Source organism: Cryptomeria japonica, unplaced genomic scaffold (assembly GCF_030272615.1).
Source record: "Cryptomeria japonica unplaced genomic scaffold, Sugi_1.0 HiC_scaffold_36, whole genome shotgun sequence".
NCBI lineage: Eukaryota > Viridiplantae > Streptophyta > Pinopsida > Cupressales > Cupressaceae > Cryptomeria > Cryptomeria japonica.
The window spans coordinates 742,394-814,482 of record NW_026728858.1 but is presented as its reverse complement, the minus strand read 5'-3'; the positions used below and the strand labels follow the sequence as shown (position 1 = coordinate 814,482).

Here is a 72,089-nt window from a genome sequence, read left to right as displayed (position 1 = left end):
ATTGCGGCTTTCTTGAATGATGTGTAGAGATTGTTATGTAATCCAACGGTCATACTTGAACCAAATTTTTTGTAATCTCTATGAGAATTAAGTTTTTGTTATGTTATCGACCTAGTTGATTTGTTTATAAGGTTGATGAGTTGTTTAGTTTGAGTGTGTTGGAAAAGTTGGATTGAATGTGTGGTTGCCAAACTAGATGATGTATCTGCAATTTGAGTAAAGGCAGATAGGAGCGTGAAAAGGATCTGAACAAGCAAATGAAGTGCTATTCAAACATATCAACAAACTCTTGTTGTTTTCTAACAATTACAGCAGTTAAATCCCCTAACCGGGTAAGCTCTAACAAGCTTGGTGTTATTCAAATCCTCTAACAAGGTGATTTATTAGTTTGGATTCTAAATCCTTTACAAAGTTTACTCCTCACAGGGTATTGCTTCTAACAAGGCATTATAGTCAATCTCTTGACCGGGTGGTTCCTAACAGGATCAGTTCTTAACAGGAGTTTTTGTAGAGCTTTAATAGGCTTGGCTCCTAACAGGGCGAACTTCAGAAGAGTTCAAAATTTCTTGTGAGTTCCATCTCACCGTGGTTTTTTCCATTTGGGTTTCCACGTCAAAAATATTGTGTCAAGTGGTGAATTTTTTTTGGGTTATGTTTCTATGGTTGATTTTCTTAACTACTTATTCCACTTTGATAAGTCATGATAACCGACAGCAATACAAAATGAAGTTTTACTTATGTCAACAAAAGTATTTGAATGGTTATAAGTTTCAAGCTTATTACTGTTATCTGTTGTAACAAACAACCGGTTTAGTTTGACAGTTTTTATCTTGACGGAGATATTGCATTGATAGTTCTAAGTTTACTTTGAGAGATTGATTTTGAGATTGGTGAAGTTTTATCAGTTTTTCTATCTAGTGATTCACCCCCCCCCCCCTCTCAGTAGTTGATCGGATCCTTGTTCTTTCATCATACCATCAGTCAACAATGTGAAGGTATTCCCATTAATCCAGGCAATTAATATAGCATATGCATAGAATAATTTGATATAATTAAAAAATTAACATCAAACAAATATAAAACTATTTATGTGTTTGTCTAAACATAGCCAACGGGGTTCTTGTGGACACTTTAGAGAGTTTTGTATTTCCTCTTGAGATGGGGTTTAAGGAGATAGGTGAAGTTTTCCATATCGTGTTCCATTGGCTAGATTTTGTAGTTTACTTGGAAGACCTTTGTTACAATAGTAATTGTGATACCCTCTCTAATACATCAATGTCTAAATTATGTTTTCCAGGAGAATATTATAGTAGTGATGAGAGATACATATATACTACTTTAAACTTGAAAATTATGTTGTCACTCGAACAAAGAAATTTATAAGATTGCAAAGGAAACAAACATCAAATAGAAACTTTATATGAAACCAAAGAAAAAATTCATTAGTTAAATCTTTTTTGTGATAATTACAATATTTTTAAGATATATCAAATGATTAAAATGATCATGATTACAATTTAGAGTCAAGTCACTTCACACTTGAAAATTATGTTGGACACTCTCAGTGACATTTGTTATGATTATAAGAGTAAGGAACATTAAATAGAATTTTTTTATGAACACAAATATAGAATTTATTAATGATGCCAAAGGAATATATCAAAAGAACAAAAAAAGGGTAAAAAAGAAAAAATAGTAGTAGACAATAATAATTTCATTCCTCCATATATGAAAACATGGAAGATTCCATGTTTATGCTCCAAAGAAAAATAATGAAGCAAATTTCACCAATCTCGATGCCACCTTATTTGAAGATGCTAATTTCAAATGGGTTCCAAAGAAAAATCAAAATATTAAGAAAGAATAAGTGGAGCCTAGTCCACAAGTAAAATACTAACATAAAAAAAGGTCAATCTACTATTTTGCATACATCAAGCACATTAAACAACAATATATCATGATTAAATTGAAAATATTAAAAATGTTTGTAAAAGTACAAGATGAGAATAATCTAAAATATGATGACCCATCTAACATTATTAATTGAGATTTGAATCTTTTATGCTCCTTTCTTTGGTAATTAAATTGCGGATAAGGACCTTCTCTTACTCTATTAATAATTAGATAGAATTTAAATAAAATATCACATTGATTATAGGCATGATTGAGACAATACATATTTTCTATAACCAAAAAGGATGTAGGACAAGTTAGTGAGAAAACCCAAGATAAAAAGATAAAAAACAAAACAAAACAAAAAGATAAAATGATTGAGAAAGCAAGTCACACTAGAGTCATTAGAAAATAGAAGCACTAAAAACTGTGGTTGAGGGAGATATAAAAAGAATCTTATATGTTCCATAGGGGACTATCTATATATAAGATTTCATTAGGAGTGAGTGTATGAAAATGGGGGGCCAAATGGGGCTCTTAAGTGGCCACTTTTTTCTTTTAAAAAAAGAAAGACTTATAAAATTGAAAATGTATGAAAATAAGAGTTATAATGCACCAAATTTATTTTCTAAACTACAATTTTTTTTTTAAATGGTGAGAAAAAGGGGGGCCACAAAAAGTGGTCATGTTTTTTCAAACCATAAAATACATTTCCGTAAGGATCGTGATGGGCCAAACTAGGCCTCTAAGTGACAATGAAAAAAAAAAGTTCAACAACTTCACATAAAAAATTGAACAAGTTATTGTACTATCGTAAATTGTATACCTTTACAATTTGACACTAGGTTTGGAACCACTTTGGTATTTTTTCAAGTAATTTATGCCTAATTCAACTTAGTTTTACGATTGTTTCTTTAAAACTGATGCATTACCCTATTCACAACCTTTTTCATGGCTCATTTTTCTAGGAATAGAGTGGGGTGCCCTTGTTCAAACAAATTAGACTCAAAATTCAAAAGATGAATGTTGACTTTGCAAATTGTGGGAATTTACTTACCTTTATTAACCTTACCTGAAAATTAATTTTGAAAAGGTTTAAAAGCTACATATAAACACAACTCTCTCTCTCTCTCTCTCTCTCTCTCTCTCTCTCTCTCTCTCTCTCTCTCTCTCTCTCTCTCTCTCTCTCTCTCTCTCTCTCTCTCTCTCTCTCTCTCTCTCTCTCTCTCTCTCTCTCTCTCTCTCATTTCAAACTCTAAGTCTCTAAAACCAAGTTCAACCAAGCATAATCAAGCAATTCAAGTTCAAGTATGCATTCAAGGAGAAAAGCATTCAAGCATACAACTTTGTTACAAAAATCATGTTCGACTACATTGTGTTTCTCCCTAATGAAATCATGCACTAACATGTTGTGTGAATTCACCCAATCTACAACAAGGCTTGTGTGATATTTCATGCCAAGGGTTTCATATTTGGGGTAACATTTGTCAATTCAACATTTTCATTATTATTTTGCCTCTATCCCCCTAGGACATGCACTCTTCTTAGGATGTTATGCCCCTATGATGATATTTATCTTATATAAGTTCCTTTTTGTTATTTTATAATATAAATTTAGCAAAGAGAATGGTGGCCATTGATCTTGCTTTGATCTAATGGCTTGCATATTTGTATTCATTATCAAATCACATGAATTAGTCATCTAATCTTCACTTGATGATATAGTTCATGCAACTCCTAATCAAGACCATGAAATGTCTCAAGGCCCTCAAGCACCATTGGATGACCCCCATTTTTATTCTCCCAATTATTCTTATGGTAGCCATTATTACATAAAATTGCCAAATTGCATTAACTTGCAACCTATAAGGATTGTTCAGAAATTTCCCTCCAAGTGATGTGCCAAAAAATTACTCCAAGGATTGTTTTAGATCTTGTGCTCATGTGTTTGTTGTGCTTTGTGCTTTCATGATTTATTATTGCGGTAATTTTATATAGTTGCGACTTGAACTTTAATTTAAGATTAGAAATTATGTAAATTTTTAGGTCCAGACTAATCCCCCCCCCCCCACTTCTACCCTTCCCCCCCTCCCCTCTCATTCTTGTGGTGTGTTCAACAAGGAGATGGTATGAGAACAATGCTTTTCAATAACTTAAATAACAATGAATAGACATTTATAGATAAAATATATACATATCCAATCTTGACTATATGAATATTTAGGTTCAACTCCTATTGTAAGGACAATGACAAGACCTTGACTATATACACAAAATTAATACTTATTAAATTTTATAATGAGATATTGCATAGTTTCTTAGGCTCAAAAAGGTATTATAAAATAATTCAGTGGCTAAAACCCGAATTTTATTACCAATGTAGTAAGCTCCAACATTAAAAGTTATAAACTTTATCTAATGCCCTAAGTCCACAACATACATTGCTAATCTTAAAAATGTTATAGTTAATATTGGTTAGATGATCTAATGACATCCAAAATTAATTATTGATCTTGTTTGATTGTCATCTATCACTCATGCACAACTATCATGTGGACATTACATTGACTATAATCATTTGTGCTCTATCTTTTTGCTATTATGTGCAAACAATGTGGTTTTACCAATCATGAAGAACTCGTGGCACTATTTATGCCATTGCATGATCTTACCTCTTCCACACACAATCTAAAGCTTACTTACAAAACTTCATAAATTGTAGAATTTTACTTTCCAAAAGCATGCCCTTACACCAATAGGAAAATGAACATCACTATATCAAGTGCCTAATATTGCAAATGTAAGCCAATTGAAGTTTTGTACTAGAATGTACCTTTAAGTGTTAGCTTGATAATGGATGATAATTGATAGAAGAAAGTTAACTTTAGATTGATTTATGATGTGATTGAATGACATGCATATGCAAATAAAGAGAAGAATTTTTTCAATGTTCTATCAAAACATTCTTGAATAATGTGAAAATGTCTTAGGATGAAATTTTAAAATATGTACACACTCAATATATGAAATTAAAATTTGGCATTCATATAAGTGAGTAATGGTTGGATCTGAGAATTATTAGATTTGAAATATGAAAATTTGTATTTTTTATTTTTTTTTATCGATAAAAGGTCGAGGCCAAAGAATTTTATTAATTTTTAAAAAATAGATAGAATTACATTTACACCTCCATTCGGTGTGGGCACCGGTAGGAAAGAATGGAGGGAAGAAAACCTCTGGTCTAGCCCAGATCCTCAAGGATCAGAAAAAATTAAGAATGCGATACAAAATGGAGATACAAGATCACAAAGGGAACTTGTCCAAAATAATGAAGATTGTCTGTAGAAATCCTCTGTATAATTTTATTGACGATGAATAAGCTATTCAAGTAAGAAATAACATGATTCTAAACAAGAAAATAAAATATACTATTTTAATCAACTAAATTTTAAATTAATAAATACATCAAAATAATCAAATCGTATGCTAAAATGATACAAACAAAGCATTGAAATAAAATACTATAAAACTATATAAATATCACTCTACACATATATAAAACAAGATAACCTGTATAGTAATATCCCACAATTATAATGTTGAATGAACTTAGTATAATTGTGAATACAAAACCACACATTTATTGTAAAGGTCAACAATATTCCTACTTTGACAAAACAAGTAATTGTCTATTGAAATATCTTACCTGAATGATAAAAGTTATAGTCTATGGAAATTTCTTATCTGAATAATGAAAGTATGATCTAATTTGGGTTCGATTTTTTTTTTCATTTAAATTTCTGGCTTTACTTTTACGAATGCATGTTTAATAATATCCCTATTTTTACACCAAGGGTGTTGATCACCTTGAAGATTTATCTATGATAAAAAGAGAATACATGATCTAGTGATGGCACTATTAAGGTATATTCTTGGGTAGTACCCCATAATCAAGAAGTTATATGGTCAAATCCAATAGTTGTAATCATTAGTTGCTTATAATTTTGATTTTAGTAGTTTTTATACTTTGTGTGTTGTGCTAAATCACATTAGACAATAAGAAGGGTATATTTTTATTAGTACCCTAGGTATTTCATGGTAGAAAGAAGAACTAAGAAATAATTAACCATGATGCCTCATTATGTTTTAAAGCCACTCATTAATGGAGACTGGACATACATGGTCACTCTTGTGGTCACTATTGATATCATAATAAATTTATAAATACCAAATAATGGCTATTATACGAGTGGAGAATGATAGCTATTGACTTTTTAGGTGTTTCAACTATCAACTTGTGCTTGGCCCCATTAGAGATGTTGTAGGTCTCTATATACGTAAACAAAAGTCTAATTAATTCAATAGATAAGGTCATGTAGAAGGAATTTGATTAGCATGTATAGAACATACTATTTATAATAGCCAACTCTCTATAATGTATGAAAAATACAAGGCATAAAACGAATTCAATAGTTGATAAGAATTTGATCTAGAGTAGATTTATTGGCCACATCTATGCAAAAATGGTATTAAGATTTGAGACTAATACTAATAGGCCCTAGAGATTGTTACGTGGTCATTTGGTAGAGAATTTAAAAATGCGTGATCTTTATAATCTTGTATAAAATTTCATATTATTTGGTTTACAAGCTATCAATGTTATGTTTAATAGCTAGATAATACGGACCTTCTGTTGAGTTTGGATCTATAGTGGTCACATGTAATTAAGTTATATTTTATCTTCAAAGAAATTCCTAGTATTTTAATATTCACTCATGAACATTAATGTGTATAGTATGTAATGCATCAAAGTCAAACAATTGACTTGGATATGAACATATTGTTTCATAATTTAGGACTAAGGTAAGATATTAATCATTGATGCATAGAAATTAAAATTTTAAGGAACACATCAAAACTTCATTATTAAGAGACAAAGCTTAATTCATGTTTAGGTTTAAAGACCTTCATCATAAGCTTAGTTTTAAGAATATATTAGACCCTTTTAATATTTATCCGCATTGGCCTCATGTTTGAAGATGTTACGCCCCTATAATGACATTTTATCTATTTTTTATATTATAGACTCTGACTTCACACCTGCCATTTAATTTGGGTTGCAAGTTTCTAAAGCCTTTTCAACAAATCCATTTTGTTAATCCCCTACAATCAAGGGGTTGAGAAATTATTTCTTTGAGGCAATCTATCAAATAATTCATATTCCTTTTCTACGCTTACAATTTTTTGTATACACGGACCTGCAAGGGCATTTTCAACTACATGTAACAAAATTAATCCTATGTAGTTTGTCTTGTGATGGATGTTAATACCTTTCTCCAATGCTCCCACTTGCCTTTTGAAATATGGAATTGTCACACTGATATCTAGTGAATGGACATTTTTTTATAATTTTTTGTTACATAATTTTTTTTAGTTAATTTTTGAAGATAGAGTAATTGTAATTTGGACAGATGCATATTTTGTAATGCATAACTCTTTTTTTATGCATTTAAATTAGCTTCTTCTTTTTGTGTTGAAATGAGGATATCAATACCTAGGGAAAATATATTTTTGTACAATTTTTATTTTCTATTTTTCAAATTCTCCACATGTGTGAAACATGTCCTTAATTTTTGATGAAAAACCTAAATTCATAAGAAATAAAACATAAATATATTAAGGAAATTAAATATATTTAAAATTATACTATTTGGAAAGCTTATAATAAGGACTAAATACTTTAAAACTCAAAAATTTTAAATGAATTCATTTGACCCCCAAAACCTAATGTAAAGGTGGGTTTTAATCAACATTTTGATAGTTGCGAAGGAGACTCCATTGCGGGTATGATTTAGAAGTAGAGAGACTCTATCCAAGAAATTTTGATCTAAGAGCCTTTGATCTAACTCTCCTCAATTAATTACTTCAAATGGGACCTCTTCTAGCTTAAATCACTATATTTTCTTAAAAAATGTATGATTTCAACAAAAATCAAGATGTACCAAAAAGTGTAACCAAGTATTGTGGGGTCACCCCATTGTGAATTTATGTGTGTGCGACACTTTCCTTTGTGTACACGTCACTATTTTATGTGAATGTGGCATAGCAACCTGCAATTGCATTACCAATTAAAGCAAATGTAGTGAAGATTCCATGAATGCAGCACATAAAACTTGCAACTTGTAAGATTTAAAAACCCACAAAATAGATTTAATTAATGCATGATTTCACATCAGGTTCATCAAATGTAACGAATATAAAATGTGAAACATGTAATAGATCAAACGAGAAACCACAAACTCAAATCAACTACTAAATTCTCAATCGCGATCAATGTAAGAGTAAAAAATAAAAATCAATAACAAAGTAAACCCAATGTCAAATTCATGAAAGAGACTTCCATTGCTCTCCTTCTTTTTGTGTTGTATGTGATGGCTCTCAAAATCGTCAAACTTTTCCTACAACATGATAACAAAAAAATTTGAAGACTATGATTATTGATGAATGATAATTAGGTTTTCTTTTATAGATTTCATGATATTGATCAACAATTCACATTAAAATAGAAACGGAATTATCAATGGCTGAGGATTGTTGAGACAATTTGATTGAGAGTTGATTTCTCATGTGAGTCAGACTGACTGATTAGCCAATTGGCTTGATTGATGTATTGGGATAGATGACTAGGCTATTATCTGAATTGATTGGGAGTGAGGTAGATTAATTGGCTCGATCAAAAAAAGGTGATTATGAGTTGAAGTGGAAGTCGGTGGTAGTTAATGGGAGGGAATAATTAGCCATTTTAAACATATGTTGTAGGAGAAATAATTAAAATAAATATTTTATCTATTTTGGAAGAAATTGATTTTTGAAAAGGGATGGACAATTAAATAAACCGGTAAATTAAATAATTTGGAATAATTGTTTAATTGTGAGAAATTGATAGGAAGAGATATTTAATTATAGATTATTTAATTAAATGGGATGAGGGGGTTAATTAAATAATAAAAATATCCAATTAATATTACAATAAAATAAGATGATTAAATAATTAAAAAATATTTAATTATGAGAAGAGAGGGAATTTTAATTTTTAAATTTAGAATAGGAAAATAAAGTTGGATGAATTAAATATTTTTTAAATTATTTAATTAGTTAAGAGGAAAAATTAGTAAAAGTGGCATTCACGGGCGTTAAGGCAATTCTAGATGTCTACACATATATGTGAAAACATGAATTGTAAAAATTAGGTTGACATGAGTAAGATATTCTTGAATTGATTCAAGTACAATACAATGTTCACTGTCATTGATTAGGATGCATGCTACTTAATTAGAAAAATAATGTACACCGTGTAACTTCTATGAATACAAAGGAAACCTTTGACAATATTGAAAATACCATGGGATGACCATCTTGCCTCTTTCAATTTTTTATATATCACCAATCTCTTCCACAAAACTTATATATGCGTCATTTATTAATTGAGACTAGCAAAACCTCATGCCTTTAAAAACATTTCAAGATAATGAGATAATTGTCAAATTCTTGGAACTCTGCAATGGTATTAAAATGAGAGATCATATAAAATGATTTGAAATCAATCTTGATACCACTATCTATTTTGGGGAAGAGGAAGAGTTCCTTAGTCGTACTTTTTTTTTTTTAAATCCCCTAGAGAAACCCTCTCTAATGTGCTATCAAACATAGAAAAGATGAAAATAAAGATTTGTTTAGTGATAAAAAATTCTTAGAGGCCTTATTACATGAGGAATCCAATCTTCCCCTAGCACTTCCACAATGAAAATATCACTTAGCAATCTTGATTGAAAATAAAAAAGACATAAATTTGTTGGTATTTTGATGATGTTTAGTTGTGATTGTCATTTATGGACACACACTTATTTTATGTATGAGTTAATCTCCACCGGTAATATGTGTTGTATTGTTCACACCGGTATTATATGCCATTGAATGAATAGTCTTTGTTTGTAGAAGACTATCGATGTTTTGCATAAAATGCTTTCCGGTCAAAGCATGACTGAAGACCTCAAGCGGTATGAAGCCCTCAAGCGGAACAAGGACCCCTAGCGGCAGTCAATATTTTTTATCAGAACACTATGTTCCAGTTTACCAGTCTTTGTTTATCGGTATATTGTGCTTAAGAAGTAAAATGGTAGAGTGTGATGAGTTATCATCCACTGACACTTTGGCAGTGCTTCTGTGTCGTGTTACCAAATGTGTCTAGATGCTTTGAACCTAGGAAATTGTAATCCAATCTCATTGGACCGACATGAAATCAGCTTCCTATTTAAGGACATCATGTCTAGGGTTTTTATAGGAATGAATGTATGTGTGTATGTATGTTGAAGAAGTGGAGTTGTTATAGAAGCATCGTGCGATAAAGATTGAACATGAAAAGGATAGAAGACTAAAGTAATGTTGCAATGCATTAACAAAGAGTTGTCAAGGATCTAATCAAGCATTCTATGTTATTGTCTAGATCATTCACTTGTTGATTACTAATCTCTTCGACAAGTCTAAAATCCTTAACCGGGTAGGCTCAGTCAAACCTTTTGTAAATTCTCTAACAAGGTGGTTCACAGTTGTGAATCTGAAATCCTTTAACAAGGTAGTCTTTAACAGGATTTATCTCCTAACAGAGATCTGGATTCCTAACAAGATCTGCTCTGATGAAGAAAATTGTAAGGCCTTAACCAGGCTGACCTTAACTGATCTGACCTTAACCGGTCTGGTTACTATTCTGCAAATAGTTGACTTGTGAGTTTTACTCACCGTGGTTTTTCCCATTTGGGTTTCCATGTCAAAATATCTTGTGTTATGGTGATTGTGCTTATGTGGGTGAATTCTCTATTTTCTATTTGGCTTGTTTGTGTTTTAATCGGTTTATTGTTTAAACTACTATACTAGTCTGTAGTAAAATTGTTTAAGAGTTTTGTTAAAAGTTTGGGCATAGTAATTCACCCCCCCCCCCCCCCCCACCTCTTAGTATTCATAAAAATTTGGGGATAAAAAATAATCTATATATTTGCATCTTAAAATCCTCCAAAAGAACACAGAGTGTCATCAATTTTGCAAAGCACAGTTCATATATTTTTATTGGTCCTATGCTAACATGTTTGGATTGGACCCTTCTATTTTGGTTCACCTCCATGCATGGTTTTTTTAATGCTAAGTTTCAATTAAGGGAAACTACATTAGATGCATCCTAAAATTGCCCTACTAGTCAAAGAAGAACTACAAAAACTTTTAAATGTTAACTTCATACTCCCAATTGACTATCTTGAATGGATATCCATTATAATTCATGTCAAAAAAGATAAAAGGAATATGCATATGTATAGCCTTCAAATATGTTATTGCATCTTGCCCAAAAGATGATTTTCATCCTTCCAACATTGGCATAATTATTGATCTCGAAGCTAGTTATAAAATGCTATCACTTGTGGATAGTTTTTTGAGTTGTAATCATATTTGAATTGTTATTATAGACCAACACAAAATTTCTTTCATAATTCCCCTGAGGTATCTTTTTCTATCAAGTGACACCTTTAGATGGATAAATGTGGGACCTACTTATCAGAGGGCAATGATAGTTACATTTCATGACATGCTCCATAGAAATTGTGGAAGTTTATTTAGACGATATTTCAAATGGGAAAATAGAAAATAAGAGAATACCACTCATGTCCTTGAATTTATATTTGAATCCTTATATATATATATATATATATATATATATATATATATATATATATTAGTTCCAAGAAATTTATTTTTGGTATAACATCAAAAAAATCTTGATCTTTATTATATCTCAATGATATATAGATGTTTATATTTCTAAGTTTGCAACTATCATGGATATGCCACCCCTTTAAAATTTTAAAATAATATAATTGACTTCAAGGAAAGCTACTAGCCATATGAAGATTAATAGCACAACTTTTTACAAATGTCAACCATTTCCCCACCTTCTCAAGAAAAATGGTGGGTTTCAATGGAATGAATCCTACTGAGAATATTTTGATCATATCAAAGACTATATTGCATCACCAACGGTTCTTATGTCTCCTATTAAAATAATCACATACTTCTACATATCAACTATATTAGTCTCCTTGGGCGCACTCTTAGCACAAAATGATAAACAAGATTGTGAGAAAACAATCTATTATCAATCAAACACTCATGAAAAATGAGCTTTCCTATATTTCTATGGAACGGTAATGTTTAGTAGTCTTTTTTGTATACAAAAATTGTGACATTACATGCTTAGTCACCAAGCAAATCTCATTTATTAATTGGATCCATTCAAATGCCTCTTATTCAAAAATTCTCTTACAATTAATATGGCTAAGAGGGTAACGTTGTTAGGTGAATTTGACAGTAAGTTTTAAGATAAAAAAGAAATTAAAGCATAGGTTTCTATGGATCAATCATTTAAGGCACCTCTTATAGATAATCATCCATTCGCTATAGATAATCTTGATGAATCTATCTTTACTATTGAAGAGCCCTCTATATAGAAGTTATGTCTCGATTGTTCTTGTACTAGTCATGGAGCAAGCGTTTGAATCTTGTTTATACTCAAGGAAATTCGATGTTGAAAGCATTTAGATTTAGCTTTCCATGTGCAAACCATGTTGTTGAATATGAAGCTTTTCTTGTTGGTCTTAATATAACAATTCAATGGAATATCCAACACATCCTTGTTCATGGTTATTCTAAACTAATAGTGAAAAAGGTTAATAATGAATATCAAACAAAATATGATGAATTGATCACCTACAAATACATGGCAAATAGTTTCAAGAATAATTTCTTGCAGATCTAGTTGGAAAAACAATCTAGTTGATGATACTATAGCCATAATTGAATGTGTCTTGGATATGCCATAGAATAGTCGACATTCTAAGTTCTTGTTGAGAAATTATTAATACCCACACAATGTCCCTAATTTTGAACTTATATGATAGCTTATTGGTCCTTATTCGCCCTAGTATCATGATATTTACGCTTACCACCATGGTCAAACTTCACCACTTAACCTTTCACATAAATAACACAAAACTTTCCTCCAATGTACACCATACTTCACTATCCTTGGTGATATTTTATATCAAAGAGGCTTTGATAGTTTATTACTAAGGTACTTAAATATGGCATAGGCCAATTTCTTTGATAGATTGTTACTAAGACTACAACTTGTTTACACCATATGAAATAGTTTATGGGATAAAATATTTCCTTCCAATTGAGTTTGAACACAATACATTAAGGTAAAAACTTTAATTCATTATGGACTTATTAGCAGCCCAAAAAAAGAGAATGATGCAACTTAATGCTCTTGATTTTATCTTAAGAGAAACCTTCCATCATATTGAGATAGTGAGAAAATATTAAATTAAGTGGAAAGACCTCTTTATCAAGACAAAAATGTTGCAAAAAGGTGAATGGACTCTCCTTTATGACTCACAATATAAGGATCATAAGATCAAGATGCAAATAAGGTGGTTAGGACCATATTAGGTTGATGAAGTATATCTAAATGGTGCGATTCATTTATCCACTATTGAACCAATCTATTTTTTTTGGCTGGTCAATGTTCACTAATTAAAGATGTACTAAAGGCATTAAACAGAGATTTTTTAATCGAGCAGTTCAAATCACAAACCACAAACATCAAACATGCAGCATTTCAAAAAGATCTTAAATTTTTCACAGCTGTGATTTTTAATATTATTACTCTCATCTTAATAAAATTCTTTCAATATTACATTGTAATTTGTTTGGAACATTTTTGGTCATACTAATTCCAATAGTAGTAGAATGCCTAGTTGCGCTTACACAACCATTAGTCTTGTGTAGTCACAAGTCGAGTGTGCTGACGTTTTTTTTCCAAAATTGCACCCATTAAAACCTAAAGCTTTGCGATTACTTATTCTTGATTTTAAATGTTAGTTTGGCCAATGAACAAAACTCAACCCAAAGGTTGACACCTTTTGCTCTTTAGGCTCTGCTAGACCTAAAGGTATCCCTTATCAAAAATGATATATTATTCAGCAACAAGAAGCAGATATAAAATAATATGCAAGATTTTCTCAAACTGACAGTGTTCTTGACTATCTCACTTCTTAAATCAAAGAACATGGAGAATCCTAAGCTAACAAAGCAAAGAACATAACTGAAAATAAAGTGTTCAAATGATTCATCTTTGAATTCCGATGAATGCTTAGACCTTTGAACAAATAACTACTCAGATCAGTGCTTCATCCGGGCAACAAAGTCAAATACCAAACCATGCAGAGACTCATCATGACACTACAAATTCACATCCAAGGGGCGCCTTTGTATTATTACATTATAGAAACACTCCCACCAATAGACACTTTCTGCAATTCTTCCGAGAAATCCAAAGATGAACATACATTACTCCATATTCCATTTAGACCAGATTAATCCATTCCTTGAATGAAGACAGTAAATGGAAAATGCAACTCAGAAAGACTAAGAAGACCAATATCAATGTCCTTGACATATCAATTTGAAAGCAATGCACACTCATCCATGGAGACAACAACAAAAAATCAATTTATTCAACCTGAAAGAGAACAATATCATGAAGAAATCTGTCTACAAAGTGAGCATATTCTCACTGAAACCTATGTATTACCAAGATTTCCTGTGCATATGTCACAATATTAATGATATCTTTTCTTATTTCCCCTGTAGCAGGATTAAGGTCTTCACTGCAAAATTCACTCCTTTAAATTTCTCTGACTGTGAGACAGCAGTTTGGAAACCGCCGTTCGCGACGGGGAAAACGCGAAACGAAGTTCTCCCGTCACGTTTCTGGTAACATAGCAGTTCATAGGACATTCCGTTACAAAACTCTCTTTAAAAATTTCTTTCATCGGATGAGAAGTCCTTCAAAAATTTAAAAATCATAGTTTTGTCCACATCTTTCAATGATATCACCCCTCGACAAATTAGAGCCCCAAAAACACTTCATAGGACATTCGGTTACAAAACTATCTATGAAAATTGCTTTCATCAGATGAGAAGTCCTTCAAGAATTTAATAATTGTAGGTTTGTTTGCATCTGCTAAGGATATCACCCTTCGACAAATTAGAGCATAAAGTCTTTCAAGTTCTGAGATTCCATAACCTTCGGTACATTTCACAAAATTATCTTCTATTGATTCAATCTGTACTGCCAAGTGATTGCTTATTGGCACTTTGGAAGAGGATTTGTGTTCCGGTTGATTCATTATTTCTTCTTGATTATTTGCCTCACATTGCTGCACACCTTTAAATGCCTCATTTGTCACACTACCATGAAGGCATTTTGTTTTTAGAGTATTCTGCCCAGGTGTATCAATCTCCATGGGTTGTGATCTGTCCTCAGCAAATGGATCAGAGTCCCCAGCCACAACTTTACCTGTAGAAAAAACACATTCTGAGAATTTCAATACAATTGTGCTTCTAATTCTAAATATCCAAAATAAAAAAGGATTACAGGTGGCATGGTGCAAAGCATAATTCCACCTTGATCAGGATCACTATTCTGCTTTGAGCGCTTCAAGACCTCGTAACTTTGAGATACATTCATATCAGGCTGAACGTTGCGTAAGCATTCACTTGCTCTTGTAATATGAACTGGTTGAGCAACAGGATTCGAAGGAAAATTTGTAGTTGAATCCTCTGACAAACGAGTTGGCCCACCCTGAGCAGCAATTTTATCACAAAAGGCAACTAGTGCAGGATCCATTTGGGAAAGCATGCCAAGAATCTGATTATGCGTAAGACAAGGATTAGCAAAGTGAACAATAAATGCTTACTACTTGACATAAAACATTTGAACTTCGATTACTGTATGTCTCTATTATTAGCATATTTAACCATACCGCATCCCTTAGTGCATATGCTCTGCTGACAATTCGAGCTCCATTGTAGTCATCACCATTATATGCCTGTTATGCAAAACTAATGATAGTTATTATCAGGAATGAATGGAAAACAAATTTTTGTTCAACCCCATAAAGCTGATAGGATCATAGGCATGTCCAATCATGCTTACTTTTGCATTGGCTGGAATTAGTTCCACATCTTGCAGGAATGCTGAGCATGTCAAGTAACGTCGATTATCTACTCGCTGCAGTAAAGTAGTGATATCCATTGGATTTTGAACTATTGCATAATAGTCAGGAGCGTCTTCATCCATGACAGGGTAATGGAAGACACTGAACCGTTTTTCATACAGAAGTCTGCACATTGTATGTGGATACATATAAGCACTCAAAATTAATTTTCACTTGGTAAACACATCCTCAACAAATGAATCAAATAATGATTGATGCATCACTACAAAACCTGCTGCAGACATCCCGAAGACACATTCGGAGTCGTCGAATAGCATGCTCCTCTGCTTCTACCTTGGCACGTAGCTCAGTTTCACTTGGTCCTCTTGCTGCTTTTGGTACCTTTGGAAGTTCAGGATTAGAAACATTCTTTTTAGGAGTAACTACTACTTGTTGATCAGGGATAGTAAGAACAGCATCAACCAGTTGCGAGATGAATCTACACCTGTCATCTGAACTTGGTTTTTCTACTTGGTAACTGCACATAAAGCAAAAGAATGTAATCCATTCAGGATTTTACTTCTATTATACTAAACCAAAATAAAATTTGCAATGCATTCAAGGTGTACCAGATACCATCGAATTCATGTACACTCAATTCAATGACAAATTCAATTTATACAGAGCCGGAAGCTAACGAGGTACCTGGTACTCAATGCTATACAGAATGGATTCACATGCCTTAGCATAATCTTGAACAAACTAAGCAGAAAAAATACAAAAACTAAGACAATGATGTCCTTGATACATACATATAGCGACGACCAAACAAGGATGCAGCTTCTCCATCCAATTCATCAGAGGGTACAGAGGAGGTTGCAAGAAGTAATAAAGGAAGGTCTGATGGCAATTCTTCCAGTATAGATAGTAGAACAGCTCTTAGCTGATCATGGGCCTATGAAGCTCAGTGAAACAAACAAAATCAGATATATAGTCATTTTAGGAAGCTCTAGCAATAAAAACAAAGCGATTTCAAATATATCACAGGAAATCCCAAAGGCGTAGAGCTTTAAAAGTATAAGTGTACTAATGTAATGATATACACACCGTCTCCCACCAAAGTTGAAGTTGAGGCAGATACAAGATAGAAGGAGTAGTCCTCCTTGCTTCTCCCACAATGTGTACTAGTGCTTCCTCAGGGGTCCGTGCACTTGGGTCGGACAAAAGTGATGGAAGCCCAAGACAATGCACAGGGAACCTCTCTAATTCGTGTAAAACTGCAGGGCCAATGTGATCCTGGCAAGAAAAGTAGAAATATAGCATCATTCAGAAATGTAGCTAGATTAGAAGCCAGCCAATTCAAAAGTTTTAAAAAACAGACTCATGTTATAGATGTGTAAACATCTATGAAAGCAATTTCTAACCGTACCAAGCCAGCACCCTCCTTCCCACAAAGTAGAAGTCTTGGTCTGTAAACAAATGGAATGGAAGAACCATAGGGAAATCCAAGTAACTTGGCAAGATGGCGAGAACTGTCATTCAGCGAATCTTTTTTATCACCCTTGGCCACTACGTAGAAGATGTCAGAAATATAATCACTGATTATTTTTAGTTGTCCTTGTAAGCATGGAGCTATTACTGGGGACAATGGCCTTGACTGTACTGTTGCACCTCTATGGGCAGCAGGAGTAATAGTAGACATAGCTTCCAAGAAATCATGCTTCTCTACTTTCACAGAATCCAAATCTATGACAAACTTATCATCACTAGTGTATATTTGAGGATATTTCTCACGGAAAGCATTAATTGCAGCTTCTGTGCACAAAGCTTTTAAATCAGCACCACAATACCCCATACAAGCTGCTGCTAATTCCATTCTTATTTCCTCTGATAAAGGATTCTTCCACTTTCTTGTGTGGATCTTTAATATCTCAGCTCGTGCTTTACAATCAGGTAAGGAAAATACAAATTCACGATCAAACCGACCAGGCCGACGAAGAGCTCCATCAATAGCATCAATCCTGTTTGTCGCTCCAATAAGCACTACTTGACCTCTAGAGTCTAGACCATCCATTAGAGCAAGAAGCGTAGATACAATAGAATTGTGAATTTGTTCTTGTTTACTAGACCTCACTGGGGCAAGACCATCTATTTCATCAAAAAATATTATGGATGGTTGGTTCCTTTGTGCTTCCAAAAAAAGTAATTTCAGCTGCCGCTCAGCTTCCCCAACCCACTTGCTGAGCACATCAGCTCCCTTTCGCATGTAAAAGTTTACTTTCTGTCCTGCCTTGGAAGCTGCACATGCTAAAGCCCTTGCAATCAACGTTTTTCCAGTTCCCGGAGGACCACACAATAAGACTCCCCTTGGAGGAGAGATGTGATAATTTGCAAAGAAATCAGGATAGAGAAGAGGGAAAAAAACCATTTCTTTCAATGCATCAATGTGGTCAGAAAGCCCTCCAATATCATCAAAACTCACTGTTTCATCAACTTGCAAGGGTTGAATGTCAGCTCCACCTTTTGAACTAGGCTCAGCAGGTTGTGCACCTACACCTCCATAACCAAACGTATCACCTTGGTGTCCCCATCCAGATGCTGCAACTTTCAAACCCCATGCAGTTGCGTTATGCATGTCAAGTCCGCCACAAACCCATTGCTGACCAAAGTTTGTATTTCCCACATGCATCCATGATGACGAACCAACAGGACCCTGATCCATCTCATCCACAAGAAGAGAATCATCTGAATCATCAACTCTTTGTGCACAACGATGTTTTTCCGCCCTTGAGCCACCTCGTCTCGCATCACGTGCATTTTTTATTCCCATTCCTTTATGCAGTACTTTTCGTGGTGGAGACTGCAGTCGTTGGTTTTCTTCTTTTTCAAGAGAAAACCTCCTCGCCTCAGTGCGATTTCGGAGAGCATACCGTCTCCTTCCTTCTTGTTCTTTACCCTCCTCACCCTCTTCCTCAACTTCATCAACTTCATCTTCCTCTCCTTCATCCCCAGCCTCCCCTTTATTTCTATCATCTTCCTCCTCTGTGCATTCCTGGTCTTCAGAATCTTGAGAAGAATGTCGGATGGTTGACTTTCGAGGCCGAAGTCCTTCTCGCCGTGGCAAAGATATAGTATCTCTTGTCCTCTTCTCTTGCATTGGACTGGACTGCTCATCCAGGCTAGGGTTATTCTCAACTTTAATAGTAGCTGGCCGATATGTTCGTCTCTGCAGCCATTGATACCCAAACTTAAAAAATTATGCAACAAAGTATTAGGCAAGAGAAGTTATATCTTCACAAAAACCAGAAACAATGGAGATTGGAGAAAATCCTACCATCAGATCTGCATCCTCTGTGTCTATGTTATCTGTTTCATAATCCTCTAAATTGACAGAATTTGTCCTGTTTCTTGTAGAACGAGGTAGAGTGGACATATGTGACTGCCAGTATAAGCAACTTCAGCATACAAATTTAATCATGAAAGATGCCTACATATTTGACAACGTAACGAGTACAAATTTCTTGGAAAGAGCAGCTGAGAACTCTATCGGTTACCTGCACGTTCATGCTCTCTGTCTGATTCGAAGGACCAGCAGTTTTATGCACCTGAGAAAAGAAATCAAAATAATTTAGAGGCTTTTACCAGATAAATGAGAAATCCACAATGATCTACATAAAAAAGCATAGAATGACGGATGTATTGTAATAAATAAAAGTCTCAAGTATCCATGACCCAAAAAGCACAGATCAATGAGAAGCGAAGAAAATTTTCAAAGTAAAAATGATTTATTATTTAAATCAGCATAAATATTCATCTCTGCCAAGTAAAATACTGAAGAACACTAGCATACTGAAACAAAGAAGAAAATAGACTCAATTTAAAACTTACATAAACAAATTATAGAGCTTTAGTATGGTAGTTGTAGCCTAACACCTTAATTGTGAGATTATCATGCTGACTATGCCTTATAGAATGGGGCCCTTAGAAATTTGTTCACTGAACATTGTTGTTTTGTATGGTAGTTGTAGCCTAACACCTTGGCTCGAGAGATGATAAAACGCTATAACATTTGTAAAGGGGTTTGATATCGTGGCAGATGATTATGTTCAGTCACGCTTGGTACAAATTTTGAACATAACAATTTGTGATAAGCAGTTTGTGAAATGATAAATACTGTTTTTGAGTATCACTTCTGATTGCAGGAGTTATTGTAAGGAAACCACAAATGATGATTTTACTCCATCATTACATACTGTTCATGAGAGGAATACATATATGAGATATGTCTAAATTTATTGATTTATAATTTGTTGGATGAATATGTCTGAATCCCCAATTAGAGGGATAAATTTCCCAAAATGTAGAGGTTGTATTAATTAGAGAATGTGCAAGATGTTTGATCTAGATGACAACATGAGAAGTTAATAATAATAACTTGGCTTAATCTTAACATCCATAAAGAGTATGTATTAATATTGGAAAATGTTTAGTCAATGAGAAATTTCAGTGGGCGGCGTGAATGTCACTGACATCATAGTTACCAAATAGAGGTGGGTAATGAATAAGATCTCAATTAATTAAGTCTGGTATCACTCCTTCGTGTCGTACAGTCTGTAACCATATAGATTGTTATGATTGGATATTGACGTATTGGTAAACTTAGGTGGTAGATTGGTATTAAATATATCACGAATAAATTGAACATGGCTAATATTATCTGTCTGACTGCATTCTCAACATGTTTCCTTTCTCCTCTTATGACGATTTATGGGCAAAATCTCTATACTCATCAAGTTCTTATATTATCACCTCATGGTTTGAGCAATTGTACTCTTACACATTCTTCCTTCCTATATTACTCTTACACATTCTTCCATCCTATAGATTTTCATAGCATCGTCATGTTTCAGTAATCCCTATGTTGTCCTTCCCATGTTATTAGGAGTATGAAACCCATGTTTGCAAAAAGAAGGGCCCAGGTGATTTAAAATAATCACCCCATTTATAAGTACTCATAAAGCATACTCATGGAATAACTAAGCATATTCAATAACATTGAAACATGTAAGATAAGGGGCATTCGTTCAAAACAAAAAGAATTCATGCTGAAAGTTGTCATGCCCCCCGATCTGACATCCCTTATCAGCAAATCTGAATATAAAATTGTCTTACAAAGTAAGACTTAACAATTTTATAAAATCAAACAATGTGCTTTGATCGCCTATAACATACAGTAGGGTTTGTTAATTATCATCAGCCTTAAGGGATCCACCTTTCCTTTCCTATGGTGCAACGATCCTATTCACAAACTATTAGTTAATTAAGAGAAACAGTTCAATCAAACAAGGCATCTCTTAGCAAAAGTCAAATATGAATAGGCAGCGGTCAAAGAGCATGACTCTCTAGCATGGAAAGAGGATATAAAAAGATCGTCTTAGCAATTCAAAAGGGGGGATGAAAGAAATCAGACTCAGATCATCATCGGAAAAAGCCAGACAAATTCAGCTATCGAGAGCCAACATATATTAATAATCTATCTGCGATCTGGTATGAAAAGAATATCAGTTAACGATATGATAATGACTACTTGAATTACTCTTTGAACAGCATATGGGTTGGTTAAGAAATCATATGTTCATATAATTTTGAGCGTATTAATAGGGGCAACTATGCATAATCTTTATATGTGATCATACAATCTCTTATACTGAATTAAGGCAATAATGCATAATCTGTATATGTTGTTTAATACTGTCAACCATAATTAAGAAATAAAGATACAAGGAGGGGAAACGGTGGTGAGGTCCTCTCCGAAGTACGCCGCCTCATGGTGGTGACTGAATGGTTCCATGAGGCCAAGGGGGCACAAGGAGTGTTGCCCTTGGGCTTCGGAGGGAAGGATCCTCAGGACACCCTACTGCGGTCATCCGAACTTCCCTATCATGATTGGCTATGGGAGTTAAAGAATTCATATTATAGGGCAGAAGATAAAGGTAGCATGGTGAGGGGAATGGCTACGGGATTCCTCACTAGGTACACCACCCCATGGTAGTGACTGAATGGTCTCATGGGGCCAAGAGGGACAGAGATCTGCTCTTGGGCCTAGGGTAGAGGAACATTCAGGCACCCTAACCTACCCCTTTGTCTTAGTCTCCCTATGGTTGAGATCCATCATTAAGTTTTGCTTATCTTATAATCAGGTTAATGTTCCTAAATCCTAGTAATGAGATCTATGTTTTACTTAGTATATCTAACAATGTTTTGTTTAATTATATTTCAATGATTATCTAACATGTTTGCAGGACCTCAATTGAGGTGATCTAAGTTGGTACATAACCCTACTCCATCTCCTACTTCCTTGGAAATTTGACTTTTAGGCAAACTAGGGCATTTGATAAAAAGGGGACATTACAAGTGGTATCAGAGCATGTTCCTGCCAGCCTGAGGGAATTAATCGATGCAATTAAGCCAACGAACCTTAAGGGCTCTAGAGAGAGAAAAAAGGAAAGCTACAATAGCCATGGAACATGAGTTTAGATCCTTTATGGAGCAAACTACTCAGGCCCTACAAAACATAACAACCACCATAGGCAATCTTAGGACAAATCCAGGGAATGAAAGGGAAAGATCTCCAAGTCAACCAGAGAATAATAATAGGACCACCCGGGAGTCCACCCGTAGAACAAATGCATCACCTTTTCTATTTAGGGAAGAGCCATCCAGAGGTAGTGAAGAAACCCATATCCCTGGCATGAGGGAACTTGCTGCATAATACGCAAGATTAGAACCTGAAATTAAAAGAAGCATTCCCTTCTCTGAATTTTGTGAGGCTGATGCAAGGAGAAACTATAGGAAAAGGAGGACACAGCCTAACTTGGAGATACAAAACAAAGTGGGGAAAATGACCATTACCAACTTCGATGGATCCAGGAAAATCTCAGCTCATTCATGGATTCAAAAATTAGAGACTCGCCTCACCCTTTATCCTATGACCGAAAGGGATGTTATCACATTTGCCGTACTACACCTAAAAGGAACAGCACATGAATGGTGGCATCATATGGCCTAATTACACAAGATCACAAGAATGTTAGGACCTATGATTCCTTCAAGAGAAGACTTATCGAGAGATTTGACCACACCCATCCCTAAAAATATTACAAGGAATTCACGAGGATAAGACAAAGAGGAACTCTTGAGGAATATATCTCAGAATTTCAAAGATTAGCACTTATGGTCTCTAGAATATCTGAGAAAGACTCATCTATCTATTCATAGAAGGACTAACCGGTGCAACCCGAGGACTAGTGAGTGCTTTTGATCCATCTACTCTCCAAGAAGCAATCCTTAAAGCTACTTGGTTGGAGGCCGCTCAAACCAAGGGGTGGGATCATTCTAAAAGGACAACATCAAGAGATAAGCACTTCTATGAAAAGGACAAGAACAAGAATATTTACCTCTCCCATGACGAACGAGAAGAACTAAGGAAGAAAGGCCTATGTTTTGATTGCAAGAAGAAATGGGAACAGGGACACACTTGTAAACAAGATGAAACCCAAGAAGAAAAGTTATGCTTTAAATGTAAAGAGGTATGGGGGCCTGGACATAATTGCACTTGAAGGGGCCTTAAAAGTAAACACTTGTGCTACAAGTGCAAAGAGAAGTGGGAACTAGGACACATGCGGGAAGAAAAGCCAGCTACGTATAATAGGGACAACATCAGATGAAGAAGTAGAGGGTAGCTTGAACAAGAAAATAAGATACGACAAAGGAGGTCTTAAGAGCAGCCCATCAGAAGAAAAGGGGATAATTAACAAATGGAGCTTTGTGGAGGAACCAATCTAGCAATCCCAATGCCCTCATATTCCTAAGATTTCCTCAATAAAAATTGTAATATGTCAACTCATAAGATGCCAAAGCTTCCTTGTCAAGTAATTATGGATCATGTGCATACTCCATGTTCGATGTATGTCTACTCCATGAGTATCTATGATTACCATAAAATCTAGAATATGAGAATAGCAAGAGAAAAAGACTCACCAAGATAACGAACGTGCAAACATGTTGCCAACCTAATTAGTTTTCCAAGTACAATTGGATGGCCTTGATCCTTTTCCTCTAGAAGAGAGAAAACTTGTCTTAAGTTAAATCTTGCTAGTTTGGAACTATTTCAATTAAAGGAGGAAACTCGTGGGTCTTAATTCAAATCTACAACTTATGATGATATTTGAGAAGTACAAGGTGGGTTAGGATTCATGATCATTCTACTATTGCTTGAGGACAAGCAATTTTGGGAGGGGTAGACTGTCATGCCCCCCGATCTGACATCCCTTATCAGCAAATCTGAATATAAAATTGTCTTACAAAGTAAGACTTAACAATTTTATAAAATCAAACAATGTGCTTTGATCGCCTATAACATACAGTAGGGTTTGTTAATTATCATCAGCCTTAAGGGATCCACCTTTCCTTTCCTATGGTGCAACGATCCTATTCACAAACTATTAGTTAATTAAGAGAAACAGTTCAATCAAACAAGGCATCTCTTAGCAAAAGTCAAATATGAATAGGCAGCGGTCAAAGAGCATGACTCTCTAGCATGGAAAGAGGATATAAAAAGATCGTCTTAGCAATTCAAAAGGGGGGATGAAAGAAATCAGACTCGGATCATCATCGGAAAAAGCCAGACAAATTCAGATATCGAGAGCCAACATATATTAATAATCTATCTGCGATCTGGTATGAAAAGAATATCAGTTAACGATATGATAATGACTACTTGAATTACTCTTTGAACAGCATATGGGTTAGTTAAGAAATCATATGTTCATATAATTTTGAGTGTATTAATAGGGGCAACTATGCATAATCTTTATATGAGATCATACAATCTCTTATACTGAATTAAGGCAATAATGCATAATCTGTATATGTTGTTTAATACTGTCAACCATAATTAAGAAATAAAGATACAAGGAGGGGAAACGGTGGTGAGGTCCTCTCCGAAGTACGCCACCTCATGGTGGTGACTGAATGGTTCCATGAGGCCAAGGGGGCACAAGGAGTGTTGCCCTTGGGCTTCGGAGGGAAGGATCCTCAGGACACCCTACTGCGGTCATCCGAACTTCCCTATCATGATTGGCTATGGGAGTTAAAGAATTCATATTATAGGGCAGAAGATAAAGGTAGCATGGTGAGGGGAACGGCTACGGGATTCCTCACTAGGTACGCCACCCCATGGTAGTGACTGAATGGTCCCATGGGGCCAAGAGGGACAGAGATCTGCTCTTGGGCCTAGGGTAGAGGAACATTCAGGCACCCTAACCTACCCCTTTGTCGTAGTCTCCCTATGGTTGAGATCCATCATTAAGTTTTGCTTATCTTATAATCAAGTTAATGTTCCTAAATCCTAGTAATGAGATCTATGTTTTACTTAGTATATCTAACAATGTTTTGTTTAATTATATTTCAATGATTATCTAACATGTTTGCAGGACCTCAATTGAGGTGATCTAAGTTGGTACATAACCCTACTCCATCTCCTACTTCCTTGGAAATTTGACTTTTAGGCAAACTAGGGCATTTGATAAAAAGGGGACATTACAAAAGTACATGAAACAATTGCATAAGATACAAAGCACATCCATGGATGAACACATGGGAGGCAATACACATAGAGGCGGAAGCATACATGAGAAAGGTATACAGAAACACTTTATGAATGAATCCAATACATCAAGTATGAAGCATACGGATGAATACATAAGGCATGAGTCATACACACGAATACACGTAAGGTGTAAAGTACAAAGTATACAAATGAATTACATAAGGCAAGAAGCATCCATGCAAAACATAGAATATACACATAAGGCACGAATACATGTAAAGCATGAAGTGTACACATGAAGTATACACATGAATTCACTTAAGGCATGAAGCAAGTATACATAAGTACCATAAGACATGAAGTGCACACAGGCATGAAATATAATCCAAGAAATTATAATAATGTCCACCATTAACAAAGAATTTGGTTTACATTTATATGATTTATTTCTTCATTTGGCTACAAACACTGCATTGTTATTGACATGTCTTTACAATAAGTGTTCATTAACTATGATATCAACTGAAGCTGTTAAGACTTAAGAATATAACAGCAAATGCCCCTGGAGCAGGGGATTATTCTACCCTATGTAAAGCTGAAAAAGTTATATATCTTCCAAACTTCAAGTTCATGGACAATCAGATAACTTCATAGACATATAAAAAGAAAATTAGGACAACTCCTATACTAGATCACCACCAAACAAGACACCATTTTGATGTATGAGAGTACACTCATGCAAGCATTTTCCACTAGATGATTTGTTTTTTCCATTTACCTTATGTTGCTTTGAACTATACAACCCTACCCGCTCCAAATTTATAAATAAGACATCAGTTATGTTCCATAACAAAACCTAAGCCATTGCAAAAATTAAAACAGAGACGCATTGTAAGAGATTGACTTACACTTAAATAAGCTGCATTGCGTAGATTAGGTGTGGGCTGCAGCATTTCGGCGAGGCGGGACGCCGATACAAGGCACCTTTTCTTGAGCTTGGGACTATGCTCGTGCTTATGCTTGTCATGATACATCTGCAGGCTGTGGTTGAGATTCTGCCTCTTGCGCAGGGCTCTCTTTTGCGAATTCTTCTTCTCCTTCTGTTTCTGTTTCTTTGACTCTCCACTGCGTTTTGCGGGCGAAGGGGAGGTTGACGCTTTTCCATCCATAGCTCATACAAAACAAAGCAGCTGCAGACAGCGATCTGCAGACAGCGACTCTTTCTTCTTCTTTGTTTTTTTGTTGTTAAGACAGCGACTCTTTCTTCTTCTTTGTTTTTTTTTTGTTAAGACATAACTTTGTAGTGCCTCTTTATTAGTTCACAAAACAGGCGGCAAAGAAGTGAATTAACCACTGGTTTTCTTACATTAATTACCTAATACCTGCTGATACCTGCACAGCCTGTACTGTTATTGAATTCCCGCGATGTCAAAAAAAATTTCTTTATAAATCTACAACAAAGGTAGGTGCTTCTTCGTGCTTCTTCTTATTAATTTTATTCACTTGTGAATTATGTTTTTATTAAAGATTATATATATAATAGTTTAGATTATTTTATTCACTTGAGAATTATAACATTTAGAAGATTATATATTTTTTATAATATTATTGTATATATTGTCTAGATTGGTAAAGGTAGATGCTTCTTCTTATTATTAATTTTATTCACTTGAAAATTATGTTTTTATTAAAGATTATATATAGATAGTAGTTTAGATTATTTTATTCACTTGAGAATTATCGCATTTAGAAGATTATATTTTTTTTTATAATATTATTGTATATATTATATAAATTGGTATAAATATTTTCAATATTCTTGAGAAAATCTAAAATGATATCAATTTTTAAGCTATTTCATTTATTAAAATTTATTTTATTTTATTGCAAACTATTATATTTACTATTATTTTACAAAATATCAAAAAACATATTTTATTAAAAGAAATTAATTTTCCTTAAGATCTGTCAATATTTTTTTAGATTCATTTTTAAAATTTTATTTTTATTTATTTTCAATATTTTTAATTAATTATTTATTTTAAATACAATTATCTAAAAATATATCTGTATTTTAAAATTTTATTTCTATTTGTTCTTTATTTGATTTAATATAAACATAATAATTTCAAAATAATTAAAAAATAAATAGAATTTTTTTAAAATTAAACTATAATTTTTAGATAAATATAGAAATACAATTGTTTAAACTAAATAATAAAAAGAAATATTGAAAATAAATCAACTTTTTGATGTCTAAATGGTTGTCAAATTGAAGATACAAAATAAAGTTCTTTGTTAACGTATTCACACCTTTACACTCTACCTTTGCTACCATTGTACAATGATTCCTTTCCTCCTCAATTTAGAAAGTGCTCTATATGATTGAAAGTAAGGAAGGCTTAAGAACTAGCATATATACCTTAAGTTGTAATTTAATCTATATAAAATAGATTAAATTAAAATTTAAGGTATATATGTTATCCAGAGTTGTGCGGCATGATATGGAAAACATAAAATAAATCAATATATAATTTTATATAGTACCTTTCTATTAAAATAAATTATATTATTATATTATTACACAAAGATATATGAAATTTTATATATCTATTTAGACTATTTTTTATAATATATATGTGTTGCAAGATCAAAGCAGATACTAAAATCTAAGATATATTAAACTTTATTTAATCATGAGTATTATGGTTATGGTTGGTGATAGGGTTAAGGTTAGTGTTATTGTCAGGGTTTAACGTTTACATCATGGTTCGGATTAGGTCTACGATTAGGGTTAGAGTTTACCGTTAGGCTTATGATAATGATTAGGATTTCTATCATGGTTAAGGTTAGCATCAACATTAGGGTTTGGTTTTGGTCGAGGATTATGGTTACGTTAGGGTTTAGGATTACAATTTGGATTGTGTTTAGGATTAGGGTTATGGACGCGGTTTAATATTAGGGACATTTATGGTTAGGGTTTAGTGTCAGGGTTACAATTATGTTTAGGGTTTACATCAAAGTTAGGGTTAGGATAAGCATAATAGTACATTATTTATCTTTAAAAGATGTCAATTATGACATAAACCTAATTTGTTAGTTTCTCTGCGATTTAATTGAACAATCAGGTTATGATGAGAATTTAAATGATATAATAGCTATGTTTAATTATACAATCAGATTTATTTATCTTGCTCGGTAAAGGGAATATAGTCGTTTTGTATTAATATAAGCAAAAATTTACATCTTAAAAAATAAACCTTCTCGGATCTCTTTAAATCATATATTGAGCCATATCACTACTAATTTATCTCAGAGGAGACTTCTAAGCTACAACAATCCCTAAATAGAAAAATAGGGATGGAAACCATAGTAGATCTACTATCTCTGACAATTAATAAAGCCAGAGATAATTTAATATCATATCTCGACCATACATACCTTTCTAAATATTATCATGTATATATTATCAACACCATGATAGGGCTATAAGTCAATATAGGGCTCACTCCCTCCCTAGAACTGGGCCTTCCTCATATTCTTCACTGTTGTTGCTACTCCCGCTCTCTGAGAAAGGATCATCTTTGTCACACCTTCCAGTCAAACGTTTGAACTCACGAACCCACTATAGAGTGACATCAATATCATCCCCTATAGGGGGAACCAAAACTCCATCATCTGCAAATCCCATAAATTTTTTGATAAAGTCTAAGCATCTTCTCTTCAAATGAATACTCACTTCCCAACACTCTTGATCCCATATGAAAAGTATTGGAAACCTAGGCCTTGGGACTCCATTCCTACTTGCTAACCCGTAAAAGGAAGATGGAGGGATAGTAAGGTTGTGATCGTTCTCATAGAGAGCTCTGTCCATATCCCCTAAAAAGCCTGCCTTAAAAATCCTCAAACATAATTAGATTTTGCTACCACTTTGGATTCCCCCAATTTCAAGATAGTAGCCAAGCAATGAGTCGGGATGTCGGTATTGACTCTATACCTATGGTTGGCTATGAGAAACTGAACTCCTGGAGTATGTCACAAATTACATCCAACAAGAGTGGATGTGAAATATTTGTCACTTGTTGAAGCATTTTACTTGTGATAGGACCCAAGAGTGCCATTTATCGCTTCTTCGCTACCAGCCTGATATTAGAATCCACTGAAATTATCCACATAGCTTTGCTAAACACAAAGAGAAAATGAATGAAGAATGGTTATAAAATCTCGATTTAATAGAGGCGATGAAGTTTCTCACACAAAATTTACATCCCATAATGAATGCTTGGAGACATACAAAATAAATCTATTGCAATATCTGTATCCAACTCCACTCGTGTGATCACTGTAAGACTTTAGGCTAAAGAGTTGGCAAGGGAGTACTTCCTTCGACATATCTGGCAAAAAGTTCTTGAATCCTCGCTCAATTACGTTATATGATGATGCTATGATCGCATGCTTTCTTACTCATCAATATTTTCCCTAACAATTTGTCTACATCACTTCACTTCTTATTACTTTTTACTTTTTAAATAAAATATGCCCGTTCTTATTATTGATGATGTGTCCTTCCAACTTAAATCACTATGGGCCTAGAAGTCTCCATTTTAATTTTCAAAATTCGGATTGAATTCCCGCTCCAAAGGATTTTAAAACCTTACCAAACCAAAACTAATAAAAATAATTGACAAACCAAACATGACTTAAAGTAAATACTCTACATCTATACGAATACTGTCTGCTGCTTTATTAACCAAAACATTTGCTGCCCAATTTCCTTCCTTGTAAATATGGCTGAAAACCACTCTGCTTCAAAGGAGCTAACAATACTTAAAGCTTTTTTTAATAATGCATTTAATATTTAATTTGGTGTTATCTCTCTTCTCAATTCATTGATTGTTGGTACCCTATTCTAAAGGCTCTGTCATTTTATCTATGATCCTTCCATCCCATTTTGAAATAAAAAATCCAGCACCTAATATTCCTCGATTTCCTCTGGCTACTCCATCAAAGTTTAATTTATACCATCCCTCCTTGGGCAGTTCCCATTTACATTCCAATCTATCCCGATTACTAGCTAATAGGGATAACTTTAAGAAACCACCCCCCGATCAAAAGTGTAAAATCCTTTCGAATCAAACATTATTTTTTGGGGGGAAATTTCATATTGATGGCGAAATTTTTTTCAAATTTGAAAAAAATAATAATTTGTATTGGCGGATTTTTTTTTAGGGTATGAAAATTCCATAAAATCCTAGCGAATAATTCATTATTGTGTGGGGAAATATATATAATGTATGAGGCAAATGTTTTTCATTTAAAGGAAAATATATATAAGTGTATAGGTGAAAAGTTATACTCCGAAGGAAAAATCATTTAAGTGTATTAGCGATTTTTTTTTTTTTTTTTAATCGATAAGTGCTATCTTTTATGGGGATAGCTCCCTATATTACTTGAAAATTTTGAAATTACATTGTAATAGATATTCATATACCCTAAGACCATTTAAATCAACCCAAATACATATATAAAATACTTTGCTTAATAGGCCCATACGGTTATCCCTCCTGCTACTTCCAAATTTCCTCCACTGACCCAAACGCAAAACCGGGGTTACATCTGACCTCCTATGGCTTGGTATATCACAACGGCATGCTCACCTATCGCGATTGCTTTACGTGTGGAACTCTCCGGAAGCCACCACTCTTCTGTCTCAGTGATCCTGTGAAATGGTTCAAGGTTTCCATTGAAGATTGCGCATCTAAAAACTTCCCATACCTCATCCCCAAAATTCTTCCTTCTCTCCCGCTCTTCCCTCCACACTTCTCTGTGGACCATCTCTCGAATCTCCTCACTGCTCACAGAAGCCTCCTCTCCTCCATCACTACTCTCACTATCTTCTCCTTTAACAACATCGTCACCATCACTCTCTTCCTCATCCTCAGAGTCCGATCGAAGGTAATTTTGAAATTGAAAATAAACCTTCAGTATACTAACTCTGACTCCTTCCTCCAAACCCAGAATGGCTTCTGCTACCGTATCTACTATGAAGGGTTTAATGAAACCTGCTATTAATTCAACCACTTTTTCCTTTGTTTCAATGATATCCGCCAAAGGAAGAAGAACAGCTTCCAGCACCAAAGCATCGCACCAGTGTCTGTCAGTGTTTAAGGTAATGCCCACAAGCCCCCTAATGGATTCATAAACATTTTCTTCAGTATTGAACAAGTTTTTCAATTGTGCGATCAATGCATTTTCACAGTTAACACAACTGATCCTTCCGAAAAAGCCATATTTAGCACAAATCCTTCTAGTCTCCCCTAAGACCTTGTCCAAAAAATCACTTGGCAAAAAAGCCTTCACCTTCGCCTTAAAAGGATGGAAAATGATTTGGCAATTTCTAACTTTGTCCTCTTTCTGCTAGAATCTTACTGACTGAATTCATATCTTTTCTGAGTTTTCTTTTTTGAACTATCTGAGCCTCTCGGGAGCCATGTGACTTCCTAGATCCCACTTATTGGTACCCGAGCATAATCTTTTCTTGCTTGACTCTTCTTTTAGTCTCTGTCTAAACGTTTTTCTTTAAGAAAAGTTCTCAGATGTGACAAGCCCATAATGCTATGTGCAATCGAGGCATGATTGAAACCTTCACGTTTGTCCTCGATGCACCCTTCTTTTCACAGAAAATCTTTGTCAACCGATTCCAGTTTTAGGAAATCTGCCTCTGTCTGCAGCAAGGATCTCTATCAATCTGTCTGGTAGCTCCTCCTTCTCTGTCAATTGTATTGAGTCATCACATTCGATGCCTCTATTAGCCAGCCAGTCCATTGCTGCGTTGCCCTCTCGGTAGATGTGTTTGAGGGTGAAATTGTTTAAACTTTCGCTTATTTTATGGATATTGGGTCGTACCGCCTCCAGTTTCCAGTTTTCAAAATTCTTATTTGAAATGCCATTCAGGATAATTTGTGAGTCTCCCTCAACATTTACATCCTGAATGCCGTGTGCCACACACCATTCCATTCCAGCTAGTAATCCCACCAATTCTGCCATGTTGTTTGTATTGATTCCCAGTGAACCATATTTTGCCCCTACAAAATTGCCAAACTCATTCCTTATAATGGCACCGTATCCAAATTTTCCTGGGTTGCCTCGGATAGCACCATCAAAGTTCATCTTGAAGTTTCCTATCTTTGGAGGAATCCATACTACACTGGCTCTATTCTGCTTCTTCTCCATTAGTTTGTATCCACTATTTTTTGTTAAATTCCAGTGTCTTTCCATCTCTTTGTCCCAAGAAGAATACATACAATACTTCCCTCCCACTACTTTCACATTGATTACCTCTTCTATGGCTCTTTTTATTTTTGGAATTAGCATATCATAAGACAGAGCTTCCTCATTAAATACTCTTTTGTTTCTTTCCTTCCATATATGCCACACAAGCAGCGATGGACTTACCACCCACAGTATACTCCATTTTGATTTATTGATATTGGTTGGCCATGATAATAAAAAACTTTTTAATTTAGATTTCTCACTGATCCAAACTGCATTTTATCCAATAGCCAATCTCAGACTTTTTTAGAGTACGAGCACCAAAGTAAAAGATGATCCGCTGTCTCTTCATTTTCCTTGCATAGGATGCATACACTTGGTCCAGCAATTCCAATAGTTCTCAATCTGTCCCCTGTTAATATGCGGCCATGCAAAGCTGTCCATAGGAATGCCCCTGCCTTAGGCAATACTAATTTATGCCAACACAACTCTGAGGGCCATTCCACATTCTTTATTCTGTTCCTAAGGATCTCATATCCCAGATTGACTTTATATTTGCCAGTTTTAGAAACACTCCATAGTAACTGATCTTCTTCGTTAAGATATATAATTTTTTTTTTCCTGTTTAGAATGTCTTTTAACTGCGTGTTCTTTTCCATCTTCCATTCCCCAACTGATTTCCATTTAATCCAATCCAATTCCTTCTGCCCTTCCAAAATATAATCCGTCGCATAATAGCCTACCTCTGTTTCCACTTCATAAATCCATGCCTTGTCGTCTATTTCTTCTGCTAAAGAAATGTCACCATTCCATGAATCTCTCCAAAATTTTTCCTTTCCACCATTTCCTATTTTCCATGTCAAGTGCTCTGTTAATATACTTCTGCTTTCCCAAATATGTTTCCAAATTGGGGATCCCTTAATTGAGTTGGCCACTATAAATATCCTTTCTGCTTAGGTTGAATCCAAATATTTAGCAGCCATAATCTTACACCATGATTTATGAGGTTGAGAACACATTTTCCATGCTAATTTAGCCCCAAGAGCTTGATTGTGCAAATCCATTTTTCTTAGACCCGCTCCTCCCTCCAATTTTATTAAATAGGTTGTATCCCAGTTGATGAGAGGAAACTTCTTTTTCTCCTGAGCTCCTTCCCACAAAAACTTTTTGAATAGACTGTCTAATTCTTTTGCTGCCTTAAATGATAGCCTAAAGCATGACATTTGGTAAGTGGGAATCGCAGAAAGAACAGATTTAATCATCTGGATTCTACCTGCCTGAGTTAACCACTTGTTCTTCCAGGAAGAGGCCTTTACTTGACATTTGTTGATAACGTCCTCCCACATTTTGTTCTGTTGTTTGCCGGGATCTAGCTGAACCCCTAAGTATTTTAGTGGAAAGTTACGTTGAGGATAGCCCATGATTTCCTTTATTTTACTTTGCATTCTCTCATTAGTATTGAAGAAATATATCATTGATTTCTCCTTGTTCATACTCTACCCCGAGCCTATTTCATAGTCATTCAGAAGCTTCTTAATAACCATTGCTTCCTTTTCAGTGGCTTCCCCAAAGAGAATTGTATCATCAGCAAATTGGGAGTGGGAGATAGGATCAATACTGTTATGAATGAATGCTCCTTTCCATAAACCCTTTTTAACTAAACTCTTGACATTTCTATCCAGAATCTCAGCCATTAATACAAACAAAAAGGGAGACAATGGATCTCCTTGTCTAATACCTTTTGAAGCTTGAAAAAAACCTACTATAGAACCATTTACAATGATGGAGTATGATACTGACGATACACAGTGTTTTATACAATTTATCCATTTAGAATCAAAACCAAATCTTTCAAGAACTGAAAAGAGGAAAAGCCAATTTACCCGATCATATGCCTTACTGACATCCAGTTTTATCACCATCCCCTGTGTCTTGTTCCTTTTCATCGAGTGTATAGTTTCAGCAACCGTGATTATGCTATCGGCAATTTCTCTCCCAAGAGTAAAACCATTTTGTTCTGGAGATACTAGCTTATCTAAAACCATCTTCAATCTATTAACCATGACTTTGGATATGATTTTATATATTGTATTGCACAAAGATATTGGCCTATAATCTGCTATACTTAGGCAATTTTGCTTTTTTGGAATCAGGGCTATCAGAGTATTATTTATTTCTTTAAAAAATTTGCCTCTCCTTCTAAATTCCTCCACCACCATCCAAATGTCATCTCCCATAAATTTCAAGCACTTCTGATACACCTCCATCAAATGTTGCCTTTTTAACTTCATCTTTTGAAATTGGGGCCAAAAGAGCAGCATTATCCTCATCCATAATCTGTTTGTCAATGATGTCTAGTAGATAATCAATTGTTTCATTTCTCTCCCCCTCCAAAGTTCCCAAGTTGTCTTCAAAATATTTGACTGCAATGTTCTCCACATCTTCTGCTCTACCAACCATTTTACCCTAGATATCTTTCAGTTGATTAATTCTATTTTTATTCCTTTTTGCTTTAAATGAGGCATGAAAAATTTTAGAATTTGAGTCCCCTGCGTCTATCCATAATTCCCTAGATTTGTCCCTCCAATACATTTCTTCTCTCAGGAGTATTTCTGCCAGTTCCACTTTAAGGGAATTCTCTTCATGGAATTCTTCATTCGTCATCCCCTTCTCTATCACCAGATTATTAATCCTATTTAGTTCCTCTTCCACTCTGATTTTTTTAGCAAAGATGTTCTTGAAGGAAGCCACATTCCATATTTTGATCTTGTTTTTGAGATATTTTAACTTTTGAACAAAACAAAAACTAGGAGTGCCTTTAATATCTTTACATTCTTTCCACCATTTTTCCATGTTTTCTTCAAAGTTTGAATCTCTCCACCACATGCTTAAGAACTTGAAGTTGCCTTTCACCTTCATCAATGGTATTGTGCAAGTTAACTGAACCGGGTAATGGTCTGAAAGTGTTATGGGCTGGATTTTTGATTCCAGATCAAAACTAGCTCTTATCCAAAATGAACCAACAAATATTTTGTCCAATCTCTCGAAAATTCTGCAAACGTTTGCCCTCCTATTGGTCCAAGTGAAATTTCCAGTTTTAGGAACAACATCAAAAAGGTTATTATTTTCTACAAAATCTCTGAAATCTTCCATCACTCGGGTATTCATTCTTAAACCTCCACATTTTTCATCATTGTTGAGGATTGCATTAAAATCTCTTGCTACAATTGTTTTCTCCAGATCGAACATTCTGATCTGATCTGTAATTTCTTTCCAAACCCTTTTCTTTTCCTTTGTCTTTGTCAGTCCATAAACATTGATTAGGGAGAATTCCAAATCTTCCTGCAATGTTCTTACTTTACAGTGTATCCAGTTATCTTGCTTATTAATCAATTCTACTATCACTTTATCTGGATTCCATAGAGTCGCCAGTCCACCCATGGAGCCTTTTGCCTCTTGAAAGACACTATCCCACATCCTACTTAAAGATTTGAAAAAGAAAGCTTTTTCTTCATTGAGCTTGGTCTCTTGCAACATGATGATGTCTCCTGAAATTCTTTGAAAAACCCTCTTGACCAAGCGTTTTTTGTCAGGGGTCAATAGACCCCTGACATTCCATGTTGTTATTTTCATTGATTTCCAAGGGAGACTCCTCCTCCCTTGGTTTTCTTTATGTAATCGAGTACACCAATAATACCCTTCTCTTTGGCTCTATCCTCTCTCTTCTGTTTATTGCTTCTTCTGCCCCTTATAGTGTATTAGTGATTTTTATCTACCATTTGAAAATTATTTAATTTTATTGGCTAATATTTTGTTATTTATGGAAAACTAAATATTTTATTGGCAATTTCATAAATTCATTGCCATTTTCGTTATCTATTAATAGCCATTTTTTGTTATCTAATTAATGCAACATCGCGTCGAGTTCGAACTCTACACGTTGTACATATACAAGCTTAGATTATTTTATTTACTTGAGAATAATCGCATTTAGAATATTGTATATTTTTTATAATATTATTGTATACATTATATAAATTGGTATAGGTATTTTCAATAGTCTTGATAAAATCTAAAATGATATCAGTTTTAAAGCTATTTCATTTATTAAAATTTATTTTATTTTATTTCAAACTATTATATTTACTATTATTTTATAAAATATAAAAAAACATATTTTATTAAAAGAAATTAATTTTCCTTAAGATCTGTTAATAATTTTTTTTATATTTAATAAATTTTAATTATGAAATAATAGATTTATTTTTTAAAATTTTATTTTAATTTATTTTCAATATTTTTAATTAATTATTTAATTTAAAAAATTATATTTATACAATTATCTAATAATATTAGTGTAGACACCTAAAAATATCTCATTAATTCTACACTAATTATTCATCTATTTAATTAAGTAATTCTTTAATTATTTGATTAAGTTAAATATTTATTCTGATCAGAACATTTAACATTTTTAATTATCAAATTCTTATCATTTCATCATTTAATCAATTAACCCTATCTCAATTATTAATTAAATATCAATTATTTAATTAATTGCAAAAATTTCCTTAGTTAAATAATCTTTATGATTTAATTAATTCAATTTCCTATGATTAAATAATTTCATTTCAGTTAATTAATTAATTAATTCTTCCAATCCCCAAATTATAATTCCAATTAATTCCATCTAATTTCATGTCATTTTCCCCTAATTCGAATTTCACTTCATTTCAATTAATTTCATTTCTTCCAAATTCATTTTTCACCAAATCTGAATTTCAGTTACTTTCATGTGCATTTTAGCATTCAAAAGTCCAAATTCAAATCCAAATTGAAAATGAAAATCAAATTCAACTTTAAATTCCTACAACACATGCTAAAATCTAAACTGATTGATCAAATCTGTTATCTAATTAGTTAACGCAACTAACTCATCAATCACCCTTTTTAACTCTCAATCACCTTTTCTGAATGATCAATTAATCTACTTATCTCTCCAATCAATTCAGGCATCTGATTCATCAACTCAGTCAACTAGCTAATCTATTCAGTCTACTAGTTAATCGATTGAGTTGACTCCTCAATCAAATATGTTAACAGATCAATCTAATGAGTTAACAGATCAATCAGTTTTAGTTGTCTATCAATCAACACTTGAGTTCAAATTCTCACCTTCTTTGTGTTGAAAATATATAAATTCAACCTCTTTTTCTCAATTCAAGCTAGAATTAGAGTCTTCAAAGTTATTGTCCATCTTATGCAAGAAATCAGTGCAATACCTAAGAGCCACCTACACCAACAATTATGGAGAAGAACAATGGAAGCACAAGTGGAGAATATGGAGTTTTAATTTAGTTTAATCTTTCTATTTCTATCATTTATTTCATTATACAGTGTTTAAAATCAATTTAATTAGTTAAGGATTTTGTGATTCGTCCTTTTAGTCTAATTAGCTTCGATTTCATGATTTCATACATGAGAACAATTGGTGAACCTGACATGAATCAGATCTAACATTCCTCTATTGTTTTAATTGGTTTTGCAGATACGTGCGTGCACAAAAAACCAGAATCCACAATAGATCAGACATAAATTCGCAATTGCAAATATTTATCCACAATTGCCATCAAAATCCATTGCAATTGACAGTAAAATCCACTGCAATTGCTCAAAAAAGGGGAAAAATAATTGTTTATTTGTTGTTTCTTAATTAGTTGATCTTGCGCACCTAACCCATAAAAATCTTTCAATTCTGAGAATTTTTTATTTTTTGCATAAAATGTGTCTAATCCAATGGTAGGAAAGGTAACCTTCGAAATCTCAAGTGCAAGGAGGGAAAGACAAGATAGGATAGAACAAAGAGCATACAAAAGACTCCTAAAAGAAGATAGAGAGCTTCGCGAAATTGAAGAAAAAGAAGCAATCGCCCAATATCATAGAAGCATCCATTGATTCATTGCCAAATACAAATTTTATGACGACATTAATGTGATGGCTCGTGTGATTTTGGATAACATCATTACAGAATCAAATTTCTATCTTCTGTCTTTTGTTGTTGTTTATTTAAAAATAAATAAAAAATTTATTTTTGCATTTAACTAATGAGCGATTAACCTGATATTGCTACACAATTGCTCAAATATCAATTTGCAATTTCTATCACAATAATTCGCAATTGCTAGTTTAGGTTTTTTGCATTCTATCTCTATTTAGTTATGGTTTTTATCAAGATTGCTCTCTATTTGTGAAAATATATAGATTTTTAACTAAGAAAATTAGGCTGGATAGCCCACCATATGTCTACTAACGTTATTTTCTCTGCAGGGTTAGAGTAGAAAAATTCTTTTGGTGTTGTTAAAAAGAACAATACAATTTCCATCATTTCTATGACAGTTAAAATGAACCCCATGCCTTTTTGGAGTAACATCTCTAATGTTTAGAAAACATTGCAATGAAGGTTTAAAAGGAATCATTATTCTTCCTGTCTTCAAGGTGATAGGTGCTCTCCCCTTTTTTGGGTAATCAAAAAGTTATACCCACCTTTTTCATGCTTTATTTCATTTTCTACATTAGGATAACACCTTTAGAAGGCTCGCCTCCCAAGTATCCCATAAGGCCAAGTGAGAGGGAACGACCTAAGTGGCAATGACTAAAGCCAAGTAATCCAAGACACTCTAAATAAATGTGTATGTGATAAAAATCATATGCGATGAGTGTTACATGTTGTCACAACAACATTATGCCTCCCTCAGTGCCTATACGGTACGTTAAAATCTGTAGAGTGTAACTTCTACAGACTGGGAGACCTCCCTCAACAGAGTGTAAAACAATGCTGATTGTGACCACTTGAACGAAACTCTTTCTAAACACCTTAGAAATTAGAAGCCCAACTAAGTCAGTAACTAGACACTTGGATTATCACAGTGCAAGGGTGGGGAACAATTTCCCCCCAAGACACTTACCATATATCTCCTAGGATAATAGGCCAATTGAGGAGCAATCTGCTTTGGTCTAATTTCCTAAAAAAGGTTAAAAAATGGGCGCACCCTAGGGTGTGACAGGGTTGTTTGAGCTAATGGAGTATCAAGATGTGGTTTGTGGTAATACTTGTGACCTTTTGACCATTAGGAGAGTCTGCTTGATGTTCTATCGATTGACCAATTACAACGAAAACAAAATGGGGTTTTGAAAAAGACTCCAATATTCATGAGAATTTGAAAAAGCTCTTTAAACAAGTATTATTTATGTGTTATTATTCTTTTTGATGTGTCTATTGTGTCCTTTGCTACATTTCACCAAATTCAAACATTTTATAAAATACCAAACACAAAGTGGAACCTCAACCAGGTTTAGTCAAAACATCAACAAGATCAAGTCCCTCAACAAAGTCAAGTGTCAAGATCAATGCCAACATCAAACCAAAACTTTTGCAAAATTCAAAGATGAAAAACATGTCTTTCTCAAGTGATCTTAAGTCGTAGACATCTAGTTAATGTATAAGTCCTTTAGTGTCATCATACTGCACAAAGTTTTTGCACAAGTCCTCACATCACAAAAAGAGTAGTCTTCAATCAAGTTGCATCCACTCATATAGAATTAAGTATTGCATTAGAGTCTAAGAAACATACCTCAATACATGGGTCTGAAAGTAGATGACGAATTTCCATTTGAGCAACCCGATCTTGGGCCAAACAATGACCAATTAGGAATAATTGATAGTTTGGACAACCTTGCTTGGAAACTAAAAGTTGATCGTGCTCAGTATGATATAGTTGAGACCATCATAGATAATGAGATTCGGAAATATGTTCATCTTGATGAAAAATTGAGGAAAAAGATTAAAAAAAAGGCATCTCAAAAGGAAGCCATCAGACAATTGGTTGAAAAGACTATAGCAGAATTTCTAAATCCTTGTTAGATTCCTTAAAACAAAGTGTCAATCATTCCTAGGTTTTCCATATATTTTGCATTATAATCTTTAGCATATGGGTCTAAAAGGAGATGGCAAATTCCCATTTGAGCAACCCAAACTTGGGTCAAACAACGTTCAATTAGAAGTAATTGATGGTTTAAATATTCTTGCTGAAGAATTGGTAGTTGATCAAGACCAATACGACATAGTCCAAGTTGTCATAAATGAGGAAGTTTGAAAGTCAATACAAATTGACATAGACCTCAAAAATCAAATCAAAGAAGAGGAAGATTTTGAAGCATTTCAGCAATATGCTGAAGATCTTGTGTTTGAATTCGGAAATCCTTGATAGCAAGTCTTCACTCATAGATTGCATTGTCTGCATTTTAGTCTTTAGAAAGTCTTAGAAGCATACCTGGTTACATTTAGTTGAGTCTTGCATTCGCATTTTAGAGAGTCTTAAAGAGTCAAGATCACGTGACCCTTCGGTTAACCCAACATGGAATATGAACTTGTCCACAAATCAACAAACACCGGGTTGGAGACCCGCAAACTTATCAACAAACATAAACATGATGCCCTCCATTGATGAAATACAACATAATCTAACTAAAAAAGAATTGGAACCAGCCCAACAAGATCTTGCAACACTCTCATCAATAATGATAGAGACAAATATCTTGCATGATTAGTCCAAAATGGGGCCAAATTACCTCCAAGAGTGAACATTTCGGCTATATTGCCGCTAGGTGTGACATTGCATTAATTTTGTTCCTTGAGTATCTACTATTACACAGACTCAAGCAACACTTGCAACATCAACCTAGGGTGTATCTCAAAATACTCAAGCAACTACAACTTCAACACCATCAACAGTTGCATTGGCAATTACTAGTGTTAAATCTCAAAAAATGCCTAGTGTAACAATGCAAGCTAAAATAGCTCAAAACCCTTCTTCAACAAGTATAACCCAACCTTCAGTTTTAGGTGGATCTACCTACAGTGGCCAAAATGTGAATCAAGGGATAACAAGATCAACTCAATCGAATGTCAATACACAATTTGCATACTTTACACAGCCTAGTGGGACTTATTGTACACAACTACATGGTCAATCTACATTTCAGAAAGCTCAAGTTACTCCAATATTGTTCCTTTTGTGAGAAATACTCATCAAGTCAGTACACCATTGATGCAAACATAGATCCTGACTCAACAAATGGAGAATCTTCAAAAACAGATGACCAGTATGCAAACAGTCAATGATAAAAGGAGCTATACAATGGAGGACCTTTGTCCATATCCTTTTGACAAAAAGTTATACATGCCACCTTTTCCCATGCATTTTGAAACTCCAAGTTTCGGCAAATATAGAGGGAAAGGTGATCCTTGAGATCATGTTAGTGAATTCTTCATGATATGTATCGAGGTAGCCCACGATGATACATACTTAATGAGGCTATTTTCCAAAAGTCTTGGAGGGACAACATTAGAATGGTTTTCACACCTCCCACCTAAGATTGCTTCGTGGGGTGAACTGGTTGAGTTATTCATATCAAAATTTGCATTCAATATAGATATTCCAGTTACCTTGATAGATCTATCTGCAACAAGGAAAAAGAAAGGAGAAACCTTCACTACATTCTTGCAAAGCTGGAGAGGTTTATACCACAAATGTCTTAGTCATATCCCTGAAGCTGAGCAAGTAGACATTTTCAATGAAAATCGTGTACCTCCAATTAAGTATCCATTACAAATGCAATGCCTAAACAATTTTAAAGACATCATGGAAAAAGGCATCAAATGTGAAAGAGGCATATTAGAGCAAGGGATAATGAAACACCACAGAGATAATGGGCCAAACACAAGTACAAACAATGAAAGACCAAAATTTTGGTCTAGGAACAAGAATGTCACAAATGATGGAGTTGTTGATGCATGTGTTGTAAATAGAGCTCAACCAATATTATATCTACAAGGACCAGTTGATCTTGCTAGTAAGAATCTAACTCAAATAAACAACACCAACGTACTACAATCAAGAAATCCAAGACCACCAAGGGCAGGCGCACCCAAAAGAATATTTACACCCCTTGGTGAACCTATTGAATTAACACTCAAAAAATTGATACAAATTAATTCCATAACTTTACCAAAATTGGACCTTATGAACTAGGTCCATTTTGATGAATAATGATGAACAAAAGATACCCTTACTGGTACTAAGAGGGGGGGGGGGGGGGGGTGAATCAGTATAGTCAAAGACTTTCTAACAATCTTTTCAAGATAAAACAACACTAACCGATTGTCTTCATTACTGAACTTAACCATGGAAATACCGGTTAAACACAGTAAGACTTTAGACAACATAGATAAGTCTGAACACTTCAAATACATTTAATACTTGATAGCTACTTTACCAATAAACATATGAATGTGGTGTGTCACCAATACCATAACCATTAGCTCTGCATGCATAATCACTTAATCATCTCATGAAAAATGCACAACACATGACACACAGATTTTTCACGTGGAAACCCAAATGGGAAAAACCACAGTGGGAATGAATACCCACAAGCTTGTTTTTGAACTCTTTTGAAGCTTTCTTTGTTAGGAGCCTAGTCCGGTTATAGACTTTACAATAAGATTCTGCTAGGAACCAATCCTGTTAAAGATCACCCGGTTAAGGGATGGCTATATACCCTGTTAAAGGTTACCTTGCTAGAGGATTTGAAGAACTTAATGAATCTTGAGTCACCTGGTTAGAGGATTTGCAGTAAGCCTGTTAAAGCTACCCAACAAAGGGATTTTCCTTCTGTTGAAATGGTTAGAAGACAACAGGTAAAGCTTTGATCTGATAACAACACTATATGCTAAGGCAGATCATTTTCAGTTCCTATACTCCTACAATCACACTCTATAGTTTTCTCTTACTGGTCTGTCAAGTATCTCATCACTCGGATACACACACAACATTAGCCAACAACTTACAATAACAAACATCATCGACCTTATAGACAACAATTAGGTCGGTAGCATAAACCCTAAACCCTAAGCATTTTAGGTTTACAATAGAAGCGGTCCAATCCTGACCGTCCAAACACTTTGCATAGAGCAATACAATTTCAAACAAATCATAAGACAATCTACATCGTCCATTCTTCACTGCACATAGAAATCAGTACCTCGTCACACTTTCTTCTCATACCACTAAGAAGAATGTTCATTCCCGAGGTAGACATTTAATGCAGTCGATCTTCTCGTGCAAGATCCTCAAGGAAATCCTTCATGTGCACAAAGCTGACGTGGCATCACAATCTCATCTTCATCTCTTAGCTAGCTTAACACAAAATGTCATCGGTTGCATCGCACAAGCGAGATTGCCAAACCGAAAACCCTAGAACTGAGATTACCAACCGGTAGTCACACTCAGTGAAACCTCGACACCGGTTCACTGCATTTCTTCATACCGGTTCACCAACTTCTTCCAATCTGCAAACTGATTCACTTACACTTATTGACATCAATGACAACATAAATTATCATCATATCAACATGTCGATTCATCATATGCCAACAATCTCCCCCTTTGGCAGTGATGGCAATACTCAATGTAGCATTTCAACTGTAGACATCATAGACCAGTGTATTCTGCATCATCAGATATATTCTCCCCATACATCAGATATCTTCTCCCCCTTTGACAACAATGCCAAAGTGGAGGCACAAGCTTCCATTCTCCACTATGTTGCTCCCCCTATGGAGTAGCATCCTTCAACACATCAATCTTGAAAGATTTGACACTGTAGTACCTGACTAATGTGGATCACACAACTTTAGTTGACTTCATGAAGGGGCAGAACCCCTAATTCACCTCTCAAATAAGTAAATGTAGTCTTTGGTAAGGGCTTAGTGAATATATCTGCTAGTTGCTCCTTACTGGAAACATGTTCTAGTACAAGCTCCTTATTCTGAACCTTTTCTCTCAAGAAGTGATACTTAAGCTCAATGTGCTTATTTCCAGCATGCAATACCAGATTCTTGGAAATATTTATTGCACTTGTGTTGTCACAAAATATATTCACCGGCTTAGATATAGGTACTTTGAAACCTTCCAATACATGTTTCATCCAGATTGCTTGAGTGCAGTTCATAAATGCTACCACATATTATGCTTCAGCTGTAGACTGAGAAATACAGCTCTGCTTCTTACTCGTCCACGAGACTAGTCTTCCACCAAGAAAGAATGCTCCACCAGTTGTTCTCTTTCGGTCATCCACATTACCTACCCAATCGGCATCAGTATATACTTTGAGGTTAAAGTCGCCATTATATGGATATCACAATCCATAGTCAACTATTCCTTTCAGATATCTAAGAATCTGCTTGATAGCTACCAAGTGGGATTCTCTTGGACTTTTAAAAAAATGAGCTACTATGCCCACTACATGAGCAATATCTGGTTTGTTGTGCACCACATAGTGCAGCCTACCAATCATTGACCGGTACTCCTTCTCATTCACCAACACTGAATCATCTTCCTTAGTCAATTTACAGCCGATCACCATCGGTGTACCAACCGGCTTGCTCTCCTCCATGCCAAAGGTCTTCAATACCTCTTTAACATACTTGGACTGGGTAATAAAGATACCCTCTTTCATTTGTTGAATCTGTAAACCAATGAAGAACTTTATCTCTCCAATCAGAGACATCTCAAACTCTTTCTCCATTCTATCTGCAAAAGCATGACTCATTTTATCATCTCCTCCAAAGATTATGTCATCTACAAATACTTCACAGATCAAAATCTGATCACCTTCAGATTTTAGATAGATGTTGCTATCCTCACTTGTTCTCTGAAATCCAATCTTCACAAGATGAGAGTGTAACCGTTCATACCATGCCCTAGGTGCTTGTTTTAATCCATACAGGCCTTTGTGTAATCTACACACCAAGTTACTATCTTCTGATAAGGCAAACCCTTCTGGTTGCTCAATATATACTTCCTCTTCTAGGATTCCATTGAAAAACATAGACTTCACACCCATATGATAAACCTTAAATCCCTTAAATGCTGCAAATGCAAGTAGCATTCAGACACCTTCCAGTCTAGCCATAGGAGCAAAGGTTTCTCCACAGTCTTCTCCCTCTTCCTGAGCATATCCTTTGCATACAAGTCTTGCCTTGTTCCTCACAACTATGCCTTCTTCATTTAGCTTATTCCCGAAGACCCATTTGGTACCTATGACATTCTTGTGTTCTGGTCTGGGTACCAAGGACCATGTTGCATTCTTTTCTATTTGGTCTAGCTCCTCTTCCATTGCTTTAATCCATTCTTCATATGGAAGTGCTTCTCTAGAAGTCTTGGGCTCTAATTCAGAAATCATGCAAGAGTTTTCTTTCACCTTTCTTCTTGTGAGTATCCCTACATCTTTATCTCCTATGATTTGCTTCAGATCATGATCCAATTTTACATACCTAGGAATGACTCTAGCTTGTGCTGCTAGTTTTTCTTCTTCTTCTTCACTTACCTCTTCTTCTTCTCCTACTGCAACTTCTATCGGTACAGGAACACCGAGATCTTTACTTGTTTCTTTCTTAACCGGTTCCTAGAAGGCTATACGCGGTTCATCTTCCACTTCTTCCCTGCAGGTTTCCTTGGGTTTTTCAGGGGATTCATCAACCCTGACATTGATACTCTCAACAATTTTTTGTGTTCTATTGTTGTATCACTTGAGAGATTTGCTCTTAGTAGAATATCCCAGAAATATCCCTTCATCACTTTTAGCATCAAATTTGCTCAGATGCTCACCTCTCTTGATATAACACTTACTACCAAACACTTTAAAATAACTCATAGTGGGAGTTTTCCTAGTCCAATACTCATAAGGGATTTTAACTCTACCTTTCTTGATGAGTACCCGGTTCATAGTATAGACTGCAGTGCTCACTGCTTCTCTCCAAAAAGTGTGAGCAACCTTTCCTTGGATCAACACTGTTCTAGCCACTTCAATTATAGTCATGTTATTCCTTTCTTCTATGCCATTATGTTGTGGTGTCCTTGGGGCAAACAATTGCCTCTTGATACCGCTATCTTCATAGTACTTGTTGAATTCATCAGAAGTGAATTCACCTCCTTGATCAGTTCTTAGGCATTTTATCTTTTGACCACTTTCCTTCTCTGCTAATGCTCTAAAGGCTTTTAACTTTTCAAATGCCTCAAACTTGTCTTTCAAGAATGTGACCCACATCATTCTTGAGCAGTCATCAGTAAGAATCACGAAATACCTATCTCCCTGAATACTTCTAGTTTTCATAGAACCACACAAATCAGTATGCACAAGATCAAGTAAGTTTTCTGCTGAAAAAGACTTACCTTTTAAAGTTGAGGAAGACATCTTCCCAAGTTGACATTCTCTACACAAAGAATTATCTGGTTTGTTCGGCAAAGGCAATCCTCTTACTGCCTTGATCTTACTAGCCTTTACAATATTATCAAAGTTCATATGACAAAGTCTCTTGTGCCATATCCAACTGTAATCAAACTTTGCCATCAGACACCGACTTATCTTGGCATTCAACTGAAACAGGTAACCTCTAGTCTGCTTACCGATGGCAGTAGTTCACCACTTTTACCATTTATACTGTAGACTCCACCTTTGAACTCCAGAACGAGTCCTTTATCATTTAACTAAGCAACACTCAATAGGTTATGCTTAAGACCTTCTACCTAGTAGACATCATCTACACTGCTTTTTCCATTAAGTGAGATGGATCCTTTACCTTTCACCAAACATGGTGCATTGTTTCCAAATCTGACAACACCTCCATCATATTCTTCTAGAGACAAAAACTTTCTCCTATCACCAGTCATGTGGTGAGAACAACCACTATCAATTATCCACTCATTAGAGTTGTCAATGCAAGAGACAAGTTCTTTCTTGTCAGGCACTTCTTCCTTTACAGCTACAAATACCATGTCTTCATTTTCTTCATCCTCAGATTCTTCATCAGTAATACCTTCATCCACTGCAACAAGACAATCTCTTCTATTTCCTCCTTTATACTTTCTAAACCTCTCTAGTTTATCCTTATTCTCATTGTTAGGATAGTTAACAACTATATGTCCTATCTTATTGCAGGAAAAACATTTTAAAGGAAGCTTACCTCTGTATTTTCCAGTACCTTTTGGAAGTCTCTTGGCAAGAAGAGCTTCAAACTCCATCAGAATTTCTTCATCATCCATACCTCTTCTTTGCATGGATTCATAACTGGTACTTGCTTCTTTTCCTTTTTTGGTTGGTGTAACAGATTCTCTAAAAGATGACTTAGTCTTTTGAACACTGCCATCATAGCTATTCAACTCATATGCAGTTAACTTTGCAATGATAGAGTCTAAGGATACCTTGGGTTTGTCAATAGACCTTAGTTCCTAAATAGTAGCAACTCTGATTGCATGGACCGGTAACAATGATCTCAAGACTTTACTGACAATGGTGGCATCCTCAATTGTTCCACTAGGTTTCTTGATATCTCCAACAACAGTCTTGATTCTTATGTCATATTATTGAATGGTCTCACCTTCAACCATCCTCATGTCTTCAAATTTTCCTCTAAGGCTCTCTTCCTTAGATTGTTTTACATGCTCACCACTGCCATAAATAGTTTCCAATGTGTCCCATACATCTTTAGGAATGTCCTTATCTTGTACATCAATGAACTCAATATCAGACAAAATGCTAATAAGGGCTTCCATGACTTTCCCATTTTCTTGAATCTCTCTTTTTTTATCATCAGTTAAAGTGCCAGTGGGAATTACATAGACATTTTCAACATAGATCCAGTGTTGAGCACCCAAACTCTTGATATAGATCTTCATTCTATCCTTCCATATTTTGAAGTTATCTCTATTAAACTTAGGACCTTCCCTCTTCATCATTAAGGCGGGATCTTTTACCTCAAGTGGTTAAGCTTATATCACTGAGGACCTGGAGTTGCTCTGATACCAATTGATGAATAATGATGAAAAATAGATTCCCTAACTGGTACTAAGAGGGGGGGGGGGGGGGGTGAATCAGTACAGTCAAATACTTTCTAACAACATTTTCAAGCTAAAACAACACTAACTAGTTGTCTTCGTTACTGAACTTAACCATGGCAATACCGGTTAAACACAGTAAGACTTCAGACAACATAGACCGGTAAGTCTAAACACTTCAAATACATTTAATACTTGATAACTACTTTACCCATAAACATATGCATGTGGTGTGTCACCAATACCATAACCATTAGCTCTGCATGCATAATCACTTAAACAAAGAACACTTAATCATCACATGAAAAATGCACAACACATGACACACAAATTTTTCACATGGAAACCCAAATGGGAAAAACCATGGTGGGGATGAATACCCACAAGCTTGTTTTTGAACTCTTTTGAAGCTCGCTCTATTAGGAGCCTAGTCCGGTTAAAGACTTTACAATAAAGTTCTACTAGGAACCAATCCTATTAAAGATCACCCGGTTAAGGGATGGCTATATACCCTGTTAAAGGTTGAAACCCTGTTAAAAGTTACCTTGCTAGAGGATTTGAAGAACTCAATGAATCTTGAGTCACCTGGTTAGAGGATTTACAGTAAGCCTATTAAAGATACTCAGCAAAGGGATTTTCCTTCTGTTGAAATGGTTAGAAGACAACAGGTAAAGCTTTGATATAATAAAAACACTATATTGTAAGGCAGATCCTTTTCAGTTCCTCTACTTCTGCAATCACACTCTGCAGTTTTCTCTTACTAGTCTGGCAAGTATCTCATCGCTTGGATACACACACAACATTTGCCAACAACTTACAATAACAAACATCATCAACCTTATAGAAAACAATTAGGTCGGTAGCATAAACCCTAAACCCTAAGCATTTTAGGTTTACAATACAAGCGGTCCAATCCTAACCGTCCAAACACTTTGCATAGAGCAATACAATTTCAAACATATCACAAGACAATATGCATCATCTAATCTTCACCGCACATAGAAATCAGTAACTCATCACACTTTCTTCTCATACCACTAAGAAGAATGTTCATTCCAGAGGTAGACATTTAATGCAGTCGATCTTCTCATGCAAGATCCGCAAGGAAATCCTTCACGTGCACAAAGTTGACCTGGCATCACGATCTCATCTTCATCTCTTAGCTAACTTAACACAAAATGTCATCGGTTGCATCGCACAAGTGAGATTTCCAAACTAGAAACCCTATAACTGAGACTACCAACCGATAGTCACACTCAGTGAAACCCCGACACCGGTTCACTGCATTTCTTCATACCGGTTCGCCAACTTCTACCAATCTACATACCGGTTCACTTACACTTATTGACATCAATGAAAACATACATTATCATCATATCAACATGTCGGTTCATCATATGCCAACACATTTAAGCCCGCTTGGTGGAATGACAATGATTTTTGTGAATACCACCGCAATAAAGGTCATAATACAACATGTTGCTACAAACTAAAGAACCTCATACAAGATCTCATTGATCAAGGCGACATTACTATGGATTCTAGTAAGACACCAAACACAGATCATACCATCTTCAAAGATAAAAGGAAAGGCTTCTAGTTCCAATGCACAAAACAATAATGCCAATTATACTAATGTTGCATTTTATTATGCCATAAACGCACTCAGTGCAGTATATGACATAGTGGCTACAATCACAATAAATCCCACAAGCAAAGACTGTGTTGTCACCACTAAAAGATCAAAGGTCACATTGCAAGGGGTAACTTCAAATCCCCCTTCAACAAATAGCATTTACAATATGGTGGATCAGATGAAGCGAAATCTAGCTCAAATTTTATTATTTGAGTTACTGTGCATCTCGCCAGCTCATAAGGCAGTCCTTGACAAAGCATTACGAGATTCAGTTGTTGCCAGAGATATTAACAAGAACACATTCCATTCCATGGTTGGAAACTTGGCAACTTCAAAGGTCGCATTCATTGAGCAGGATGTACCTACATATTGACCCATGCATAATGATCCTTTACACTTGAAAGCTTTGATTGACCGAAAGAAAGTTCGAAGAGTACTTATAGATGGTGGCGCTGGCCTTAACATACACACATTGCATTTGATTAAAGCTTTAGGATATTCAAAACATTATATTGATTCTACCAAGAGAATCAATATCAAAGCTTATGATGACGAGGAACACCCTTCTAAGGGTGTAGTGACTTTGTCAATACAAATAGGACCAGTCACAACAGACATCACCTTTCAAGTCCTAAACAAAGAATTGGGGTACAATATGCTATTAGGTCGTTAATGGATACATGCCATGTAGGAAGTACCTTCAACTTTTTACCAATGTGTGAATTTCCCATACAATGGCATTGAAATCACCATTCATGGCGACCCAAACCCTTTTCAACACTGCAATTATTTAAGGGCGAGCATAGATCAAGTACCAAACAATCAAACATCTCCACTTCACTTACAAATGGAATCATTGAAAGTCACAAAAATAGAAAAAAATACACCTACCACATCTTCTTTACAAATTAAGGAAGTTGGTTGTGGGTAATATTCCATTTCAAGTACCTTGAATGGCAGACAATCATCCCTTTTTCCTAGGTCTTTTGGGAAGCCTCAGAACATAGTGATGAAGCAAGATAAAGGAAAAGAGATAGTGAAGTACTCAGATTCATACTCTTTCATTAGATGAGGAGACTTACAAGAAGAATCTCTAAAGGGAGATTTTAATTAGTGGATATATAGAGAAGAAGACGACATGACAATACCCAGGTTACCTCTACACCAATATGGCAACAGTTTCAAGATGCTACAAAAACATGGGCACGATGGTACCATAGGATTGGGATTAAAGAAGCAAGGCAGATTAGAACCTGTTTTACTACATGAAAACCCAAATAATCAAGGTTTGGGATATAAACATGTACCAAAGATAACAGAGGCAAGGCAACGTACACTAGATATACTGAACAAGCCTAGGCTACCCTCAAAATACATACCTCATAATTTATTAACAATATGAGTATTTCCCTCTTCATCTCAAAGAAGCAGGAGAGCACCAACATATCCTAGTATGGAATCAGATGGTGAAGATATGAGGCAACTTCTACAAGAAACTAACACAAAATCATCTAGCAATACATTACCAAAAACATCTGAACAAGCAAATATGGTAACAGATATTGTCATGTGTGTGAAGTAGGATAGCTGCAGCTGCAAAACAAACACTCCATAGATCATTACAAGCATGGCTAGCAAATTGAAATCAAATGAAAGATAAACAGTGACAAAGAGACCTATCGCCTCCTAAGAGATGCGAGTATGGATTTGCTCTCAGATTTGGATAAGCAATCCTAGTGACTTGACTACACGTAGATGAAGGATTTGAAATGATGATGATATGAAAGCTAGATGAGACTGATTATGATAGATTGATCAAAGAGTATAATTAAGCTAATGATATGCATGACTAAACTATGATGTTGATGCAATTAAGCTAGAAAATGATCAAATTAAACTAGATCTAAGATGAAATTGCCTATAATAACAATGCTCAAATGATATTCTAGAATGGATATGCCTATAGTAACAATGCCTAAATTAATATGAGATGGGATCCTTTGTGCTCCAAAGTGGGGGATATTTATAAGTGTAGATGGAGGAAATGGATTGAATACAAGATTCAATCTTCCAACATCCAACAATGAAGTACCTGCAAAACACACACATGCAAATGCAAATATCTAAGCTAAAACACACATGCATGAAACAAAAATCCACTCCATTGCACTCCTATTCCCCAAGATTTTACATTTAATATATATTTTCTCTCAGAAGCACTTATGCAAAAAGCTATGAGGAAATCAAGATTTGAGTATGCAAAGATAGCGGATAAGATTATAAGATAATGGGATGCAAATTGACATAAGTTCGACACATAAAGATGAGATTCCCAAATAAGAGAGGGGGCCTTGTTTAAATAGATTTTCTCCTGGCGAGTTCATGTTGTCGGATGAATATGGGATAATGCAAGATGAGTGGTATAGGGAAGATGAGTGGTAAATGGGAAATGGTAAGTGGTAGGAGGAGATATTTAAGGGTTTTATTAAATAAATAGAGAAATGTGTATAACGTGAATGCATGAAGGTGTATGCATGAATATGATATAATATTTTATTTAATAAATTTAATGGATAAATGATAAGATATTAATAATAATATAATAAAAGATGGAAATTATGAATAATAAATTATGGAGAAATAATAATGTAATAATAAGGACTCGGCCGATGTTCGGAGAAATTTAAAATTAAATGACAAATTAATGGAAATTTTTATATGTCTACATTTTGCCCCTCTTTGAGACAATGCAGCTTGTCGCATTGTTTCAAAGAAAATGATCAACTAATATATGCCCCAGAGGTGTCCTGGTAAGGATAATGATTGATTGGCTATGCCCCCTTGAGAGATTGATTGAACATAATGATGGAGATTGATCTCTCGATAGATCGCGAAAGAGAATATTGGATGATTGATATTGCACAAGTGATTAGATTGAGATGTACATTTAATAGAAATGCACAGTTGATGAAGCGTAACTGAATAATTGATGGAAATGAACAATATAGTCGAATTGATAAGCTGATTAAGCTGATTGAGTTGATTAAGTTGATAGGGATTGATGCTAGCACAAGATAAGGTGATCCAACGATTGATTGATTGATCCAGGGCATTGAGATTGCAAGAAGCAAGGTGGCTGATAAAGAGATTAAAGATTCAAAGACATTGCATCAATTAGATAAAGTGTTTGATTGACCACACTAGAATAAGAAGAACGAAGAAGATGATGAAAGAAATGATGAAAAAGATAGATGAGAAGGATGATGAGAAGAGAAAAGTAATGATTATGAAGAATGATGAGAAAGAGGATATGAAAGTGATGAGAATTCTTGTGCTTTTTAAGTGCTTGTATCGTCATCGATCTTATTATAGCAAAAGGCAAAAATTCATTTGGATATCAATTAGACCTAAATGAATCAGTCACACCAATTACGAGAAAGAAAATATATCAAATAGTAAAGGAATGCCTCAGTGTGTATTAGACCAATATGTCCTTGATGATCTTAAGCGATCATGCCCTAAGACGTGTCATCATATTCCTAAGGAATATCCCACAAGCAGCAAACAAGTGAACATGCCCCATCCTTGCCTTTATAGTCAATGACATCCTGGAAATAAAATCTCTAGTCAGAGACATCCTGGAAAAGCTAAAATATATGTCACCAAAAAATAAAATCAGAAACAATCAAGAGAAAATAGGCAAACAAGCAAACAATATGTTTCATGCCGAATGTTTTTTTTGTTCACAATTAATGTGTTTAGTTTTAATAAGCCGATCAGATGTTTTATGTTTGCTCGATCATAATCTCGTCATGTCATGACTTCGTTGAAGTGTAAAATTGCATGCTTGTCTTAAGTGTTCGTGTCTTCACAATGTTCATTACATTTTTTTGGATGTTTATGGTTTTTTTAGGCTTTTTACGAGTGTTTTAATTTTTAGGCTTTTTTCAAGATATTTTATGATTTTTATGGTTTTTTTTAGGACATTTTATGATTTTTTTAATTTTTTCAAGACATTTTATGATTTTTAAGATTTTTCCAAGACATTTTATGATTTTTAAGATTTTTTTCAGGACATTTTATGATTTTGCAGTCAGAAGGATATTCTGGTATATACAAGGGATACTTGATTATGGACTATGGTATCCCAAGAAAGGGGATTTTATCTTGCATGCCTACACTGATGCTGATTTGCAGGCTGCATTGATGACCGTAAGAGAACAAGTGGTGGTGCATTCCTCCTAGGTAATCGGTTGGTCATGGCACAGTAAGAAGCCGGATTCAGTTTCTCTATCTACTGCTGAGGCATAATATATTGTTGCTGCCACATGCTATTCTCAGGTGCTATGGATGAAGAAGACCCTCAAGGATATTCAGGTAGAGATGTCTGACCCTATTTCCATCCAGTGTGACAATTCTGGTGTAATTAACATATCAAAGAATCCGATTATGCACTCAAGGACAAAGCATATTTCCATCAAATATCATTTTCCCAGAGAGGTGATAGATCTATGAAGTCAAGGTAGAGTATGTCCCTATAGGTAAACAAGTGGTTGATATCTTCACCAAGCCTCTACTAGTAAAGAGTTTTGAGTATCTGAGACACAAGTTAGGAGTGGTATCACCTATTTCGTGCACTTAAATGTGTATGAATATCTATGGTTCATGGGGAGTTCATTGTAAAATCTCCTATCTCTTGGACCATATGTTGGACATAGGGGGAGATCAAGTGATTATGCTCAGTATCGACATGCTTGAGCTTTTGGGTAGTACTCATTGGTCCTCATTTGAAATTTCCTTCAATGTCTATTCAATTTTTACTTTGATAAAAATCACAATTGGACCATCGGGTGAAAGGAACACTAGACAAGTGTATTGGAAGAATAAATTGCAGAAGAAGGAAATTATTGTAGGAATACCCAAGAGAATTTCATGATTAGGAGAATCTACTTTCCCAATTGGTAGCACTCATAGTACAATCACATTTGACTGTTATGAACAATTGATGTCAGTTGGTGTCTCTATCCTCCATCTTATATGTTGTTGGTTGAGCGGATAGAAATCAAACAGGGAGAATACACTGTATAACCAGTGGAGAATGAATTAGATGGAAGGATGCCCTGGCCCTTTGTCATTGTTGTCAAAGGGGGGGAATGGTCCAATGGGTAGGGTGAAGGAATAGAGTGTGTTGACATCAATGCCAAACAAGGAGATTGCTGGTATTGTGTTGTCATTGATGTCAACCGGTATGGGATTATAATTGACCAGTAAGTATTGGATGTTTGAAAACAATGAATCCAAGAACACTAAGAGGGGGCGGTGAATTGATGTTCTGGTAGTAATATAAGATTTTACCTTATTACAACATACACATATAAACCGGTAAATGAAGAAACATTTAACATGAAGTAAATAAACAAGCCACATGAATGAACATCATAACACACAAAATTTATACATGGAAAACCTAAAAGAGGAAAAACCATGGTGGTATTTATGACCCACAATATCAATTCACTGGCCATGTGAAAGATATTGCATAGTATGGGGGCCTGCACATGCAGGAAGGCACACTACTCAACACAAAAAAAGTCTCACTGACTACAAGATTCTGCTGAGATAAAACAAGAATGGTGAGCTCACAAAATGCATCTGCTACGCCAAAAAGAGTTTTGGTTATAGCTCTTTTCTGTAACAGTTCTTAAACCCTTTTACCGATATCTCATTTTCTTCAAGAATGCTTTACAAACCATCTACTGGTCATTGCATGATATTACTTTCACATACAAATGATCTATATACATGTCCTTAGCATCACACTATTCTGCTTCCTTGTCCTACACACTCTTCTATATCACAATGACCTAATAAACTAACTTATATACCCTTTACAAACAATATGCCTTATGTCAGATTACAATACATTACAAAAGATATTCAATGTCAACCCTATACAATGATTATAAAATGATTAAATAAAACTTTTCAGATCCCAAACTGATGTCGGCTTCACATAAGTGTTGGATGTCAATGTCGGTGTTGGTTATGAACTTGATTACTCCAATGTCGGTATCTGTCGATGTATGCCTCCAATGCTGGTGTATGCCTTCTACAAAATCTTGCTACCTTCAATGACCACATATGAATCCAATGAGTGTCAATTGACAACATTGGAAACCGGTACGAAATGACAATTAGTAGGTATGTTATCAGTATGAAGATGCCATAAGGAGATCCACCGGTGAGCATGTATGGACATGAAGAAGAAAAACCAACATAGTGAATGATTGCTGGATCACATGAAGTATGGACACAAAACCAGAAGAATTCCAAGTCAATATGATCTATCAGTAGGGTATATGAGCTGATAAAACACCAGTCATGTGTCTTGGTCAGTGAATGAACTAAAATCAACATAGAAGACTGGGTTGAGTTGGATGGTGTCTGAGGATGACACGTAGGTTCCCTGTGGCAGGCATGCAATGGTAGGAAAACCGTCCATTGATGTGATAGGTGATGAGATGGTCAACTTTAAATAAAGAACCCGTGAATCATAGGTCAATGATAGAAGAAGTGTGGCTTGAGGCGGATCGAGATGTAGAAGGTTTTTGGTGAGATAAATCAAGTAGGACAATTTGATATTTGTGCTCGATGGTCAAAGGAAATACCTGAGGCATTAATGGTGAATGATAGAGAAAGGCTGGAAAAACAAGTTGCAAGTTGCTAAAGATAGAAAGCGCGTATAGATGTCATCAGAAATGGTGGTGGTGTTTGATCTAATGCAAATCATCAATCAAGGAGAGGAGATCTGATTATATTTAATACAGACATACTCAAAGGAGAAAAAACCCTAACATGCCTAGTTTGAATCCAGGTGTTGATGGGAATAATCAAGTATAAATATGTAGACTAAAGACTTAAGATGATGATGCTTGATGCCGACAAAAATAGAGTAATTGAGAGAGTAGAGAGTGGTCAGAGAGAAGATCAAAATCATCTGAGTCTTGGATTTTTTGACAGAGAGGTAGAACCGGTAGAAGGTTTATTAGAGGTTTTACCGACAAGGTTAGAGCAATCGGCAAGCTGCCAAATAGAACTACAATTGTTTAAACTAACAAGGGGGATTCGGGAAGAAATTTGTAGAAGGTGAAGGATATAAGAGAGTGTACCAGTGAAGGCTATGCAAGATAAAATATGGGCAGAAAAAGGTATAAACAAAGAACAGAGAACCGACAGAGAACTGAGAAAGGGAGAACCAATTGAGAAGAGTTAAACTGGTGAAGTTTTTCATTGTAAGAGTTACAAAACTCATTTGTAACAAGATTAAAACTATTGTATTAATATGATCTTTAGTACATCACTAATTTGGAGCTCGATGTAAGGGTTGGTTCTCCTTGGGTTGGTGCCCTAAACTTTGTAATCAGTGCTTATTGTGAGGTTGTAACGGAGCAATAGTCTCCAACAACATTTCTCACCGAGGGTTTTCCCACATTGGGTTTTCCTCGTATATCTAGTGTTATGTGTTGAGTATCTTTGTGTGTTTTCATTTGATCTCTTTCCTTAGCTCATCGGTATATCCTCCTTGTGCTTGATTTGCTAACTGGTACCAAGAGTTTGGTTTAAAAGGTTTAGAATATTGGGAACCATTGATTCCCCCCCCTCAAAATGGTACATTGTGTTCAACAAATTTTTCTTCGTTGCCAATAAACTTTCTTCTCTTTGTCTTTAATGAAAGATCTTCCAGAGCTCCTTTTCTTATCTCCACTGGTTTCACTATAGGGACATTTTGTAGCAAAGTGTCATATTTTACCATAGTTGAAGCATTTGAGTGGCAACTTTCCTTTATACTTACCAGATCCTCTCTTGAGATTTCTAACAAAGTTTGCCACCTCTACATCCGAGTCTTCACTGGATCCTTTATGAGAAACCTCTTCCTTTCCCTTTTTGATGGATTTGAAAGCAACTTCTTTCCTTGAAGATCCTTCTCCGGTTGTCCTCATCTCATAAGTGGTTAAGGAGCCAAATAAGTCATCCATTGTGAAGGTTTTTTAGATCATTGGCTTCATATATAGCAAAAACCTTAGTATCATACTTAGATGTGAGTGATCTAAGTACCTTTTTGACAGTAACTTCATCAACAACCTCTTCTCCAAGTTCCCTAATGGTGCTCACAGTTTCATCTACCCTATAATGATAATCTGCAATCTTTTCTTCATCTTTCATCTTCAAGCCTTCAAGATGACCTCTTAGTGATTGCAGCTTGGCCTCCTTGACTTTGGCATCTCCTTCAAATAATCTCTGTAATTTATCCCAAGTCTCCTTGGCAGATGAGTAGTGCATAACCATAACAAACTCATTATCTGATAGTCTACTAAGAATAACATGTTTAGCCTTTGCATTTTTCTCATACTCCTTACAATCCAGGTTAGTGGGAGGAACACTAGGGACAATATATCCATTCTTTACAGACATCCAAAGATCAAATCCTAGAGAGGATAGATATGTTTCCATTATTATGCACCAAAAAGCATAGTTGGTTCCATCAAACATGGGAGCTCTAGAAGAGGAGGAGAACTCATTTCTTGCCATTGTGTTCTAAGACCAGAATTTACCCAAGATAGAGAAAGCTTATCTGATCGAGAACCTAGGCTCTGATACTAATTTTTGAACACAATGTACCGCTGAGAGGGGGGTCAATTAGTGCTTCCCAATATTATAAACCTTTTAAATCTAAATCTTGGTACTGTTTAGCAAATCAAACACAAGGAGGATATAATGGTGAGATAAGGAAAGTGATCAAATGCAAACACACAAGGACACACAACACATAACATCGGATATACAAGAAAAACCCAATGTGGGAAAAACCTCGATGACAAATTCTATTGGATTCTACTGCTCCAATCCAGTCTGAAAATAAACACAGTTACAATATTTAGGGAACCAACCCAAGGAGCACCAACCCCTGCACTGAGCTCCAACTCAGTGATCACAATGATTATAAACAATACAATAGCTATAGTCTTGTTACAAATAAGTTTTGTAACACTTGCAGTCTAAATATGTCACCAATTTAACTCTTCTCTACCGATTCTCCTCTGCTCAGTTCTCTACTGGTTCGCTATCCTCTATTTATATCATTTTCGCCCTCATTCTGTCTTGCAAGACCTCCACCAGTACACTCTCTTTTCTCCTTCACCTTCAACAACTTTCTTCATGAATCTCCCTTCCCGGTTCACACAAATTTTATCCTTTTTGGTATCTTGTCGGTTGCTCTAATCTTACTGGTAAAACCTCTGATAAACCCTCTTACCAGTTCTACTTTTCTTTCAGTCAACTCCAACACTTATATGCTTTTGATCTTCTCTTTAATCACTCTTTTCTCTCTCAGTTACTTTGTCTTTTCTGACATCTAGCATCATCTTCTTTCATTTTTGGTCTGCATATTTGTACTTGGCTTTCCTGCCAAGACTAGAGTTCAAACGGTGGCGTGCTAGGGATTTTCTCCAACAACTCAATCCGTATCAAATCTGATCAGATCTCATCTCTTTGATTGATGATCTGTAGTAGATCAAACATCACTACCATTTTTCTTATGACATCTATACACACTTTCTATATTTAGCAACCTGCAACTTATTTTTTGACTTTGCTATGTCAATCACCATTAATGCCTAAGTTGCTTCCTTTAACCAATGAGAATGAAGATTGGATTGTCTTGCTTGGTTTACATAAAAAATATTCTACATCTTGATCTTCCTTGAGCCGCACATCTTTTGTCATTGACCCTTTATTTACAAGTTCCTTATTTAAAGATGACCTGCTCATCACCTACCACGTTGATGGACACTTCACCAACCTCTAGATGCTTGCCACTTGGTATCCACCTGTCATCCTTGTTGGCATCCACCTCTATTCAGTCCACTGAGTTGGTTTAGATTCATTCACCAACCAAGAAATATTATCAGTGCTTGCTCATCGGTTCACTAACCATGTCGGTACATGTCACCTTACCGGTTATCCTTCATGCCTTCTTTCCTCTATTATGTCGGTGGGTCAACTTGACTTTTCATTAGACACACCAATTCTTCCACTAAGTCTATTTATCAGTGATATTACACTTGCCTTCATACCGGTATTATCCTTGAGTAAAATATGTCATTAATGTACATCCTTATAATCATGCCTACGGTGGATTACACTCTTCTCTGTTATATTATGCTTTCTTACCGATGGTCATGTTGAGTTACCGGTGAACATCCATGCTGGTAACATCTCCTTCTTGCATCCTGCATTCACCTTGCATACCGGTAACCAGCCATACTGGTGACATGCTATACATACCGATTGACATCAATGAAAATACAATGCCAACAATGAGCTCTAGGCTCTTGGCCTGATTGCAAGTGTAATCCCCATTGTAATTATTTCACATACTGCTACGGAAGTATTATCTAGTTGTGGGTAGGGTTTACCACCATGTTTTTTCCCTTTACTGGGTTTTCCATGTCAAAATATTGGTGTCATGTTTACTGTTCTTTCATGCTTTATCTTTCATTGTGTTGTTCTTCGGTATAAATCTTATAATTTGCATTAACTGCCATACTTGTGAGAACATTGATTCACCCCCCTCTCAGTTTTCTACCAATATAATTTCATTCCAACAATTGGTATCAGAGTAAGGTCATCTCTGCATAATCTTTACTAGTTGAGGAGATTTGATGGCATTAGCATCAAGTTCTACATTCAACCCCTATCAGAAGGAGAGTCCTAGATTTGATGGTACAAATTATAAAATATGGAAGGAGCGAATGAAGATTCATTTGAGATGTATTGGAAATGGAGTTTGGGAGACAATGGAGAAATGGTATATACCTCATGATCCTGATTCTGGAACAACAACATCTGTTGATGAACAGAAGAGAGATGGAAATGATGTTAGACAAAAATAAGCATTGTTGAGTGCTCTATCTGATGAAAAGCTATTGAATGTCATAGAGTTGGAGAATGCAAAGTAGATTTGGTTTAAGCTTGAAAATATTTATGAAGGTGACCAAGCAGTAAAGATTGCAAAACTTGAAGGTTTCTAGGTGAGATATGAAACTTTGAAGATGATGGAAGATGAGAAGATCAGTTCTTTCATGGATAGAATAAATGAAATTGTCATGGGAATCAAATGTTGTGGTGGATCAGTTAGTAAGGATGAGGTTGTGTCAAAGATTTTGAGAGTTCTACCTTCGGCTTACAAGATGAAGGTTGTCGTAATTAATGAACTCCAAACAATGTCAAGTTCCCCTTTTACTAGAGATACATTACTTGGGAAATTGACTGCTTTTGAGCTTGAGGAACTTGGAGTTTGAAGTGCTACTAAAACTAAAACTGCATTTAAAGAATTTGCCTCCAGTAAGTAGAAGATAGATTGGAAGGAGTTGTGTGCTAAATATTTGGAGGACATTGAAAGAGAAGACCAAGAACTTGAAGAGTTGGAAGCCCTGATTGCTAGAAGAATTCCTAAGGGACCGGATGGAAGTAAGTATGAAGGAAAAGTCCCTTTTAAATGTTTTTCATGCAATAATATTGTTCATTTTTCTTCTAGATGTCCTAAAAGAGCTGCTAGGAATCATGAAAGATTTGTGAGGAGTTATAAGCCTAATACAAAATATCAGAGTAGACCTAGACTTAGAAGGAATAAGGATAAATCATGTTATTATGTTGGTTATGATGATTTTGGCATTACTGATGATGACAATGATGAACCTATAAGTGAAACCAATAATGGAAGCTCCAGTAAAGATTGGGTCTTTATTGTTATCAAGGATGATTCTCCTGAACTTGTCATTGAACCAACTAATATTGACGAGAAGGCTTTAGCCGCTAAAATTAAAGAAAATGATGAATGGGTTATAGACACTGGTTGCTCACATCACATGACCGGTGACAAGAGAAATTTTTTAACACTGCAAGAATTTGATGGAGGACTAGTTAGATTTGGAGACAACAAGGCATGTAGGATGAAAGGCAAAGGAACAATATCATTGGATGGTAAGACTAATACTAATAATGTTTACTATGTTGAAGGCTTAAAGAAAAGCCTTTTAAGTGTAGGTCAGATGGTGGATAGAGGATTTCATTTGCAATTCAAGGATGGAAAATGCAAGATCATCAATAGATCTGGATTGGAAATTGCTTCTGGAACCTAGACCAAAGGAAAAATCCTTCATTTAAACTCCGGTGAGAAGGCTTGTTTGATTTCTTAGATTGATGAAAGCTGGTTTGGCATAAGAGGATGTGTCGTGTAAATTTTGATTGCATTGTGAAGATCAGTTCAACATAGGATGTCATAGATTCACCCAAGATTGTTAAACCTCTTAATCTTGTATGTGGAGAATGTCAAATGGGTAAGCGAGTTAGAACTTCTTTCAAAAGAATACATGATAAATCAAATGAAATTCTTGATCTTATTCATACTGATCTGTGTGGACCGACAAGGACTAAATTTTTTCAAGGTGATAGATATTTATGTTACTTAATGATGACTATTCTAGAATGATGTGGGTTGCATTTTTAAAAGAAAAATCAGAAGCGCTCGAGAAATTTAAAATCTTCAAAGCTATTATTGAGACTGAGACAGGACTGAAGATAAAGTGTTTAAGATCAGATCAAGGCGGTAAGTTTACATCCAGTGAGTTTAACAACTTTTTTGTAAAGAACGGAATCAAAAGACAACTTTCTGCACCTAGAACTCCTCAACAGAATGGATTAGTGGAAAGAAAGAATATAACCATATTGGATACTGCAAGGACAATGATGATTGAAGCTAAATTGCCTGATATCTATTGGATGGAAGCTATCAATACTAAGGTATACACTTTCAATAGAGTACACATAAAAGGTGATACCGGTAATACTCCTTGTGAATTATGGTTTGGTCATACTCCTACTGTTAGATATTTCAGAATTTTTGGAAGTAAATGCTACATTAGAATAGATGACACATTAGGAAAATTTGATCCTAGAAGTGATGAAGAAATATTTTTTGGTTATTATACTAAGAGTAAAACATATAGATATAACAAAATATTGAATAGGAGAATGGAGAGCATAAATGTTAAGGTGTATGAGGAAGACAGTAATCAGATCAAATCATACGACTATGGACCAGAAGATGAATTTATCAGACCATAACTGATAATGAAAGAATCTATCCAAAGCATTGAACCAGTGACTCAGACAACATTAGAAAATAAACAATGACTGTTGAACAATAGAAAGAGTCAGTAATTCAAGAAAATTCAAAGACTCCCAAGTATGTGAAACTAAATCATTATGAAGATCAAATCATTGGAGATTAAAGGAAAGGTGTGATGACTAGAAGAAGGTTAGCTGTTGAAGAGGTATGTTTAATTTATCAAATTGAACTAGAATTATTTATTGAAGCAGGTAAAGATGAAAATTGGATGAAAGCAATGGAAAAATAATTAGATAAGATAGAAAAGAATAAGACATGGGAATTAGTTCCCAGACCTAAAGATAAGAATATTATTGAAACTAAATGGGTTTTCAGCAACCAATTAAATGAGGAAGGTCAGATTGTAAGAAACAAGGCTATATTGGTTTGAAAAAGTTATTTACATGAAGAAGGAGTTGATTACTTATATTCTGGTTGCAATAATTGAAGCGATAAGACTATTTCTTTCCTATGTTGCACACAAGAACTACAAAGTATATCAGATGGATATCAAATGTGCATTTATAAATGAAGATCTTGAGGAGGAAGTCTAAATTGAGAAACTTGATAGATTTTCTTTATCAAAAGATAAGGACATGGTTTGCAGGTTGAAGAAAGCTTTATATGGATTAAAACAAGCCCCTAGAGCATGGTATACTAGATTGGATAAATATCCTTCAAAGCTTAGTTTTAGCAAAGGTAATGCTGACGGTAACCTATGTTATAAAATTGATCATCATGACATATTAATTATTGAAGTCTTTGTTGATGATATCTTTTTTGGAGGTGAATAAAGTCTATGTATGAAATTTGTTGATGATATGAAGAATGAATTTGAAATGTCTATGATTGGTGAGATGAATTTTTTCTTAAGTTTGTAGATTAATCAGACTGATAAAGGTATTTTCATTTGTCAAACTAAGTATGTGAAGGAATTTCTTAAGAAATTTGGACTTGAGAATTCTAAACCTGACGGTACTCCTACGATAACTGGTTGCAATTTGTCAAAGAATGATGAATCTCCTAAACTGAATCCAAGTAGATACAAATCAATGATTGGTGGATTGTTGTACTTAACTCAGACTAGACCTTATATAATGAATGTTGTTTGTATTGCTTCCAGATTTTAGTCAGATCCTAGAGGAACCCATGATATTGTCGTTAAGAGGATATTCAGATATTTGGCAGGTACAAAAAACTTTGGGTTATGGTATCCAAAGAATGATGATTTCATTATGTGCCTATACAGACTTTGATTGGGCAGGAGATGTCGATGACCAAAAGAGCACTCCTGGTGGTGCATTCTTTCTTGAAAAAAAGTTGGTTTCATGGCTTAGTAAGAAACAATCATGCACTTCATTATGTACTGCTGAAGCGAAATATGTTGCTGCTACAACCAATTGTACTGAGATTTTATGGATGAAACAAATGTTGAAAGATATAAGGGTAAGTTATGATGAGCCTATTGTTATTCACTATGATAATACTACTTCTATTGATATGTTAAAGAATCTGGTATTTCCTTCTAAATAGAAACACATTTCTATAAGGTATAATTTCTTGAAAGAAAAGGTTGAAGCAAAGAATGCACTTTCTCTAATTCCCTTCTCCATAAATTTTCTCAATCCGCTAACAAGTTCATCAAAGAAACCATCAAACTCTCTTTTGTGTTTTTGTTGCTCTCCAAATGTGCTCATGAAAATGCAAGGTGAGAAATGAAACTGTAAAATAGCTTTTTATTCAACTACATTTAATGCAATACCAATTGAACTTACCCTAATCACCATTCAACCCTAAAACTTGTTACCAGTTCACATGACACATTAAATATATCAGTTTGATCAGAAAATCACTTCATAACAACATAATGCATCAAAGTATGCAGATTTTACTTACCGCACACCATTTAGGGGGTTTGGAAATGGATATGATAATCCGCTCCCTGTAAGCTACATACATAGCTTAGTTTACCAGTGAGGGATTCTCCACACTAGGTGAAGAATTACAGTCCTTTGATGGTTTCTCCTCACTTTTCTTCCCTTGTATCTTATTCATCTCTCTTATGGTTTCTTCCACATCTACCTTCTTCTTTCGTTTCTGGTCAATAAATAGATTAACCGGTTGGTTCATTCTATCTTTACAAAACTTTTCAAGGTGTCTGATTTGTGACAATGGAAACATGCCATTCCAGATGCTCTCTAGGGTCCAACATTGCCTCTACCAGTTCTTCTTTGGTAGCTCATAGCAACATGACCATAGTTGTGACAGATTGAACATGTCACATTCCATCCATTCTCCATTTCATAAGGACTAGACCGGTTCACATAAGGTCTCTACCAATTAAGTAGGGTTTCTTCGATCTGTAATATCTTTGCCATTCACCATTAGACCTTAGATTCATGTAAGATCTCTGATTGATCACTCTTGACCTACACTCAACATCTCTATGCCCATACTTGTTGCAACTGAAGCAATATCCATCAAAAGTAATAGGCTTATAACCTTGACATGTATTAGGTCTATATCCATCAAAAGTACTGGATCTACTTCTACAAACATTAGCAGTATGACCTACTTTATGATAGTTAAAACATACTGGTTTGTAGGTTCTCTTATCGGTGATATTCTTGGTCTTTGGTGTTGATTTGGCTTCATGCATGTTGTCCTTGGTACTAGATGACTCTCTTTGTTCAAAGTTTGTGTATCTCCATTATTCCTTTGTGTATGAATCTTCTCATCAAGCATAACAGTGCTCTTGTTGAATTTAGCTAGTAACTCATTAGCATCAGCCAACTCCTTGGTAAGCTCCTCATTCTTCTTTCTAATACTTTCTTTAAGACACATAGCCATGTCTAGATCAACTTGTGTCTCCTCTTTTTCTTCTTTTTCCTCATGAAGATGTGCATGCAGGTTACTAATCTCTCGGTTCATCTTAACGATCTTATGCTCCTGATCTCTTATTTTGTCTTCATCTGTTCTCCTGGCTTCCAACTCTCTCCTCACATTTGAATTTTTATCATTCATCTTTTCCACCTCATTATCCAAGGCATTAATGTTTGCTTCCTCAGATGAACTATTTTCATTGAGTTCCAACAACTGCTCAGCCAACTCTTTTCTCTTAGCTAATGAATCTTTGTACTTGACCTTTAGTTCATTATAGGCTTCTTCATATTCTGCAAGTCTATTTGAAATCTCTCTGTAACTCATTGAACCTTCACCCATGTTATCCTTAAAGATCCTTCCCAAGCGGTTAAGCCTTAAGGGAATTAGGCTCTGATGGGTGAATCAATGCAAGAAAAAACTTAATAAATTTGATAACAAGTTTCACCAATCTGAAAAAATCAATATCCATGTAAGAAATATAACCACATAATAAAATATCCAACAAAGCATGCAAACCCTAACACGATGATTTTTCATGTGGAAACCCAAATGGGAAAAACCATGGTGGGAATTAGTACCCTCAAGGATCAACTATCTATAGAATAGAGATCTGACCAGTTAAGGTCATACAACACCCTGTTAGGGGTGACACCTAGTTAAGAGTACTTTATCCTGGTTAAGAGCTATTACAATAAGGCCTATTAGGACCCAACCCTATTAGGAGCTACCTTGCTAGAGGATTTACAAAAAATAAGCTAATGTGTCATCTTGTTAGAGGATTTTAACCTTTGGACATGTTAGGATCCTACTGCACCATGTTAGGAGTGACCTTGTGAGAGGATTTTCTTGCTGCAACTATTAAGGAACAACAAGTTTGACTGATCTATTGTTAGCATCTCTATACCTGATTAGATCCACTTCTGCTTAACTTCTATCATTGAATAAACATCAAAACCTAACTCCTTCTTCCACCACATGATCAAATTCTCACTCTTGATCCATGAAATCTTACAACTTTCACCTCCTTATAAAGACTCTGTTAAGTCGGCTAAGAACCTTGGAACAATTCCATAGGTTCATTGAATCTAGTCACCTTATTCATTTTTTCGCTCATTACACTTTACTTATATCGTCCAACAAAACATAAATAAAAAATATAATATAAACTCTACCGATAACCGATCAAAGTAACTCTTCTTTACCAGTTCTCTGTTCTTCCTGCATGTGACTGTTCTTCTGATCATAACTTGCTCAATACTCTCAATCTGCTGATGCGGTTCCAATCAAAGACTCCCTGCCAATGTCATAAACATATGTTCCAAACTGCAACATCTAACTATTCTCCAATCTTCCATACTAGTTGCTTGACCATTGCTTTATTCTTGTTTACCGGTTTAATGACAACTTAGCAATTTTGTTGTCTAAAAGATTCCACTATCGGTTAAGCTATACTGGTTGGTCTAACAGACTTAGATAACTAAGAAAACATGGTTGCCATTAATGACAACACAAATAAACTCATCAATCAATCTATTACAACTCTATTATCATCATCAAGCCAACACAATTTTCCTAATTCTTTTATTTGTGAAAGTTATAGGTGATTGTTCTTTTCTTTGCATGAATATTTGTCTAATTAAGTCTATTCAAGAAGTAGAACAATCAAGTTTTAAAGAATTTTGTACAAAGTAACCTACCTTGGTTTTGATATATGTTTTATAAGGTCCAAATGGGTGTTTGAAACCATGTTTACATTTTCTATTTCATGCCTGCATTGAAAATTATGGCCGGAAAACCCAATTTATTGTCTTAATTAGGTCTAGTGAAGAAATAGGACAATCAATTTTTGGATCCCTTCACGCCAAAGTAACCCCTATCTATTTAAAGATATTTTGTACAATTATAAAAAGGGTATCCTAAATGGTGATCACATTTTTTATTTGTGACCTGGTTGGGAAATTATGCTAGAAAAACCCTATTTGTTGTCTTACAAGGCCTAGTGTCAAATTATGAAGAAAATCACTTTATTTGAAGTGTTAGGATTTTGGAAAAGTGGTGTTTGAGTTGGTTAACCACCCTAATTTTAATTATTTATGAACACCTTAAGTTCTCTTTCAAATATATATGCAATGCATTTATGACCTCAATGTTTTTCACTTGGAGTTTTGAATTGAAGGCAAAGGATATAGTGAAATAGTTGGTGGATAGCTGCCTCACAGAGGAGTGGTGTGGGGGTTTTTAGATTATTATGGCCATTTAATTTGAAGGGAAGGGGTTTGTCTTCCCAGGTGGTATGTGGTTATAGGTTAGTGAATTCATGCCCCCCTTCACCCCTTCCTTATTTCGAGTGCAAACAATAATAAGGAGGTCTTAAGGGCCTCAATACAAGTTGGCATGGTGGGTGTGAAGGATTATTTGAAGGCAATGGAGGAAAGGAGAATATAGTGGGAGCTAGAGAAATGGGGTCCTTAGATAAGTTCTTAGCTCCTGCTTATGTTGCTTCCTTCTCATGGTACAAACAGGCCAGGTCGATGGGCTCTATGAAGAAGTTGAGTAGAACATTATGGATTGGTTTCCCTCCTAAGAATCGTTAGGATGTAGGTTCATATAAATTGATGCTCAAAGGGTGTCTCCATGCACAAAAGGTAAGGAAATTGTGATATTAAATTAAGTTTTTTTATTATAGTATATACACCATGTTTCATTTTGTCTTCTAAAAGTGGCTCACTGCAAGTCCGAATGTATATGTTTTGTAACTGTTTAGGCTAGATATCATGGGGTGATATAATGGAAAAATTCCTGATGGATGGGGGTGCTTTTGTCCTAGGTACATTAGATTGTTTTTGATGGACTATTTGGGGAGATTTTTAGACTCAATTTTTCTCCCTTAATGATTATGTAATTATTTATCACTATTAATATATTAGACTCTTTAAACCAATCAAAACTAAAAAGAGAATCATACATAATCATGTGTTGTAGCTAGCTCCAACATTGGTCCAATAAAGCCTATTCAATCAATATCAATATGTTTACATTACATCATCCTCCATATGGAGTGTTCTTAATACATAGTTTTCCAATTATTACAATGATCAAATCAAATTACATTTACTTAAAAAACCAAAAATGTAGAAAGAGGAAGAACAAGTAACCAGAAAGGTGAATAAGCTCTTCAAGGTGCTTGTGAATATGTCCACCAGTCCCCAATGGTGATTTGTTCACTTCCACCCGACCTTGTGGTGTTGGAAAAAAGGCAACAAACTTAGAGGGGGGGGGGGTGAATTAGTTTGCACAAAAACTTTACTCAACTTAATCACAAATTGAGATCTGATAATTAACAGTTAAAGTACAAATAAACACCATATCAATACCACACACAATACTAAGATTTTTTACGTGGAAAACTCGGTTAAGAGAAAAACCACAGTGGAAAATTACCCACGATGAGATAGTACCCTATTAGGAGTAAATAAAATATTACAATGGGGAATGCACATGCATTTAGGCGCACTGCCTAGAGCTCATTGCTCAAACCACGTAACCTGAGAAGGGCTACAACCCCGAGGAAGGCTAACTATCTTACAAAAACATTCAGATTACATTCGAAGGATCATGAATTGATGAAATAGCATCTTCTCATGCTTGGTTATAGTTCTAGTTAAGCACATTGATTGTTCTTCTTTGCCAAACGTCTTCACACTTCCAAAAGATCAAAACACTTGCTTGCACTTTTATCTGATGACACACATTCAGATACACTCACAAATAAATTTATTACATGACTATTATATTTATTTATACAAGTCATCAACCTGTATTCCAAGGTCATCTCAACACTCATCACAAATTACAAGAGCACGCTACATCATAATATGCAAACCAAAACAATATCGACTAAGACATAGTTTGGACCCAAATAAACTCCTAGATCATGCAACACCTCAAATAATTAAGCCATGAACATCCGCAACACACTACAATCATCATGAATATCACATTAATCAAACAACACCACCAGATCAAGAAAATGATCAATAAAGTTCACAATGATCAATGCAGACCATCAACATGAATAGAAAACAATCTAAAAACATCTACAAGCAATGTGAATTACCACAACAACAACTGCAACATCACCACTTACTATAATATTCATCATCATTATATTGAACCTCAAGAACACGCATTAAATAGACTGACAAACTGAAAGATTCACTTGTGGATATCCAAATAACAAACCATCTAAATTGAGCACACATATGAACGTCCCAAATACGCAAACCAATATATTGCAATTCCAGAGCAATGTAGAGAAGAATCTAGAACATTGAACACCACAAACAACTAAAAAACCAACCTCAATACCAGATCTCATAACTCAATCAAATCATCATGTAGACCACTAAAAAATTTAACTGAATCAACCAGAGATACCTATCTCAAAACCCATTAAACTGCAACAACTCATATGCAGTACACTGGCCAAACCAACTCATTTAATCTGCTTGCAACACTAAAATACATAGAGGAATATGTTGACATTAATGACCAAACATTGTTCCAACAATATCCAGCATGTGGTACCCTCAAGTCCACCCCCTGTTCTAATAGAGATAGTCACACAGCCCAAACACTCAAGCAAGTCAACTACTCAATCATGAGGTCACAATAGGGTCTCTACTCAATCTCTAAAAGGGCTATATGATAAGGAGATAAATGGTGAATTATCAAGTGTAGCTCCAATAACTCACACAAAGTTTAGGTAATCCTCTTGTGTAGACAAGGAGCCCCCTAACATCATCCATCCATGGACGGTCCCATTCCTCCAACTTATCCCAAGCCCTCACAAGAATTTCAACATAGGGGAAACATATGCATACTAATGCTACACAATGCACCATCTCATGTTATTTAAATCATAAGTCCCACAATAAGGTCCACCTTGCAACTGTCTCCATGAACTAAGCCCTAGGCACATCAGGCTCATTATGAACACGAGAACTCAAATGCACACACATGTGCAACCTAAGGCTTCAATCACAATAAGTTTTCATTAAGCGCATAGTATACATTTTCTTTTACTCATAACATAAACTATTGGTTAGAAGCACTCAAGGAGGCATGGTTCAAGTATCAAATACGACACCTTAATGTAGCAATGGTCTCGATAGTCAAAGCCACTTTGGATAACATATAAGAACAATGCATAGATACCTATTACAGTCAACATAACAATAACAATATCATAAATAATCTCTCAAAATACATAACAATGCATCCAGTCTCACAACCAAGGAGAAATTGCAGGGTCTCAAAATAAGGAAATAGATCCAAATCAATCCCAAATCAATCATACAACTATAATTATTATTGCCACATCATAAATTCATGCTAAAATCATCTTAGGTTAAACGATTCCAAATAGTGACTACCAGCCAAAACAGATCAAAGGCACCACATTGGTGATCAGTAGAACCACTTTGGGCTTCAATTGTTTCATTTT

The 72,089-nt window shown here is 35.0% G+C and overlaps 2 protein-coding genes across 2 annotated transcripts; both read right to left on the bottom strand.

The window, feature by feature from the left end:
• Positions 1–14,948: 14,948 nt before the first annotated feature.
• LOC131055017 (ATPase family AAA domain-containing protein At1g05910-like) lies at positions 14,949–26,642 on the bottom strand. Its single transcript, XM_057989650.2, has 11 exons — positions 26,517–26,642; positions 19,553–19,603; positions 19,333–19,437; positions 17,428–19,224; positions 17,106–17,294; positions 16,811–16,953; positions 16,291–16,536; positions 15,998–16,184; positions 15,825–15,890; positions 15,466–15,709; positions 14,949–15,358 (listed from the first exon to the last, which is right to left on the bottom strand). Exons 1-11 carry the CDS (start codon positions 26,640–26,642, stop codon positions 14,949–14,951), a joined length of 3,564 nt encoding a protein of 1,187 aa, XP_057845633.2.
• An 8,704-nt stretch (positions 26,643–35,346) lies between these two features.
• Positions 35,347–36,357, bottom strand: LOC131862171 (uncharacterized). Its single transcript, XM_059214982.1, has one exon. It carries the CDS (start codon positions 36,355–36,357, stop codon positions 35,347–35,349), a length of 1,011 nt encoding a protein of 336 aa, XP_059070965.1.
• Between the last annotated feature and the right edge of the window lie 35,732 nt (positions 36,358–72,089).

What these genes read in the sequence shown, in the direction of transcription:
- LOC131055017 (XM_057989650.2), bottom strand. Translation starts at nt 26,642, where the DNA reads ATGTATCATGACAAGCATAAGCACGAGCATAGTCCCAAGCTCAAGAAA. An exon ending in GCAATGCAGCTTATTTAAGT is followed by an intron (nt 19,604 to 26,516) that starts GTAAGTCAATCT and finishes TTCTTTTCTCAG; the next exon opens with GTGCATAAAACTGCTGGTCC. An exon ending in CAGAGAGCATGAACGTGCAG is followed by an intron (nt 19,438 to 19,552) that starts GTAACCGATAGA and finishes TTATACTGGCAG; the next exon opens with TCACATATGTCCACTCTACC.
- LOC131862171 (XM_059214982.1), bottom strand. Translation starts at nt 36,357, where the DNA reads ATGTGGGATAGTGTCTTTCAAGAGGCAAAAGGCTCCATGGGTGGACTG.